The sequence below is a fragment of the Schistocerca gregaria genome, chromosome 2 (genome assembly GCF_023897955.1).
Source record: "Schistocerca gregaria isolate iqSchGreg1 chromosome 2, iqSchGreg1.2, whole genome shotgun sequence".
NCBI classification, from domain to species: Eukaryota; Metazoa; Arthropoda; class Insecta; order Orthoptera; family Acrididae; genus Schistocerca; species Schistocerca gregaria.
Genome location: NC_064921.1, coordinates 258728255 through 258800343, shown reverse-complemented (window position 1 = coordinate 258800343; position 72089 = coordinate 258728255).

Here is a 72089-nt window from a genome sequence, read left to right as displayed (position 1 = left end):
ATAAACAGCTGAAATCGTTAAAATTGAACAAAGCTTCAGGACGCGATGAAATCCCTGTCAGATTCTATACTGAATTTGCGGCTGAGTTAACACCTATTCTAACTATATCCTATCGTAGATACTTCAAACAAAAAACCATACCCAGTTCTTGGAAAAAACACAGGTGACACCCGTCACAAGAAGGGTAGTAGAAGTGATCCACAAAACTACCATTCAGTATCCTTGACATCGATTTGTTGCAAGATCTAGGAACATATTCTGAGCTCAAAAACAATGAGGTATCTAGAACAGAATGACCTCCTCACTGCCAGCCAGCATGGATTCCGAAATTTTATTTGACAGCCAGCTCGCACTTTTCTCACATGACATACTGAAAGCTTTACATCAGGCAGTTGGGTAGATGTAGTATTTCTTGATCTCCGAAGAAATTTGACTCGGTGCCACACCTATAATTACTATTAAAAGTATGGTGACAAGGGCCTTCAACTGAAATTTTTGACTGGATTCAGTACCTTTTGGTAGGGAGTATGCAGCATGTTATCTTGGATGGAGAGTAAACGTCAGGTGTAGAATTAACTTCAAGTGTGCCCTAGGGAAGTGTGTTCGGACCCTCGCTGTTCAAGATGTATATAAATGACCTTGAAGACAATATTATACTAACCTGACACTTTTTGCACACGATGCAGTTATCTGTAATGAAGTATTATGTGATTAAATGTTCAGATCTTGATAAGATTTCAAAGTGGTGCAAAGATTGGCAATTTGCTTTAAATGTTCAGCAATGTAAAATTGTGCACTTTACAAAACGAAAAAAACGTTGTATCCTATGAGTACAACATCAACGAGTCACTGCTGGAATCGGCCTACTCATAGAAATACCTGGGCGAAACACTTTGTAGGCGTATGGAATGGAATGACCTCATAGGATCAGTCGTGGGTAAAGCAGGTGGTAGATTTCGGTATATTGGTAGAATACTGGGCAAGTGCAGTCAGTCTACAAATGAGACTGCTTACAAATCACTCATGTGACCGGCTCTACAATATTACTCAAGTGTGTGATACCCATACCAAATAGGACTATCAGGGAATAGTGAAAGTATACAGAGAAGGGCAGCACAAATGGTCACTGATTCTTTTGATCTGTGGGAGAGTGTCACAGAGATATTGAAGGGACTGAACTGGAACGTTCTTGAAGATAGATGTAAACTATCCCGAGAAAGTCTATTAACTAATTTTGAAGAACCAGGTTTAAATGATGACTGTAGGAATATACTACAATCCCCTACGTATTGCCCGCACAGGTATCGTGAATATGAGATTAGAATAATTACCACACGCACAGACGCAATCCAACAACCATTCTTCCCGCGCTCCATACGTGAATGGCACGGGAAGAAACGCTAAGAACTCGTACAATGGGACGTACCCTCTGCCATCCTCATGGTGGTTTGCAGTTTTTTTTGTAGATGCAGTTGTAGGCGTAGACCTATTTCTTACACCATCCATATTTAGTTGAAACTGGGACAACTTTATCGAATGTAGTATTTTTTTTTTTTCAGTTGACTCAGCTACGGCTTTTGCTGTATCCTCCACACGTATTTAATAACCTTCGAGAGGCTATAATCCCAAAAGTCCTTTAAAACCTGTAGCTGAAATAATCGTACAAAAAGTGAAACTTGCGCTGTACCATTTGTCACAAGACTCGTCAATTTCGATTGATAAACCTGGAGGCAGTTTAATCACTGTGAGACGGTTGTTTGTATTTGAAGATCTTTTCACTGTTTAGCAGACAAGGGTTACAGTGCTGGAAGAGCTACATTCAACGAGACGAAGAGTCGCACGTGTGTCGTAAGCTAGAGTTTGCCAACCACTTATCCAGGCGGTTAAGAAACAAGATCACCCTCCTCACCTACCCTCTACGCTTTTTACACTTCCACGCGTGGTCGGAGCGTCCAGAAGGCAGAGACCACCCCTGCGACTGTTAAAACGAAATGATAACTGCGCAGCATCCACACACTGCGAATGTCGTCTCTCTCGATAAGCTTTGCTGTGTGTCGCCCTTAGGGAGTGCTCTGGAGCCAGCGGGAACTGTAAGAATAAGGACGCACTAAACCCGTGGGAGAAAAATACGTGGATTTTGTTATTTATAAAAGGGAGGTATTGACATTTTACCACAAATATACTTAGAAGAAACAAAATCGTAATACACATTGTGTAATCCGTCGAGAGGAGCTGTAACGAGAAGATGTAAGGGAGGCAGTGACATCACGTATGCCATGAGAGAAACAATAGTGCATTCTAGAGAAACGAGACGGAATTGTCATACTCCCACAGCTTTGTGTACGTGGGGAAACGTTAATATTATTTTATTCTGAATGATGTGGCATTCTCCATCCAATACGTGCTAGCTCCATTTCATACGTATTTGAAATCATAAAAAAAATATTTGAATGCAGTGTAAACGGAACGATTTCAGAACTGAAAGGAGCGGAAAACAATGACTGCGTATTGGTGTCACTATAGATTAAATAACAAGACGTTTGCTGGTCGAGCATAAAAGGGAGCTCTGTGGACAACATGGATGTAATTATTTTTATCTACATGAACGAGATTATCTCCTAATACTATTGCTTAGCGTTTGTCTAATTATTAAATTAATTTTTGACCTTTTTCGATTGTTTTTACCGGCAGTATCAATTGTGGAAAAATTACTGTTTTCGACACATATAAGACTATTTTGGTGGAGAGTGAACGCACGTTGGCGACGGATGATCTAAGACGCCGTCAATGCAGATACTGCTTCGTATCTCAACCTCAGGTTTGTTGTGGTAGGGTAGCGTGAGCTGAATAGCAAGAGCCGACCGAGAACTCTATCTGTCATCGTGCGGCCTCTTGTCGATACAATCTGTGTGAGATTTTACTGTCATAAGTTATCACTGAAGTAAACCATTACTATCTTGCTATAAAGCTACTTGCGTCTGAATTTCCTCCATTGGTAGACGTTCTGGGTAATGTCATGCATACAGAAATAAATCACGTCCATCCTACTCCTTGGCCTTGTGGTATTCACGTTGTAGCAGACACGTAAAAAGAATATAATTACATCAGCACTTAGAGGATGTAACCGAACGTACTGCCATCTTGAGTCTACCCGGATGTTTTATACGATTCATCGACTAAATTGTGTTTCACTTGGGGCGCCTAATGCAGTATATTATCTGCATGTTTATAATTTTAATTACTTAGCACGGACATCGAATTGGCCAACTCGTGCTGTTGATGTGCACACGTATATAGAAGAAGAAGTATTCTGAATGTTTACTACAGAGGGTACAGTATCACTGAACTGAAGGCTCAAGTCTAGATTACGTGTATTATTTTATCAAATTGCATATCTTAATTCTACTTAAAATTACACCATAGTCATGTATATATCATGACAAGCCTAGGGTAGCATTATCACATTCTTCCATATGGTTGACGGGCTTGAGAGCTACATCTCACACTTTTTTTATAGACATCTAGGATGTTACTTTAATAAATATCCATTGTTAAGTATGCGTTTCTGGTGTGCGGAGCAGCACTACCCATGACGCTTCGTCATTGCTAGACCCCACCACCCACCCCCGGCCCACATTGACATTGGACCTGGGATACTCCACGTCATGCCACACATAACATAGTGCAAAGTTCAATCGTACTTAGAAGATCATGTGACTGAAAGGTTTTTTGCTACTACAGTGAATAATCGCCATTAGCAAAAAAAAAAAACCATTTGCTGCTGGTGGTCATGTCGTCATGATATGACGCAATCGAGTTTTTGTTGTACACTTTTACGAATACTAAGGCAGATTAACGTGATGTCTAAACCGGCGTCTCCTGGAAAGGTAAATACTGTTGACTTGTGAGGTTGTGCATGCGTTCCATGTAATCACATTAGACAATTTATTAGAAAACTATGCCATAGTTTTAATTATTTGACCTGGAAATCGATTACATGAGCCTCTAAACAACAATACTGACAGTTCTACTGCGCACAGCTCTTAAGTTGGATGACATTCTACCCGTCGCAAACAAACCAGTATGCGATGCAACACCTTCCCATGGGTTCTTTTTCTAGTGTTAAGAATATGGAAAATACACGTCCATCCGCTCGATACAATTTGAAATGAGGCTCGTCCGACCAGGCAACATGTTTCGAGTCGTCAACAGTCCTTCGGCTCCGAAAGCCCTTATCAATTATGTTTCGTTGAATGGTTCTCACATTGACACTTGTTGATGGCCCAGCACTGAAATCTGCAGCAGGGTTGCACTTCTGTCACGTTGAACGATTATCCAGTTCTTGCACGATCGTTTTTTCGGCCGCAGAAATGTCGGAGATTTGATGTTTTACCAGATTCCTGATATTCACGGTACACTCGTGAAATGATCGTACGGGAAAGTCTCCACTTCATCGCTACCTGGAAGATGCTGAGTCTCATCGCTCGTGCGCAGACTTTAACACCACGTTCAGTCTCACTTAAATCTTGATAACCTGCCACTGTAGCAGCAGTAACCGATCTAACAACTGCGGCAGACACTTGTCTTATATAGCTGTAGCCAACAGCAGTGCTGTATTCTGGCTGTTTATATTTCTCTGCATTTGAATACACATGCCTATACCAGTGGGTTTTTTTTTTTTTTTTTTTTTTTTTTTTTTTTTTTTTTTTTTTTTTTTTTTTAGGCGCTTCAATGTAAATGTCTGAGATTGACGTTTGAACCTATAACTGTTTATCACATACATGATATGTTTAAGATTTTCGTGGCGTGTCAAATACAAGATTTGATCAACAGTCTTGAGACACTTCTCACGTTGGTTTAATGGATGTGGGCTATAATTATCGCAAGAGCTGCTTCCACAGAAGTTTATTTTAATGACAGTCCAGTGCTTGCAGACATATACTTCGAAACAAATATTAGACAGGGATTCATTGTGTTTTTTAAGTGCTTGTCGAAACTCTAGGTCGCTTATAAGAGCATGACGCGAACATGACGTCTCTCTTCCTGAGACACACACACACACACACACACACACACACACACACACACACAAACAAACAATATGGTGCCTTGTCCCACTCACAAAAATGGTGCTAGAGAGGAACACATCTATCGATTCCTAATTTCTCTTACCTTATGGGAAAATGCACACTGGCTATGAATGTCGCTCTCCTCAATAGCAAAAAGACTGCTGTCCAATATTAGTTCACATAATACTGCGTTACTGTTCGAAAAAGTCCAGCTTTACGTTACTGCTGTTTGGAGAACTCTTTTACTTAGTAGGAATCGTGTTACAAGCACGAAAGATTCACTGCTACGAAGTGTGGTCAGCAACACATGAGTTGCTCATACTACTGTTTTTCTTCTTCATCATTAACTGTATGTGAGTCAGTCTTGTGATCCATTGATCATAATTTACTATCATATTCTTAGCTAGAACGTATTTTTAATTGCTCCCAGCATAATGATAAACATGACACAAGCTACTGCATATTTTTCGCAAAATGCTTTTTAATAGTACAGTCGACTTTCAATTCTCGCTGTTCAGGAAACACTGCTGTTGTTTCTCTCAGAAGCATCAGGCTCCCAACTTGACTCCAGTATTAGCTGATTTGCGCCTCGTTATCAGTAATGTGTCATAGACAAGTTTTTGAAAGCCCTAAACGATAAATGTAAACCAGGAGAGAGATGGATTCAAGGTCAAATCTTAAGGCCCGACACTTTACACCTGACGATATTAATGTAGTGGAGAACAAGTAGGATTTGTTTTGCTATTAAATAATGCATTTTTGTTAATAAGACTGGGTGAGTAAATCCAGCAGCTTACAGACACGCAATAAAAATAATTTAGTGGGTGTGTATTCGTAGGGCTCCCACTGGTTGCGGAGCGCTTCCGAAACAAAGCTTATCGAACATAGGATTCTTGCGATTAGAGTGTCGTCACTCGTAGTGTTTGGACGCTGCTCGGCTTACGTTTTGTTTTAACAGTTGCAGGGGTGGTCTGAGTCTTCTAGACGCTCCGATCATGGATGGGGGAAAGGAATTTCTCAGCCGTTACTGCGAGGGACAGACACAGGTCCGTGATTGCTTCCATTAACAGTTTGCGTTTGCCTTTTTTCTTGCGGTTTCTTGGAGTCAATGAGATGGCTCGTCACCAGGACTGGTGATTGCACATGTGGATAGTTGACGGACGGTCACTGTGTGCTCACTGCTCCCAGGGGTGGTTTCAGGCTCGCAGTGCCGGCGTAGGAGTCGCGGCCTCCACATGCAGTATCTCGTCTCAGATATGGCGGTGTTTGTACTGTTATCACGTATTTGAATACCTTTTTTTCCCACAGTCATTGCGTGTATGCATGTTGGTCGCAATCTGAAACCACATGGTAGTAAGTTACACTACTGGCCATTAAAATTGCTACACCAAGAAGAAATGCAGATGATAAACGGGTATTCATTGGACAAATATATTATACATGTGATTACATTTTCACGCAGTTTGGGTGCATAGATCCTGAGAAATCATTACCCAGAACAACCACCTCTGGCCGTAATAATGGCCTTGATACGCCTGGGCATTGACTCAAACAGAGCTTGGCTGGCGAGTACAGGTACAGAGCTGCCCATGCAGTTTCAACAAGATACCACAGCTCATCAAGAGTAGTGACTGGCGTATTGTGACGAGCCAGTTGCTCGGCCACCATTGACCAGACGTTTTCAATTGGTGATAGACCTGGACAATGTGCTGGCCAGGGCAGCAGTCGAACATTTTCTGTATCCAGAAAGGAACGTACAGGACCTGCAACATGCGGTCGTGCATTATCCTGCTGAAATGTAGGGTTTCACAGAGATCGAATGAAGGGTAGAGCTACTGGTCGTAACACATCTGAAATGTAACGTTCACTCTTCAAATTTCGTCAGTGCGAACAAGAACTGACGGAGACGTGTAACCAATGGCACCCCATACCATCACGCCGGGAGATACGCCAGTACGGCGATGACGAATACACGCTTCCAATGTGCGTTCACCTAGATGTCGCCAAACAAGGATGCGACCAACGTGAAGCTGTAAACAGAATCTGCATTCATCCGAAAAAATGACGTTTTGCCATTCGTGCACCCAGGTTCGTCGTTGAGTACACCATCGCAGGCGCTCCTGTCTGTGATGCAGCGTCAAGGGTAACAGCAGCCATGGTCTCCGAGCTGATAGTCCATGCTGCTGCAAACGTCACCGAACTATTAGTGCAGATGGTTGTTGTCTTGCAAACGTCCCCATCTGTTGACTCATGGATCGAGACGTGTCTGCACGACCCGTTACAGCCATGCGCATAAGATGCCTGTCATCTCGACTGCTAGTGATACGAGGCCGTTGGGATCCAGCAGCAATGTCACGATACGATAAACCGCAATCGCGATAGGCTACAATCCGACATTTATCAAAGTCGGAAACGTGATGGTCCGCATTTCTCCTCCTTACACGAGGCATCACAACAACGTTTCACCAGGCAACGCCGGTCAACTGCGTGTGAATGAGAAATTGGTTGGAAACTGTCCTCATGTGAGCACGTTGTAGGTGTCGCCACCGGCGCCAACCTCGTGTGAATGCTCTGAAAAGCTAATCATTTGCATATCACAGAATCCTCTTCCTGTCGGTTAAATTTCGCGTCTGTAGCATGTCATCTTCGTGGCGTAGCAATTTTAATGGCCAGTGGTGTAATTCTTACTGCGCCTTTGCAAAATCTGTTTATCGGCAGATTACGCACGATCTCTACATTTCTCTAAGAAAGCCTTTTCTTGTCGTATAGTGGGAGAGAAGCCGCGACCCCTGTGAATCGTTGCCTTTGTATGTAGGAAGAAGTTATTTTTGCTGCAGTGTGCCGACTGCTCAGTCTCATGTGTGTGTAGCGACGGCCCTGGCGGATCTTGTCCACAGCCAGCATTCTTGTGGGATTATATTTACAAGCTTTATAGCATTTCCAAAATCTAATTATATTGCAAAGTTTATTTTATTTGGATACAGTAATGACGTGTATTCATTCCACCTGGGAGTGTTGCCTGGCGGATAATGGGTTCGCCTATACATAAGCACAAGTTTTAAAAGCATAATTGTTGGCTGCATAGGATTGTCTTGTTTCTTATTGGTCTAGAGAGAGAAAGGGGTGTTGGGAGTGCTTGGCGTTTAAATTGTTAGCAACATTTAGCTGTAAAGGCCTCCATAGATTTCCTCTGGTACAGGTGTCAGCGAAGTACGCCTGATTTGTGTAGGTGGTATGCCCTCTCCGTGAATACGCCATCCACCAGGCTGGAGGTTATCACACATATCATTATGGAACTTTCTCTACCATTCTTGGTGAGATGGTCTGGCTAACATTGGGCAGACATATAGAGGAAACACGTCACCAGTCATGGATATGGTGGCGGTCGCTTAAGGAGACCCAGAACGTCCTATACCTCCAACGTTAAATGTAAGGAACATTTTCTTATGAACTATTAACACCAGAATAATGAAACTTTTACGGTATAATATTACATATATTTAATACCATGTACCATATGGATTTTGATTTATTGGTGTTTTTTTGGGAAGACATTAATTATTTTGTTACTGAAAATAATTGACACATTTTTTGGCATGGTATCTTAGAAATAAAATCTGTTATCAATTATATCCTCTCCCCATGATGAACCATGGACCTTGCCGTTGGTGGGGAGGCTTGCGTGACTCAACGATACAGATAGCCGTACCGTAGGTGCAACCACAACGGAGGAGAATCTGTTGAGAGGCCAGACAAACGTGTGGTTCCTGAAGAGGGGCAGCAGCCTTTTCATTAGTTGCAGGGGCAACAGTCTGGATGATTGACTGGTCTGGCCTTGTAACACTAACCAAAACTGCCTTGCTGTTGTGGTACTGCGAACGGCTGAAGGCAAGGGGGACCTACAGCCGTAATTTTTCCAGAGGGCATGCAGCTTTACTGTATGGTTAAATGATGATGGCGTCCTCTTGGGTAAAATATTCCGGAAGTAAAATAGTCCCCCATTCGGATCTCCGGGCGGGGACTACTCAAGAGGACGCTGTTATCAGGAGAAAGAAAACTGGCATTCTACGGATCGGGGTGTGGCATGTCAGATCCCTTAATCGGGCAGGTAGGTTAGAAAATTTAAAAAGGGAAATGGATAGGTTAAAGTTAGATATAGTGGGAATTAGTGAAGTTCGGTGGCAGGAGGAACAAGACTTCTGCTCAGGTGTATACAGGGTTACAGATACAAAATCATATAGGGGTAATGCAGAAGTAGGTTTAATAAAGAATAAAAAAATAGGAGTGCGGGTAAGCTACTACAAACAGCATAGTGAACGTATTGTAGTGACCAAGATAGACACGAAGCCCATGCCTACTACAAAAGTACAAGTTTATATGCCAACTAACTCTGCAGATGACGAAGAAATTGAAGATATGTATGATGAGATAAAAGAAATTATTCAGGTAGTGAAGGGAGACGAAAATTTAATAGTCATGGGTGACTGGAGTTCGATAGTAGGAAAAGGGAGAGAAGGAAACACAGTAGGTGAATATGGATTGGGGCTAATAAATGAAAGAGGAAGCCATCTGGTTGAATTTTGCACAGAGTATAACTTATTCATAGCTAACACTTGGTTCAAGAATCATAAAAGAAGGTTGCATACTTCGAAGAATCCTGAAGATACTAAAGGGTTGGCTCTGAGCATTATGTGACTTAACATCTTAGGTCATCACTCCCCTAGAACTTAGAACTACTTATACCTAACTAACCTAAGGACCTCACACAACACCCAGCCATCACGAGGCAGAGAAAATCCCTGACCCCGCCGGGAATCGAACCCAGGAACCCGGGCGTGGGAAGCCAGAACGCTACCGCACGACCACGAGACGAGACTAAAAAGGTATCAGATTATTTATATAATGGTAAGACAGAGATTTAGGAACCAGGTTTTAAATTGTAGGACATTTCCAGGGGCAGATGTGCACTCTGACCACAATTTATTGGCTATGAACTGTAGGTTAAAACTGAAGAAATTGCAAAAAGGTGGGAATTGAAGTAGATGGGACCTGGATAAACTGACTAAACTAGAGGTTGTACAGAGTTTCAGGGACAGCATAAGGGGACAATTGACAGTAATGGGGGAAAGAAATACAGTAGAAGACTAATGGGTAGTTCTGAGGGATGAAGTAGCGAAGGCAGCAGAGGATCAAGTAGGTAAAAAGACGAGGGCTAGTAGAAATCCTTGAGTAACAGAAGAACTATTGAATTTAATTGATGAAAGGAGAAAGTATAAAAATACAGTAAATGAAGCAGGCGAAAAGGAAAACAAACATCTCAAAAATGAGGTCGACAGGAAGTGCAAAATGGCTAACCAGGCATGGCTAGAGGACAAATGTAAGGATGTAGAGGCTTATCTCACTAGGGGTAATATAAATACAGCCTACAGGAAAATTAAAGAGACCTTTGGAGAAAAGAGAGCCACTTGCATGAATATCAAGAGCTCAGATGGAAACCCAGTTCTAAGCAAAGAAGAGAAAGCAGAAACGTGGAAAGAGTATATAGAGGGTTTATACAAGGGCGATGTACTTGAGGATAATATTATGGAAATGAAAGAGGATGTAGATGAAGATGAAATGGGAGACACGATACTGTGTGAAGAGTTTGACAGAGCACTGAAAGACCTGAGTCGAAACAAGGCCCCGGGGGCAGATAACATCCATTAGAACTACTGACGGCCTTGGGAGAGCAAGTCCTGACATAACTCCACCACCTGGTGAGCAAGATGTATGAGACAGGTGAAATACCCTCAGACTTCAAGAAGAATATAATAATTCCTATCCCAAAAAAGCAGGTGTTGACAGATGTGAAAATAACCGAACTATCACTTTAATAAGTCATAGCTGCAAAATACTTACGCGAATTCTTTACAGACTAATGGAAAAACTGATAGAAGTCGCCATCGGGGAAGATCAGTTTGGATTCCGTAGAAATGTTGGAACACGTGAGGCAATACTGACCCTACGACTTATCTTAAAAGAAAGATTAAGGAAAGGCAAACCTACGTTTCTAGCATTTGTAAACTTAGAGAAAGCTTTTGACAATGTTGACTGGAATACTCTATTTCAAATTCGAAAGGTGGCAGGGGTAAAATACAGGGAGCGAAAGGCTATTTACAATTTGTACAGAAACCAGATGGCAGTTATAAGAGTCGAGGGACATGAAAGGGAAGCAGTGGTTGGGAAGGGAGTGAGACAGGCCTGTAGCCTCTTCCCGATGTTATTCAATCTGTATATTAAGGAAGCAGTAGAGGAAACAAAAGAAAAATTTAGAGTAGGTATTAAAATCCACGGAGTAGAAATAAAAACTTTGAGGTTCGCCGATGATATTGTAATTCTGTCAGAGACAGCAAAGGACTTGGAAGAGCAGTTGAACAGAATGACAGAGTCTTGAAAGGAGGATATAAGATGAACATCAACAAAAGCAAAACTAGGATAACGGAATGTAGTAGAATTAAGTCGAGTGATGCTGAGGGAATTAGATTAGGAAATGAGACACTTGAAATAGTAAAGGAGCTTTTCTATTTGGGGAGCAAAATAACTGATGATGGTCGAAGTAGAGAGGATATAAAATGTAGACTGGCAATGTCAAGGAAAGCGTTTCTGAAGAAGAGAAAATTGGTGACATCGAGTATAGATTGAAGTGTCAGGAAGTCGTTTTTGAAAGTATTTGTATGGAGTGTAGCCATGTATGGAAGTGATACATGGGAAATTTGGACAAGAAGAGAATAGATGATTTCGAAATGTGGTGCTACAGAAAAATGTTGGAGAATAGGTGGGTAGATCACGTAACTAATGAGGAGGTATTGAATAGGATTTGGGAGAAGTTTGTGGCACAACTTGACTAGAAGAAGGGATCTGTTGGTAGAACATGTCCTGAGGCATCAAGGGATCACAAATTTAGGATTGGAGGGCAGCGTGGAGGGTAAAAATCGTAGATGGAGACCAAGAGATGAATACACTAAGCAGATTCAGAAGGATGTAGGTTGCAGTAGGTACTGGGAGATGAAGGAGCTTGCACAGAATAGATTAGCATGGAGAGCTGCATCAAACCAGTCTCAGGACTGAAGACCACAACAACAAGAACATCAATTATGTATCACAAAAAGGCTATTATACAAGGTGTATATTGGCACTGTTTACATTCCTTGAAACGTTTAAGTCTTTGTCTCTAATAGTTTAGCAGAATATGTTCCTTATATGGGAAAAAAGTGAACTTGTGGAAAACGAGTTTCAAAGTTTCACTATCATTTTAGTGGTTTCCAGCATCATAAGAGGGGTTTTCACTGTCACTAGACATCTCCCCATCTATCCTTCTTTTCACACCTTTCATTCTTTGTCTGGCTTGCCTCTCACACTCCTTTTCTTTCCTTCCAGCATCCGGTTTCTTCTCATTGTCTATCGACGTCATTGCACTCACCATGTACTTTGTGGGCATCACATTCAACTTCTTTTGCACATTACACTTTATAATGTTATCTTTGTTGTACGTAGCAATGGCATGATATAGTCCAAAATGTAGAGTATGAATTTCCACAACACATTTTTTGGGATTCTGATCGAAGTTACATTATCCACACTCTCATTTTGATTTTGTGTATGTCCATGGAGACATTTCTTTAAAAGTTCAGTTGCAGAAAGGTCTCTTAAAATTTGTTTTATAGCCTTCATTACCGTTTCTGGTAGTCTGTGATGATGTTTGTATACACGTTCAGATCCCTTATATTTGCTGTACTTGCACCAGGAATTGGGTCCATGTGGGCATAGTCCTTGTAGTGGTTCCTCGTCAGTCAATAAGATGTGGTAGTAAAGTGCCATTACAGCCTTTTCCATTGCATCAACACTGTGAATATTTTGTGTTATACCCAGTCCATAGTCTCTCTGCAATCTGTTGATTACCTCGTCTGCCAATCTTTTAGCTCCACCCAAAGGTTTTCCATCACTGAATATTTGGCCTTTCATTGTGGTCTTCAGTCGACGCAGCCTTGTTCCCATACGTTTCTGAACGTGACCTATGCACTCCTGTTTAGTAATGGTAACATCATTTCCATAAGGTTTCAGCTCAGATACAGCAGCAAAAGACTTCGAATCACCATCACCCAGGAACTGTAGGTATCTGACCTTGTACCACAGAAGAGAGCGACTGAAAATGTCTTTCACACTGGAAACTTCCATGGCCCCACTAGATCCACTGTAATTCCTTCGACAGTTGTCTGCATGCTCATCCTTCACTCTTTTAAGACACCCACAGTGCTTGGATTTAATTACAACATCTATAACGTTTGTAGTATCAGCACTTGTTGCCGTTATTACCCCATTATGTGAAGTGTGCCCGCGCTTGTGCCACGTACCATCTAGTGCGATAGTCAGGTCCCGAGGATTCTGAACATCTGGAACTTCTTCATTCACCGCCACAGCTTCCTCCACTGCTTCTTTCATGGATTCTTGGACAATATGTTCAGCACGGGATCCAACAACCGAGTTATATTTTGAGAATTTCGTTGGTGGAGGTGGTAGATTCATTACACCATAAAACATTTGACCAGCAGAGTATCCCTTACCGATTGACTTTAGAGCATAAACACATCTAATATGTACACCATAGTACTTGCTTTTCTCACTATCAGTTTCATCTTGGCCTATTTCGAAATATTCTGAGTTCCAAAATGAAACACTGCAATGACAACTAGTACAATGGAGACAGATTTCTGCTGCAAGTCCTGTGAGTCGCTTCACATTTACTGACATACTCAATCTGCAACATTCCTTACACAATACTGAACTCTCAATCACCTTTGAGAGCAATGAAATGCTAATTATTTCGTTCACATTACCCTCACTACACTTCTCCAATAAATTGCAGTATTTTTCAGTTGATCCATGCAACTTCTTGCTTGTGCTAGAGAGAGGAGCAGATCTCACTTCATGAATAACCTCACTATTTTCAGAATCATTTCACAAGGTCGGAGAAACTGTCACAGTTCCACTAGTGTACCTCGGAGGAGGCTTCTTCCTCTTGTAAACTCTGTTACTAAATCGAGGCATATTTGATAAGTTCCAGTTACGCAATAGAAATACAACACAAATCGTGCAATAACCACCAAAAGCTCAATGTAAACAACAGTATCCAAAGACTACAATATGCAGACAAAACAATTACCTATCAAATCGTGTTGCCAAGATAATATAAAGTCTTTGGAAAGACGGGAAGTTTTGAAAAACGGTGTTTTCAATGAACATGTATCCATGGAAATTCAGTGTCGTGACATGCCGTCTACAGCACATTATTGAAAATAATATTTTCAATACTTGGAGTTGAGCTACAGGTAAGATATGTCACTTTAAAGAGGAAGATCTGTAGTATTTTATTTCACAATAAGCTGAAAACCCAAAATTTCATCATTTTTAGGTTCCGGGTTCCCCTAAGATGTTCCATACCTTACAAGCATTTCACTGGGCTTCTTCGACCTGTGATCGCTGGGGAGAGTTCCTTTTTTTCAGGGTGTGTATTTATAGCAGTGTCTGGTATTTCCACCAGTGTATTGGGATCTGTTTCGTGTTATTACCATGGGTGGCAGATCCCTCAGTCAAAACTGATATAGCCGCAGTGGCTTTTGTGGCAGCCACCGGACTGGAGAAGATTATGCATCTTCTGAGCCATTCCTAGCATATTGCTCGTTGGTATATCCCACACATAAGAGTTCGAGGAGTGGGCTGCCCTGCAGGCGACTGTTTTTCGCTGGGGTTGCTGCACTTCTCTAGAGCACTGTGTTACTATCTTTGACTGAAGCCATCAGAAATTTGCTATGATGTCACACAATTTAGAAATGCAGTAATGGTTTGGCAGAGGTTTATCTGTCACAGTGCGGTATTTCTTATACACACAGTATCTTTGGTTGGAAATCGATAGTACTTGCGGAATTTATGACGTCATTTTAATGGCATTATGTCATTATTTCTTCTAATGTGTTCGTTTCTAGCACATACACTGTGAAATCACACACACGCTAGTAATGGGGTGGTGGCTTAGCAACTGCAAATAAATCGGGACCATGCTGCATTGTGATTGGCTGAGAGCATCATGACGGTGACTTGAGGTGATATGATGTTGATGTGACTACATGATACTATGTGATGTGATGTTGACGTGACGTCGAGATAGAACGCACATAATTGGGTAAATGCTTAAAATTATGGAAAATATGCAAAAATGAGAGTACTTACATAACTGTCTGGGTGTGGTGTCTGTTGGTGCTTATAGTGACAGAATATTAAATTGCCATTAACAAAAGTGAGCGAGGTAGTACAATAGTTAGCACATTGGACTTGGATTTGGAAGGACTTTGATTCAAATCCCCATCTGGCCACACAGATTTAAGTTTTCCATTATTTCTCTAAATCACTCAAGGAAAATTCTGGGATGGTTGATTCCAAAGGGCATGACCGATTTCCTCCCCATCCTTTCTTTATCCAAGCTTGTGCTCCATTTCTAATGATCTCACTGTAGACAAAATGTTCTAGCCTGATCTTCTTTGTTATTAATAAATAGGCCTTGAATGACATAATTTGTTGTTAATAAATAGACACAGCTTAGAACCTCTCTCTATGCTGTCCAGGTCCTGAGTGAACTTCATGCACCTAAATGGCTCAGTCATAAAAGATGCAGATGAGGAGGGAGAGGGGTGAGGGGGGGGGGAGGAGAGGGTGCTCGATCCTCATTGGTTCATTGAGTTTCCAGCGATTTTGTTGTGCTCCCATTGGCTGAGAGGTGTTCCCCACCAGTTTCATATCACACCATCAGTGTCTAGTCTACCTGCATAAGGAATATGGGTAGGACCATGTGACCACTGTCTAATTACATCATGATCTGGAATGTAACTCTCACAGTTTCCTGGGTTATTCTCCAGAGTGACGTTGATCAGTTCCCAGTGATTACCTGGTAGAAAGGAGTGGGGGCACAAAGGAGCTCATGTGTGCAACCTGACACTGGATGTGTAACATGACATCGGATTTGATTGGCCGCGCGGTTAGAGGCGCTATGCCAGGGATTGCGCGGCCCCTCCCGCCGGAGGTTCGAGTCCTCCCTCAGACATGGGTGTGTGTATTGTTCTTAGCATAAGTTAATTTAATATTAATTTCGTTAAGTCATGAAGAAATCAAGAAGAAGGGACAAGATGGTAGGACGTCTGTTAGGTGGGATCGACAGGGTGACGGACGAAATTTTGCTCAAATTCAGGATAATAGACAAATGGTATTTGCCGCAATGAATAAAGCATACATTAAAGTTTTTCTTGATTTTTTATTGAAAATTATTATCTTCACTGTGTAATTGGGATTTTCCCGAGGCAGCTCTGAAAGAAGGTAGATCGACATTTGTCCTTGTAACTCCGGTTACTGTTATCTGCAACATGAAATTAACGTATCACACTGATCTTTAAAGATGTAATTTTAGTTCATCATAGGGATTTGCAAAGAAAAAAAGGCAAAATTACAGATATTTGAAAAAAATGGATCCCTCTTTTTTGGCAGAAAAAATACTAAATATCAACATAAAAAAACTACTACGATAAACTGAAGAGAGACTGAAGGGAGACCAAAAGTTATTAAAATCAGATGAAAACTGCAACGTGGGTGATGGATGATAACCATGCCGAAAAACATGGTTTTGAGAAAAACACGTTTAAAGTTTGACCAACATTTATCATGTGAATAAAGCGACAAAGCTTGAAACTTAAGGAATAACGACGATGCCTGACCTATAATAACAATCGCCCCGGCAAGTGGATGGCCGCTTTCGCCTACTTTGACCTGATAAGCCCTCATTTTCTTCCTGAAAACCCTTTTCGTCGCTGAGCGCATTGCCGCTAGCGTTTCTGTCTTCATAAAATCGGCGCATTTCATCACCGATTTTGATTTGAAGGGCATTTGCCACGTGCATTAATGCAGTATGGCACTGAATAGACATACGACCAAATCTGAAGCAATATTGACAATTTCGCTTCGGCTGGATGTTGCTTTTGGAGCGTATGTCCAAATAAGACTATTGAAACCTAAAACCGCCGAAACAACTCTCCAGCAAATCAGGTTTATTCAAATCGGGGTAAATAGGGATGAAGGCATCGATAACGACTTGTGACAAACGGTTCTCTAATGCCGGGGCGTGCCGTGCACGCCTGGCTTTTAACGCTCACAGATAAGTTGCTTTTTGGAGTTCGCGCATAATATTTTAGGGAATAATTATTCAATATGTATACATTAGAATTCCGTGATAAAAAAGTCATGATTTTTCGACCGTCTCCCTGTCGTTCCCCCTTAAGACCTCAGGTAATAACTTCCATGATACTAAAGGGAGCTGTAGAGGAAAATTGGAGAGGAAGACAGAGATAGGGATATAAGCAGGAAGTAATTGAAGACATAGGTTGGAAGGGCTACTCTGAGACGAAAAGATTGGCACTGGAGAGGTATTCGTGGCAGGCCAAATCAACCCAGTACGAAGACTGATGACACAAAAAAAAGCCATTAACTAGAGTTAAAACGTGAAAGAGAAGAACCTTTTAACTTGTTACTGGTGGAAGACGATGGACCACTCAGAAGCGCGCACTGATTAAGCAGGTGCCAGTGTTACTGTGTTCGCAACTCGCGGTCTTGCGGCAGCGTTCTTGCGTACGGAGTCCCGGGTTCGATTCCCGGCGGGGTCAGGGATTTTCCCTGCCTCGAGATGACTAGGTGCTGTTGTGTCGTCTTAATCATCATCATTCATCCCCATTACGGTCGGAGGAAGGCAATGGCAAACCACCTCCACTAGGACCTTGCCTAGTACAGCGGTGCGAGTCTCCCGCATCGTCCCCTGCGCTCCTCGGATTATGGGACTTCATCAGTGTTACTGTAGCTCACTGCGATTCAACTGGGTGTAAGTGAGGCAACACGCATCGCGACGGTCAAGTTTAATACGATCCCCGTAATTGCTCGTCGCAGTTAACAGTGCTTCAGAAAACGTTTTTGTGTGACAACTTACTGGAAGTTTTGCAGCAGGTATGAACAAATACGACACGCGCTTTGGATGGTACAACGTAACGAGTTAAGGAAATAATTTGTTGAATTGAATAGTGCCTTGGGGAACGGTCGTGTGAAGTTATGAACATCTTGTAATGCTGTGAATCATTAGATTGTGACTTGTTGCGGTGCTCTGAACATAGTTAGCTTCCGCGGAATTTGATTTAATGAATTAACATAATCAGGTTCTTACTTTCGTTTCTTGATTACCGCAAACGTTAATGAATAAAAATCGATTGGTATCCTATGTTTCGATAACTTTATTTCGTAGCACTGGATTTTCTGCGAGACAGCCACTTCAGTTTAGCACAGTTTGTTGTTTGTACGACAGATAAAATACGATTTTCACTATTTGTTTCTGCAGTTGAAAATATTTTAACTTTATGCACTTTGACCGATTATGTGGGGATACGCACAACACTGAAAGATTTCCTGCTGTGGACGTACGACCTTTAATTTGCAAACTATTTTTATATAACACTGATCTGACTTGTTAGATATGGAACATGGTATCATTACTGTAACTAATTATCAAAAAATGCCCTTCGCTACTTTCATCTCTTGAATGCACAGAAAATTACTCTTATTGCCTGTACGGAAGTTTCAGTATGTTATGTTCAGTAAACGTAAACGCTGCAGTGGATTTGTTTTTTAATATATGAACACTATTAACTGCCACGACTAACATGAGGGCATGAAACAAAAAAAATGAAATTTAATTATTATGTTACTAGCCAGAACAGCAGTCTTTGATCACACACAAGTAAAACTTTATCACTCATGAATTATTTACGAAACTGACCTATCGCTATATTCCGGGAAAACTGCTTTCATGTAATTTAATTTGAATTTGCCGCGGCAGCGGTTCCACAATCGCCGCACGGCTCGGCGCCATAAAAATAACTCCTAATATGCTGAAAACGGCTAAGAACGTGGACAAGCTAGCAATAAATTATTACAGGTAATAATTTTAACAATTTCTATATTCAAAAGAAGCAACATATATGAAAGTACACACCTTTTACAAATATCAACCTCCAATGGCGTCTTTCTCGATCAAAGGACAAACGGAGGCCACCTACGCATTCCAGCGGGCGTCACAGGCGCTTTCAACTTTAACGGCTACAAGAAGACAGAGACAGTAATGTTTTAACCTCCACTATTTATAGGCAATTTAATAAGCCTCTTTGTAATTATTTTTCATTATCTGCTTTGATACATACATTCGCCGACCACAGACGTTATTTGTGAGATACATAAACATTGCACAAACATAAAAGTGAAAAATTGTTATTTCCTTTTAGGTATGATCTACTACCATTCATACAGTAATGAAATAATAATAATACAGGTAAATGTTTATTATTTTTTTATATATTATAACGATTTTGTAAATGTCTTGCCAGGAGACGTCACAAGGATATTGCCGATTGGGGTTTGTTTCTTCGAGCATGGTTAGCTGGACGCCACCCCGCTGACTTGGGAACGGCGCGTGCTAGCCAGCCAGCTATGACAAGCGCAGGACTCAGGGAACAGAAACGAAAGATGCCGACAGAGCGACGATCCGCCACTGACGTGTGAGCCCTGCGTTCTACTGGCGTCAGGCAGCGCGTCAGCTGGAGTGCGGGGCGCACCTAGCGCTGTCTGTTTTGTGGTTCATCGCTGCCGTGCGGAATGAGGCGTAGAGGACTGGGTAACGCGATTTCAAGGGCACGAGTCCGGCTGCGGCTCCAAAGCACTTAGGCGGAAACAATGACTAAATTTTCTGATTCTAGGTTATGCTACTAATTATTTTCGAGTTTGTTAAGTCTTGTCACATTGTCTTTCCAACCGTATACCTATCTAATCACATAACTCCTTTTTTCCCCTTCCTTCCGTTACTAACGTCACATGCTTTGTGCAATCTTTTCTTAGACTCTGTTTTATTCTTGATGCTTTTCCCGCACTCTGACGATCCTGCCCCATACGAATTGTTGTGATCCTCATTCCGGAGATTGGTTTGACGAAACTCTCCGTGTCAGCCTGTGCAAGTCGCTTCATCACCGCACAGATTAATCATTGGAACCTACATTCATCTTCCTGCTCAAATAGTACAATTCCTCTGCAACTTTAGTGTTCGTTTCTTAATCTAATTCCGTATGCATGAGTTGACAATCGTTTTTCTTGGTGTTCATCTTATAAACTCCTCTGTTCAACAGATTTCCAAATCTTTTCCCACCTCTGCCAGAACTACAGTGTCATCGGCAAACCTTTCAATTTTAATCCCATCTCTGAATTTTAATTTCCTTTTCAAACATACCTTTGATTTCCATTATTATCTGCTTGAAGTGCATATTGAAGGAATTGCCCTTCTTCTTTTGTCTGCCTTCCAAGGTAAGTCTTAGGGTCTATTTTGCGTCGTGTGTGCTTGCTTTTTTCCGGTCCCCAAACAGGTCTTCCCCGACGCTGGCTTCTACCAGTCTGGCCATTCTTCTACAAATAATCAGTGTTAGTATTTTGTAGCCGGCCGCTGTGGCCGAGCGGTTCTGGGTGCTTCAGTCAGGAACCACGCTGCTGCTACGGTTGCAGGTTCGAATCCTGCCTTGGGCATGGATGTGTGTGATGTCTTTAGGTTAGTTAGGTTTAAGTAGTTCTAAGTCTAGGGGACTGATGACGTCAGATGTTAAATCCCATAGTGCTTAGAGCCCCCCCCCCCTCCCCTTTTGAGAATTTTTCAGTCACGTGTTACTAAAGTGATGGTTTCATAATATCCACATCTGTCAGTACCTTCTTTCTTTGGTGTTTCACGTACACTTCTCTATTTCTTCAGGAACATTTCTTTCTGTCCCCCATTAGTCTTTGTATTCCTTCACTAATTTTCGGTGTTATTACGATGTTCCACAGCTTCTCCTCACAATAATTTTTCACAGACGCTGGTCTTCGCCGATCTCTCTGCGTCATTCTCCGTGCTTCTGCACCATCTCCCGGCCTGTGTGACCGAGCAGTTCTGGGCGCTACAGTCTGGAACCGCGCGACCGCTACGATAGCAGGTTCGAATCCTGCCTCGGGAATGGACGTGTGTGATGTCCTTAGGTTAGTTAGGTTTTTCAGTAGTTCTAAGCTCTAGGGGACTGATGACCTTAGCAGTTAAGTCCCATAGTGCTCAGAGCCATTTGAATCTTTTTTTTTTCTGCACCATCTTGCTGTTGCTGTGGTCTTTGGTCCTTAGAGTAGTATAATTTTAATACTTGTTACATACATGCTTCTCTTTGTAACCCTCGTAAACCTTACTGAACGTAATAGGGAGCTGGTTTATTTATAACTTGTCTAGCCTACGTATTCTCACTGAAATTTTTCTCGTATTACTCGCTTTCCTTAGAAATTAACAGGGTTTTTCTGTTGTACTCTACACACGAATAGATAGTGCCTCCGCTTACTCTAGTAGCCTGTATCTGCTGTCAGATCTTTTGCCTTTTGCTTTTGCCATTAGTAAACCCTATTATTATCCTTGCTACTACATTCTCTTAAAATATTTCGACTTTTCCGAAAAAGGGATAGTTTCTCATAAACTCACTCTTGCCGACCAGGCTCCACATCGGAAAGAATAAAGCCTGATAAATAAAGAAAATTTAGGGATTCTGTGAAAACGAAAACGAAAACGACTGCACGTGACAGACTAGACTCACTACAGGAATAAAACGAAGGAGGAACTGCAGTAGACTTGCTTCCCACTAGTAGTCTACTGAGACAGGAAAGACACAGAATTAAAGCGGGCATTTTACCGAGTGACACTGGGGCCGACATGCGTACGAGATGCAGCGCGAGCAGAACCGTGACGCTCAGATACTTCGGGGCTGCTGAAAGTAACGTTCGTGATTCTGTTTATGGATGAAAGAGCAGAAAAAAATTCTTTATTTTCGAATGATTGTACAGTCGTTTGACGAAGTAACAATAATACGACAGCTTTAACGTCTGCTGATCAAATATCTGGATAGTGGCTACTCTCTGATCTGCATATCGGCCACACAACACTGTGTAAAATAGGAATGTTTGTAAATCTGTGTGCGATGTCTTACAGACACAGACACGGTCTGAGGCAGCTTCTCACGGAAGGGCGGCTACCCCCGTCGGGGGTTGGAGTCCTACCTTGGGCATGGGTGTGTGTCTTGTCCTTAGATTAAGTTAGATTAAGTAGTGCGTAAGCTTTGGGGCCGATGACCTCAGCAGTTTCGTCCCTTAAGACCTTACCAACATTTCCATTTTCCTTATAGACACCGAAATTCGCAGAAGGAAGACGGCTGAAAAATGCCGGGGAATTTGAAAAGCGTACTATGTGAGCTGGACAATGCAGTCCCATAACCCAAGGAGAAATTTGTTCGCTGATTACTTTATAGAAAATGGTTCAAATTGCTCTGAGCACTATGGGACTTAACTGCTAAGGTAATCAGTCCCCTACAACTTAGAACTAATTAAACCTAACTAACCTAAGGACATCACACACACATCCATGCCCGAGGCAGGATTCGAACCTGCGACCGTAGCGGCCGCTCGGCTCCAGACTGTAGCGCCTAGAACCGCACGGCCACTCCGGCCGGCTTGCTTTATAGACAATGCTGGCAAAGTAGCATGGCAAAACAACTGTAGCTAAATCTGATCGGTAACAATCGTAGTGAACACTGAATCACTTTATTCCCAAACTATTGAAATGAGTACTATTAAATATTTTGTAGTTGCAGTGCAAAATACCGGCTCTAGTAACAGAACTGATATTAAACTGTTGTTGTTAACTGAAGCTTTGTTTATTCCGATGAAAGTGCTCTCGCCATGGAGCAAAGCATTTGGTGCTTAGCGCTCTTTCAAGTATTAAATGACCACATTTAAGCAAAAAATCATCTCTACAACACAAAATAGTTTAACAGAGGTGTTTATGTGTATCATTTTTCTCCTGATTAGGTTTCGCATCCAAACCTCCACAAAACTTTACACACACTGGAAACCATGAGCTTCACATGATTATACATCGAAGAGCCAAAGAAACTGGTATAGGCATGCGTATTCAAATACAGGAGTATGTAAACAGGCACAAGACAGCGCTGCGGTCGGCAACCCATGTATAAGACAAGTGTCAGCGCAGTTGTTGATCGGTTACTGCTGCTACAATGGCAGGTTGTCAACATCTGACTTTGAACGTTGTGTTGTTTTCGGCTCACGAGCGGTGGGACACAGCATGTCCGAGGTAGCGATGAAGTGGGGATTTTCCCGTACTACCATTTCACGAGTCTACCGTGAATATCAGGAATTCGGTAAAACATCAGATCTCCGACATCGCTGCAACCGAAAAAAGATCCTGCAAGAACGGGACCAACGACGTCTGAAGAGAATCGTTCAACGTGACGGAAGAGCAACCCTTACGCAGATTGCTGCAGATTTCAATGATAGGTCATCAACAAGCGTCAGCGTGCGAACCATTCAACGAAACGTCATCAGTATGGGCTTTCGGAGCCGAAGGCCCACTCGTGTACCCTTGATGACTGCACGACACAAAGCTTTACGCCTCGCCTGAGCCCGTCAACATCGACATTGGACTGCTGATGACTGGGAACATGTTGCCTGGTCGGACGAGTCTCGTTTCAAATTGTATCCAGCGGATGGTCATGTACGTATGGAGACAACCTCATGAATCCATGGACCCTGCCTATCAACAGGGGCTGGCCGGTGTGGCCGAGCGGTTCTAGGCGTTTCAGTGTGGAACCGCGCTGCTGCTACGGTCGCAGGTTCGAATCCTGCCTCGGACATGGATGTGTGTGATGTTCTTAGGTTAGTTAGGCTTAAGTAGTTCTAAGTCTAGGAGACTGATGACCTCAGATGTTAAGTCCCATAGTGCTTAGAGCTATTTGAACCGTTTGTCAACAGGGCACTGTTCAGGCTGATGGAGGCTCTGTAATGGTGTGGGGCGCGTGCAGTAGGAGTGATCGTGATCACTGGTACGTCTAGATGCGGTGACACATACGTAAACAGCCTGTCTGATCACCTGCATCCATTCATGTCCATTGTGCATTCCGATGGACTTGGGCAATTCCAGGTGGACAATGCGACACCTCACACATCTAGAATTGCAACAGAGTGGCTCCAGGAACACTCTTCTGAGTTTAAACACTTCCGCTGGCCACCAAACTCCGCAGATGTGAGCATTATTGAGCATATCTGGGATATATTGCTACGTGCTGTTCAGAAGAGAACTCCATCTGCTCGTACTCTTACGGATTTATGGACAGTCCTGCACGATTCATGGTGCCAGTTACCTCCAACACCACTTCACACGTTAGTCGAATCCATGCCAGGTCGTGTTGCGGCACTTCTGCGTGTTCGCGAGGACCCTACACGATATTAGTCAGGTGTAGCAGTTTCTTTGGCTCTAAAGTGTATAAACGACTATGAAGTTTAAGCTATATTAACTAGAGAAAATAGGATTTATATACCACTTGAAATATGGACGTTTAAGCTATTTTAACTTGGAAAAATCGGATTTATATACGACCCGAAACATTTATTCCAACGCATGAATTCAACACCTCAAAACAATGTTCTCCAAAATCCTTTAAAACTTATTCTGTAACAATGGTATTACGATGTACGTTCTTTGTACTTTGTAATAATGTTTATCTTCTGCTATATCATACTTGCACATAACAGTGCTTGCACCTTGTCTAAAAATATGACAGTAAACATGTGATGTGATGCAACAGTGAAGGGAACCTGTGTCCACTAAAGGTACTCTCTTTTATTTATTTTATTTTTTTCCGTTAAATATACGTTTAGTTTTTGTCAAAAGAAACCCAAAACCATGTTCTTAAATAGTTTTTTGTTTCTCCACTAGACAGTGTCATATGTTCCTCCAAACTATCGTAACACGCACAGACACACATGTCATACTAATATATGTAAATCCACCTGTTCATGGAGGTTTAAGCCTTTTAAACGTGTCGCGGAGATAAATAAACAATGACATAACAGTAAACTTGTTGTTTCTTTTAATCCTATTATGATACCTTTTGAGAGATATGTCACATATTTTAATATTTTTTCATCCCTGCAGTGAACAACAACACATCCAAACCGGCTGCATCCAAGGCGAGGTGTTGCTATAGTGCGTTTAAAATTAGTTGCGACTTTTGACGTTTGGCTCACCGGAGGGCACACGACGCCGTTGCCCAGGTAACACCAATGCCGAGCCGGCTTTCCCTTCCACGCCGCCAGCAGTTCGGTTGGTAAAGCGCCCCTGTTGCCAAGCTGTGGATAAACAGTACCATGTCGTGCCGCGCATTAGATGCACCCACGATCATTAGTTCTCGTTGTAAAGTGATATGTTCTGGTGCTGGTGCTGAAGTGTTCTGCAGTAATCACGTATTGGATTAGTGTTATGTGTTGGCATTGCGTTAATAAAAACAGTGTAGCACGTCTGAACACGAGAATCGCAATAAAAGTTATCGTCCAAGAATACGTTCACCGGGTGTAAAGATAATGTTGTTGTTCATAATATTCTTCCGAATTCGACAATAGTAATGGGCAATGTGCCATATCACTCCGCCGTGATGGATAAAGCTTCAACAATGCATGGAGGAAAGCGAGTATTTTGCTCTGGGTACAAAGAATTCCGTTGGATAAAGGTGAACATAACTTGTGTAAGGCGGTGTTGACGGTACTTTTGTACAAGCCAAAAACTCCACGCTACCAGGCTGACGAACTGGCTGACGCTGAAAGTGCATAGTTTAATCAGGCTTCCTCCATATCATGCTTATTATTTAAATCCGACTGAGAATATATGAGCTTAGATGAAAAGTAATATGGCTGAGGAGACATGTATTTATGAAGGATTATGACAAGTTTTGAGTAATACTTAACTTCTCTTGTGACATGTCTGAACACAGCAGATTTTACAAATATTCAACTCACTACCATTCTAATGCAGTTGAAATTGTGACAGAATCCTAAGTGTGTCATTAAACTAACAACTGAGGGAAAGACAGGGCTATAGTTATGATAAAGCCCATTCTCAGTATTAAAATAAACTTGTAACTTCTTCACTTATATTATTGCAAAATCCACAGCAAATTTAGTTTCACCAGTTATTGATGGTCCTTAAATGTTACGTTATTTCATCTAAAAAACTTTAGTTGGTTGAATATCTCGTTAAGATACAGAAGTTCTGTGCATCACATCTTTACGTGCTATCATTTGCCAAAAACTTGTTGCAGTATCTCAGACTGTTTATGAGATATGAGGGATTTATTAATATTTTATTCTGGCTTTTTCTCTGGCGCGTGTGTTTGTGACAGGGCCCTTTACATACATTCCATTTACACTGGAGACAAATGGCGGTATCCTTCCAAGTTTAGAGAATAATTCAATATGTCATCTAAATTTCATACGCAGCTACATACGATCTAACACGCACCAAACGCAAATTCATGGCTACCCATGTTTTTCACTACAAACTCTATGAATTTCCTGCAGTAGTTTCCCTAACATCGAAATATCACATCAACTACACATTGAGTTATTGTGATCGCTTCTCAGTTTTGGTTATTGATAACTTGATAACACTGTCTAAGTTTAATAGGTACAGCACCGAAGGTGATCACTATGTGATCGAAAATCGATTCTGCTATCAATAAAACATCAACATTGCGACCAACGCTGACCGTCCTTTTAATTTAACTATTACCTACCAATAACGAAATGATACGCAGTTCATCATGAATGACGAATAAAGCTATAAGATGTGCGAGAATCAGAGTTTATTCCAGAATAGTTATAGCAGCCTGCTACGGTATGGGTTCCCGTCTTTCGCTGTCCGATGTGGCCGCAAGACACTGCTTGGAAGGTTTCCCCAAGCGCGTCAGAACGTTGCAAGACGACTATTTTTTAATGATTTTACTAGGTGTGTTGATATTTGCAAAGGAAAATGATGTATTTGAAGAACTGTGGTCTGAGAAACAAGTTGTCAGCCAACAGTATCCATGTCTGCCATTGCAGCACTGTGGAGTCTTTGAAACTTTGACAGCCAGTAGTGGATAGCTGCTGCGTGGCAGCAGGTGTTTTTTCTCGTTGAGCGTACATGTAATGCAGGGACGCATTCTTGAAACTAGGTGAGTCGCAGATTTAATACGAGAAGCAATGATGACTCAGTAGAGTGGCTGGATAATATACGGACATAAAGAAAGTTTCTAAATGAAGAACAAGGTATTACTTGATGAGGTAAAACGTTTATTTTTATTTTTGTAGACCTGTATTGTTGGACCACTTCACCCTCGTCACAGTCGAGTTTTTGATAATTATTCTATTGATTGATCTTCAGAGTTAATGTACTGGACCATGGAAGTTATTAGATTAAATGAATTTTTGTATTGAAGTCTATAATTGTTTTCTTTGATACGTTCCTTCCTAACTGAAATTTCAGAACTTAAAGGTTCAATCTTGTGTTTCATTGGCATTCTGTGTCAAGTTTATGAACCTAATTTCCCTGGACAACTATAGTTAGTTTGTAGTAATACTTTTTAGCTGTTGCGGAATATTGTTGTTTTGCTGTTTCTGCCAGTGCTCCATTTTGCAGGTGAGATTCACAATACGTGATTGTTCCGTTTCCTTTGCGCAATACAGGTTCTGTCAGTTTATTTATTTAACCAGGGCCATATGTCAGTGCAGGACATTTCGTGTGTTTTAGTTTACATTCTTATACTGCTAGAAATTACAGCCCTTTCCTTCTTTTTTTTAGCTACGTTTTTTTTCAAACAATTTGCTCTAACCAAATCTACTGAGTGTGGAATTATTGGTTTGCTTATTTATTTACTTATGAATGAGATCAGTTTTCACACACACAGCATGCTACTGGCTTTGAGCTCAGTAGCACGAATAGTTCACAGTTCACATTCCCATGTTTGTATTTAAGATAACACACACTCAAGTAAAGGCTACTCACTTACAAAGTAAGAATTTAAAGTATTTTTTGTATAATTTGACAGTTGTACGTGACAGAGTGATGGGACAGCTACCTTGTGACACTGAGCCGTGTCGGCTCGTTCCGTGTTCTAACATCTTTGCCTATTGGCGCGATCCGTCTGCTTCTAGTCGCCGAGTGGCGCTTCGGTCTTCGGTTAGTCTACTCTTTGTAGTTTCTTGGAGCGGGTTGTTGACCACATGAGCAGTCAGCCGGTCGCTGCCAGAGAGAGAGAGAGAGAGAGAGAGAGAGAGAGAGAGAGAGAGAGACAAGCAGCACATACGGCGTACTGCGAGCTGTGAACGGTGCTTACGGCCGCATGATTGTCTAAGCGGCAGGTGGTCAGTAGAGTTGTGTTGGTCGGCAATACTTTGGCCTGATGTCGACGCAGCCGATTTACCCTGGATTAATGAGGCATAGTTGCTGAAAGCGACGCAGTGGCTGGGAAGGGAATGAGTCAGGGTTGTAGCCTATCCCCGATGTTATTCAATCTGTATATTGAGCAAGCAGTAAAGGAAACAAAAGAAAAGATCGGAGTAGGGATTAAAATCCACGGAGAAGAAATAAAAACTTTGAGGTTTGCCAATGACATTGTAATTCTGTCAGCGACAGCAAAGGACCTGGAAGAGCACTTCAACAGAATGGACAGTGTCTTGAAAGGAGGATAAAAGATGAACATCAACAAAAGCAAAACGAGGATAATGGAATGTAGTCGAATTAAATCTGGTGATGCTGCGGGAATTAGATTAGGAAATGAGACGCTTAAAGTAGTAAATGAGTTGTGTTATATGGGGAGCAAAATATCTGATGATGGTCGAAGTAGAGAGGATATAAACAGTAGACTGTAAATGTCAAGGAAAGCGTTTCTGAAGAAGATAAATTTGTTAACATCGAGTATAGATTTAAGTGTCAGGAAGTCATTTCTGAAAGTATTTGTATGGAGTGTAGCCATGTATGGAAGTGAAACATGGACGATAAATAATTTGGACAAGAAGAGAACAGAAGCTTTCGAAATGTGGTGCTACAGAAGAATGCTGAAGATTAGATGGGTAGATCACATAACTAATGAAGAGGTATTAAATAGAATTGGGGAGAGGAGGAGCTTGTGGCACAACTTGACTAGAAGAAGGGATCGGTTGGTAGGACATGTTCTCAGGCATCAAGGGATCATCAGTTTAGTATTGGAGGGCAGCGTGGAGGGTAAAAGTCGTAGAGGGAGACCAAGAAGTGAATACACTAAACAGATTCAGAAGAATGTAGGTTGCAGTAGGTACTGGGAGATGAAGAAGCTTGCACAGGATAAAGAAGCATGGAGACTGCATCAAACCAGTCTCTGGACTGAAGACCACAATAACAACAGTTGCTGATGTGGGTGATGGAGTGCTATTCATTTTCTGGTACCGTCTGTCCCGCCCTTTGGTGTTAAGGTACTCGTTACATGATGGTGTTGAAGTTGCTCCTGCTACGCTGGATTGTCTGTGTTTCTCCGTCACTCTGTCTCAAGTATTAAATTTACCTTCTTGTGCCTCTGTTTGAAACTATGAGTGCCATATTTGATGTGTTTTAAAATTTCTTTTAATTGCAACTTGTTCAATGTCTGCTTATCTTGTCATTTGGCCCTGAAATTGTCTCATGTGTTCTACGTCGTCACGTGTATTAGTGATCACTGAGGTCGAAACAGTGTTATTTCTATTGAAAGTTGTTGCTTCCCTGACTGATCTCACGCCTACAAAATTGCCTATGGCCGTGGTAAGCAAACGCCAGCAGCGCCGTGAATCTTGGCTGATTTGGATAATTAAGTTACATAACTTTGGTGAGATTTTGCCACTTAAAAAAAATCAATATTTGTTGTTCTAAATACAATTACTATTGTAGTTGTTTCAGTATTAGCCCTCAAGATTAATTTGTTACCTTTTAAGCCATTAAGTTAGTGTGTTTGAGTAGTCCTGTGATTTCTTGGTTATTATATTAACTTGTTACATTTTATTGTAAGACTAACCGATTAATCCTCTTAGTAGTTCTTGTTGTAATAAGTAAGGTTGGTTGAGACTTGCGGCTACGCTCACATTGAGTTTATTGTCTAGGTCTGAGCATTTTCACGTATTCTATGATTATTATGCATGCGTTATAAGTCTGCTTGTTTGTTCTCTGGTTTCCGAGCTGTTCGTAGTGTTTGGAGACGCTGCCCGGGGTGTTCTCTGTTACCCTCCGGTTCATAGATCGTTAACACTCTCGCTTGCTTTGTGTCTGTAAGCAAAACCAGCAAAGTGCACTACAGCCAGATTACACAGATTCTTTCAGGTTTTTACTGCGAGTTGTTTAAAAACGTACAGCCCAAAAAGAGCCTAAAAGATTAAGTGACTTAACAAATTTTGCACTCCTTTTCCGTTTTGTTTCTCAAAATAAATACACTCCTGGAAATTGAAATAAGAACACCGTGAATTCATTGTCCCAGGAAGGGGAAACTTTATTGACACATTCCTGGGGTCAGATACATCACATGATCACACTGACAGAACCACAGGCACATAGAAACAGGCAACAGAGCATGCACAATGTCGGCACTAGTACAGTGTATAACCACCTTTCGCAGCAATGCAGACTGCTGTTCTCCCATGGAGACGATCGTAGAGATGCTGGATGTAGTCCTGTGGAACGGCTTGCCATGCCATTTCCACCTGGCGCCTCAGTTGGACCAGCGTTCGTGCTGGACGTGCAGACCGCGTGAGACGACGCTTCATCCAGCCCCAAACATGCTCAATGGGGGACAGATCCGGAGATCTTACTGGCCAAGGTAGTTGACTTACACCTTCTAGAGCACGTTGGTTGGCACGGGATATATGCGGACCTGCATTGTCCTGTTGGAACAGCAAGTTCCCTTGCCGGTCTAGGAATGGTAGAACGATGGATTCGACGACGGTTTGGATGTACCGTGCACTATTCAGTGTCCCCTCGACGATCACCAGACGTGTACGGCCAGTTTAGGAGATCGCTCCCCACACCACGATGCCGGGTGTTGGTCCTGTGTGCCTCGGTCGTATGCAGTCCTGATTGTGGCTCTAACCTGCACGGCGCCAAACACGCATACGACCATCATTGGCACCAAGGCAGAAGCGACTCTCATCGCTGAAGACGACATGTCTCCATTCGTCCCTCCATTCACGCCTGTCGCGGCACCACTGGAGGCGGGCTGCACGATGTTGGGGCGTGAGCGGAAGACGGCCTAACGGTGTGCGGGGCCGTAGCCCAGCTTCATGGAGACGGTTGCGAATGGTCCTCGCCGATACCCCAGGAGCAACAGTGTCCCTAATTTGCTGGGAAGTGGCGGTGCGGTCCCCTACGGCACTGCGTAGGATCCTACGGTCTTGGCGTGCATCCGTGCGTCGCTGCTGTCCGGTCCCAGGTCGACGGGCACGTTCACCTTCCGCCGACCACTGGCGACAACATCGATGTACTGTGGAGACCTCACGCCCCACGTGTTGAGCAATTCGGCGGTACGTCCACCCGGCCTCCCGCATGCCCACTATACGCCCTCGCTCAAAGTCCGTCAACTGCACATACGGTCCACGTCCACGCCGTCGCGGCATGCTACCAGTGTTAAAGACTGCGATGGAGCACCGTATGCCACGGCAAACTGGCTGACACTGACGGCGGCGGTGCACAAATGCTGCGCAGCTAGTGCCATTCGACGGCCAACACCGCGGTTCCTGGTGTGTCCGCTGTGCCGTGCGTGTGATCATTGCTTGTACAGCCCTCTCGCAGTGTCCGGAGCAAGTATGGTGGGTCTGACACACCGGTGTCAATGTGTTCTTTTTTCCATTTCCAGGAGTATATTTTTCTTATTAACTTTCGTGTGTAGCGAACATGAGTTTCTACTGTAATGTTTTTATTGCTGAAAATGTCTGTGACAAAACTGCCTAAGCAGTCGGCTTTAATTTCGTGTACGGTAATTAAAAAGGTTTAAGTTCGTGAAATTTCCACTTTAACGTGCTGTAACGAGCTGGCTATTTCTTTGTACATAAACGTTTTGCAGATGCAAACAGTTCATTGTTCGTTTCGTTTCTTTATTAAAGTTGCTGGTGTTCTTGTGAGATTTTATTCCGCATACTTCAAGCATTATGTTCATAATACATATATCCGTGTCTTAGGGTGATATAACATTTAATGCATAGTTTGGCAATACATGGGATATGACTTTTCAGTTTTACAGTCGGCTGAATTATGAGTTTCCAACATTTTTTTCATTTACCTTTTGTCCGTGTGGAGGTGGAATCACGTGACCGGCCTGTGGCCGTTGTGGAGGGGAGACTGCAAATTCCGTGTGAAACTTGAGTCTTGGGTGCGCGCGCGGGCGGCGCTCTGCTTCCCGTCTCACCGACGTCTCTTTGAGACGTTGTGGCCTCGTGGCTTGCTACGGCATCCACCATGAGTTGAGAGTCTCTCTCGTAGCAATGTGGTGTTAATTTAACCTGAAGTGTCCGTTATTTTAAACCAACTTTCTCAGACCTGGCCGGCCATACCTGCCCCGTCCACGTTTTCCCTGTTTGAAGTTTGGTTTAAACGTTAATAATTTTAATAGTGGTGTAATACTCAATTGGTTAAGTGGTATTTTATTACTTTTCCATGTCAGTATCTTGATTACGCCCAAGGGGTTTCTATGATTGACCAAGTATTGGATATTTCTGTTGAGAATTTTTGCTGTGCTCGTTCATAAAATATTAGTACTTACCGGGCTTCAGACCGTCAGATACCAGACTTGTGAAATTTCGTGTCACCACACTTCTTATAATGTAAAGCACTCCTTTTGACCAGACAAATGTTGGAATGGCTAAAGCATCATCCCTGTCATTGTTTGCCCAGCGCAATTGCGTGTTTGACTTATATTTGGTTGTACTACTTGCTTGTTAGTCCTTCAAAAATTGGTGCATCTTATTCAAGTTAACTAATTAATCATCAATTGCTTTAACTGAAGAAATTTTGAAGCAACTGCCTGACTGCCATTCCTTAATTATTTCATCTAATTTTCTGCTAAAATTTGAGCTACTGTTAACATTTTAGATCTGTTGCTAGCGCTAATTAACGCCACTCACTAGTTGCGCCTTCTAATTACGTTCATTGCAAGTAGGTATTATCTTTGTATTTTATTAGTGTTTGGGTATCTGTGAAGTAACAAATGACTGGTGATAAATGACCTGAACCTCTCCCATGCGCGTTTAGTTTTCCTTTATCCTCGGGCGTCCACTGGCATTTCAGACACCCTTTTTTAATTCAATGAAAATTTTGTGCCATTGAAATAGGGAAATATTTAAGCTTATAAGAAAATTTGATTTACCACGCTACACAGTATTTATCACTTCATACCTCCTAAACAACGTGTCGTACACAACATAATTTTATAGTTAGCTTCAGAAGTATAAGGGGCATTCAAATGAAACCCGGTCACTAGTGTAAAGTGTAAAGTACGGTAATGTAGTTGTACACAGTACACATAAATAGTTGGCACATTTATCCCATTGCGACACTAGTCGGATGATTCCATCCTTGAAGAAGCTACTAGGCTGCTGTCGGATCCAGGCCTGGACCCAGTCACACACTTCGTCGTCCGTTGCGAATCGATGTCCGCGAATAGCTTGTTTTAGAGGTCCAAAGACATGGAAGTCACACGGTGAAAGGTCGGGACTGTACGGTGGATGTTCCAGCCTTTCCTACCAAAACTGCTGCAATGTCGTCTTCACCGCATTGGCCGTGTGAGGGTACGGCTGGCCGTTGTGGCCGAGCGGTTCTAGGTGCTTCAGTCTGGAACAGCGCTACAGCCACGGTCGCAGGTTCGATTCCTGCCTCGGGCATGGATATATGTGATGTCCTTAGGTTAGTTAGGTTTAAGTAGTTATAAGTTCTAGGGGACTGTTGACCTCAGAAGTCCCATAGTGTTCAGAGCCATTTGAACCATTTTTGTGTGGGCAGGCATTATCATGCAGGAGGATAACGCCAATAGACAACATGTCTCAGCGTTATCACTTGATGGCTCGCCTAAGGTTCTGTAAAGTGGCTTGATGACGCTGGGCATGAAATCGAATCACTCCTCTTTGTTCCTGCTTACTCGACTGCATGTTCGGTAGTGGACGATAACTCATGTGACCACTTTCTCTTCGGCGTGAAACCACATTGGCGCTATGCAACATCAAACGGTGCGCACGCCTCAGTCCCTCTACCAATAGATGGCGCCACACCATACCCGCAGTTACGTGGTGTCACCTTAAAATGTGTAAGGCAAAGGTTGACGCACTGACCAGGTTTCATTTGAATGAACTTCATTCATGTCGATAACGTGCACAAACATTCTGGCCAATAAAGTAACAGTGAAGTAATAAACTAAAATGCCACGTACGACACGGAATTTTTAGCAAACCGACTTCCGAAATATAGTAACGATAAATTTTTCCTTTACACGTTTTTGTGGGTATCAAAGTGAGAAAAAGTTTCGGTAAGGTTTTAATTACTTTTACAGTTTGTTGGAAGTCGGTGTGTGCTACAGGCCCGGTGAGTGCGGCGAGACGGTAGAAAACCCTGTCAACTTCCGAACTCCGAAAGTACACACAAGTTATGGAAAGGTGTATATTATTGGGAAGAGTTCCCAAGAAGCGCAATGCAGTCTCCCAAAATGTTATTATATCGTGAAGAAGAACGAGCGTGTCACATTTTAGTAACAAAATTGTTGCTCGACGATGCGGAGGACGCTGCCTCATAGTGCAGACGTATCTGAAATTAATGAACAGTCCAAGGACAATATGTTGCCCTTGGGAGGTGTCGGCGGCTATGCCAATCTGAGGGATTCACTGTGAGCAGCGGATTCACTGATTATTGCAAACGGCCGAAATCTACAGGCAGCTTCTCAACCATCTGACCACAAATAACATATTATCAAGAACACAGTTTGGATTTCTGAAGGGTTCTGATATCGAAAAGTCTATTTACACCTACAGTGAAAATGTACTTAATTCATTAAATAACAAGTTACAAGCAGCAGGTATTTTCTGTGATTTGTCAAAGGCATTCGATTGTGTAAACCACAACATCCTTTTAAATAAATTAGAATTCTATGGTGTCACAGGCAGTGCTGCAAAATGGTTCAAGTCATACCTCGCTAACAGGAAACAAAGGGTGTCAGTGCAAGGGACTAGTGAATTAAGTCATCAGTCATCATCAGAATGGGAAGAAATTACATGTGGTGTCCCACAAGGATACATCTTAGGGCCATTGCTTTTTCTTGTGTACGTTAATGATCTCTCATCAGTTACACTCCCAGAAGCAGAGTTCGTTTTGTTTGCAGATGACACAAGTATTGCAATAAATAGTATGTCGAGTGTAGTTCTAGAAAGACCTGCTAATGATATTTTCATGGATATTAATAAATGGTTTAAAGCCAACTCACTGACATTAAACTTCGAAAAGACTCACTATATGCATTTCAGAACCTGTAAGAGCTTTCCACCCAGCATACTCATAAAGTACAAAGAAGAGCAGATAGAAGAGGTTGACAGTCTTAAATTCCTGGGATTACAACTTGATAATAAATTCAGTTGGGAGGAGCACACCACAGAGCTGCAGAAACGCCTTAACAAATCTGTATTTGCAATTCGAGTGTTAGCAGACATAGGCGACATAAAAGTGAAAAAGCTTGCATACTTTGCCTACTTTCATTCCATAATGTCATATGGTATAATATTTTGGGGTAACCCTTCAAGTCAAAGAAAAGTTTTCAGAGTCCAAAAGCGTGTAATACGTATTATTTGTGGAGTAAACTCACGGACGTCTTGTAGAAACCACTTCAAAGAACTGGGTATACTAACTACTGCCTCACAGTATATTTACTCCTTAATGAAATTTGTCCTAGATAATATATCTCTTTTTCCAACAAACAGCTCAGTTCATACATACAATACCAGGAACAAAAATGATCTGCACAAGGACTTAAAAGCACTTACTTTAGTTCAAAAAGGGGCCCACTACTCAGGAACACTCATCTTCAATAATTTGCCAACAAACATAAAAAATTTAGTTACAAATAAAGATCAGTTTAAAAGGGGCCTGAAAGACTTACTAATGGCCAACTCCTTCTACTCCATTGACGAATTTTTTAATAGAAACAAATGATGTGTTGTATATATTTATACTATTAGTATTGTTATTTCAGCTTAAAAAAATAAAAAAGGTGACATGTTCCACATCCACGAGGATCTCCTCAACACGGATCTATGGAACGAAAACTAATCTAATCTAATCTAATCTAAACATAATCGTCGTCCACAGTACTGATCACAATATCATCGTCCAACTCATTATAGCCGTATAAACGCTCAGTACAAATATAGTTACAAATGTATTACATTGGAAATAATCAAAGGCATTTCTTTCTAACTTGTTTCATTCATTCATTTGTTATTCTTTTGCATTTAGTTTTGTGGTGTCACCGCCAGACACCACACTTGCTAAGTGGTAGCCTTTAAATCGGCCGCAGTCCGTTAGTATACGTCGGACCGCGTGTTGCCACTAGTGGCGTACATGTTCCGCCCATGCTTGCCCGGTGGCCAGGCGGGCAGGCCGCCGCGCGTTGTCAACAGAATGGGCAGGCTACTCCACTCCCAGCCAAGCCAAGCAGAACCCAACCCGGGCAGGCTGTGGAAAACTTGCTTGCCTGCCCATATTACTGCTGAGCTGCGCTATGCAGCCGTTTAGTCTGCGCGCGTCATTGTCGTATTATCAACGTTAATCAAAAGTTTTTATTTTACCTGAGCACCAAAAGACAAACCCCAACATTGGGTTTTATTAGTATATTCTTCCTTTACGCGAATATATCGGGCTTCTTATCTATGTAAATAAAAATTAATTGCCAAATGTGTTGATAAGCGTAAAACTCGAGAACGGTTGGACCACTTCGGCTAAATTTTTTTTGCTGTGTTCGTAATTCTCAGAACAAGGTTTTTATGAAATAAAATTTTTCGAAAATCGACCGAAAAATTCGAAAATTTGACAAAAACTGAAAGTGCGTTTTCATTGTGTTCGTGTGTTTATATTGCATACAATCTTGATAAAATTTTGCACACTATACCTTGAAACCAAGAGAAAGGTCACAGTCTACATAAAATTTCGTATGGTGCATGGCAGAGGTTCCTTTACATAACGGAATTCGACAAATTGTACGTATTTATTCCGATCTTGATGAAATTTGGCACACTTGATATTCAAAGCAGGATGAAGGGCGCTGTCTGCTTAAAATTCTGAATGGTGCATGGCGGAGGGTACTTTACTAACACACTTCAACACCAACCTACAATTTTATTTCGATCCTGAAGAAATTTTGCACACTTGACCATCAAGAGGAACATCACTGTCTACATAATATTTCGGACAGTACATTGAATAGAGTACCTTACAAAAGATTTTGACATCATTTGCGGGTTACCATGAAAGTTCACTATTTACGCATGTTTCCATGGAGAAGGTTTTTGAATATTTACATGTGCATGTATATCAATGCTGCGTATAAAAAAGTATTACAATAAATGCTACCTAGCAATAAACTTTCACACTGATTCAATGATCACCACAAAAGTCGACAGATATATATAAGTTTTCATAGATAGGTGAAGAGGAGATGATCTGAGGTGGCGCAATCCAACAGTGAGAGAACGAGGAGAAGGATAGAGTGTGGGGGGAGATGGGCCAAGGGATGGGTTCAAAAATGGTTCAAATGGCCCTGAGCAATATGGGACTTAACTTCTGAGGTCATCAGCCCCCTAGAACTTAGAACTACTTAAACCTAACTAGCCTAAGGACATCACACACATCCATGCCCGAGGCAGGATTCGAACCTGCAACCGTAGCGGTCGCGCGGTTCCAAGCTGTAGCGCCTAGAACTGCTTAGTCACTCCGGCCGGCCAAGGAATGGGGAGGGGGCGGGGAGGTGATCAGAGAGATAGTGGGAGACGACTAAATGGATAGAGAGAAAATAGGGGAGGGAAGATGTACTACGAGAGTATGGAATAAATAAATGCCCAGGCAAACACAATGCAGTCTGTGCTGCACTTTTCAACACCGAAACGGATGGATATTTGTACTAAAGAAGTGAACCTTCACCCCCCAAAAAGAAGATTGGTAACCTCCTCAGAAGAATAAATTATCTACGCCCCTATGAACCACTGTACTGCAATGAGAACCAAATTAAGATTTTGGAAGTCTAGATTCTTTAACTTTAGTATGTTTCAGCCAAGTATGACACTAATTATATAAATATTTAACTACGTCTCCAGGATGCATTTTACTGGTAGTCTGAATTCATTCGAGGTTGGCAAAATCATTCTAAATTGCCAAAATGCATTTTAACAAAATCGAAGGACTTGTTTCGTATCCAGTTCGTCTAAAAACTATAGTACTGGGCCCTTTTTTCGCGGCGTCTACGTTTACGTCATGAGAGTCCACACTTGTAGTCTACGTCTGCGTCATGAGGGACCATATTTCGGACCATCATGATGCAGACTAAGACGACGAGTGTTTACTTGCATGATGCAAACCTAAACGATGACTGTAGGCCCCTCATAACACAGACCTAAACGACGGGTCTGAATCCTCATGACGCAGATGTAGACGCTGTGGAGAGTGGCTCAGAGTTTCCATTATATTCCTACTACAATACATTCATGGAAAAAGACGCTCTTCATTTTAGGAGCATTTGTAGTGTCTAGGTCTTCAGCATCTTGACTCTGCATGTGGGATTCCCCTTAATATAGAAATACAAGAATAAAATTACATTTTGCAATGTGCGTGGAACTCAACAAAATAAATTGTAATGTAAACTCATAATGTATATTGCCTTAATCCACAAATGAATATTTTATTTTGCAGAACACTTTTCAACACCAAATATTTACAAATTTTCCTTCAGTTCCCCTGAAAGTATTATTTGGGCCAAACCAGATACTCCTAAAAATATTTGGCTACTTTTGCAAACATAAGTAACAGAAAATGGTTTACAAACAATAATAAATGTCACTTGGGAGGATTGAAATCAAAAAGGTTAATCTAAAATAAAAATGAACTGTATGCATTACAAAATTTCTATCTCAGAAATTGACGCCCAGAAAGCACAAGAAATAAATCTGCACTCTTAATTAGTAAATTTGCTCTCAAACTCATAGTTTCCTGTTTAATGTTCTACTGTATTCTTAATATGTCTGCTGATTAGTGTTTGAATTAATTATGACGAGATCGTTAAGTCTGTCTGCATTAAGACGTGATCGTTTTTCGCTAATTAGGTTTCCAGCACAACTAAAAATTCTCTCACTAGAGGCACTAGTGGCTGGTATATTTAATATTTTTCTTGCCACACAAGCAAATCGAGGAAGTTGTTGGGAGTTATTTTTCCATCACTGAAGATAATCTCCCTCGTTCACACAGTGTTCTTGCAAGTATCTGCTGATTTCCTCATGTAGGAGAGGAGGCTCTTCTGCCCAGTCCTCAAATTTCGCCATTTTGTACGGCCCTGGATTTGCTTCTTGGGTGCTTTGATTGGGCACTTGCACTGAAACTGTACAGGTTCCAATTAATGTTTGCAGAATAATGTGAAGATCGTACTACACATAGTTGAAATTATAATAGTTTTTAGATGATGCTATCATTTATCGTCCAGTAAAGTCACCAGAAGATCGAAACTAACTGCAGGACGATTTAAATAAGGTATATATTTTTGGTGTGAAAATTAGCAGTTGGCAATAAATAATGAAAAGAGCGAGGTTATCCCTGTGTGTATTAAACTAAGTCCGTTAAACTTCGTTTACAAGATCAACCAGTCAAATCTAAAGGCTGTATATTCTACTTAATACCTCTGATTACAATTACGACCTACTTAAATAGGAATGGACACACACAAAATGCTGTATGCGTTTTAATGACAAAACACTCTTTTGGAGGATTGCTACGCAGTTGGAGAGCCTTACGATTGACGGAAGAGGTCGAAAGAGTCTAAATATGGGCAGCTGGTATGGTATTATCGTGAAACAGGGGAAAGAGTGTCGCGGAAATTACACAAGAGTTGGGGTGGGAATCATTACAACAATGGCGTTTTCTGACGTGGCGCGATCTATATATGAAATTTCGATCACCAACTTACACCTCCGAATTCGAAGATATATTGTTGAGTCCCATCTACATTGAAAGAAATGATCATTAGAATAAAATACAAAAAAGCAGCGCTCAGACGGAGAGATGTAGGTGTTCTACCCCGCGCGAAATTCGAGATTGGGAGACAAATTAGTTGAAAGTGGTTCGATGAACCCTCAACCAAGCACTTGCGTGTGACTTGCAGAGTAACCATGAACATGTAGATGAAGAATATATGCATTATCTTAGGAGCTTACCTTCAGCACACATCTGTCGTGCTGCTTGGTAATCTTCAATTTTTTCATTCTCGGTTAACTTTCTTAATGTGCGGTAGTTAGCCACCATAAACGTTACAATTTTATGCAACATACTAACGCACATTTTCTGTTCTAGCAAGGCATCGGCGGCTTGTTTCAAAGATTTCATGTCCTGAAAATACATTTCACAAGTGCTTCTATAATATTCAGATGGAATAAAATTACAAACCTCTTCATCGCTATCTCGTACGGTACAGTGAGTTTTTAAGGCATAAAACCACGGTAGAACTAAATGTAGGGTTGGCTCTTTGTCACCTTCTAGATCAACTGTGGCTTCTTTAAACGGCTTAAGAAATTCTATAGGCTGGCCAGTTATATGGTGGTCATAACCCAGCATCTTATCAGAGGCACCTTCATTATGTAAAACAGCCTTCACTGAATCAATCTGAGAATGGACTGATACAAGCATGTCAAAATAACTATTCCAACGAGTTGAAACCCACTGCTTTAAAGATGAGCTCAGTCTCGCACAGAGACCTCTTCTCTTGAAGTACGAAACCATAGTACGCACTGTATTAAGAATGGCTAATATATTTGGAACATTTTCTTTCAAAAACTGTTCGCTCAGAACATGTTTCAAGACTGTGTTTATACTATGAGTCATGCATGGAAGACGCTGATATATTTCGAGAGCTTTAACAATGTTACTGCCCTGGTCTGTGACAAACGTAATTTTGGCAATGTCTTCACGAGAAACACCCATAATTTCTAAGCCATCTTCCGTCTCGTTTCGAATATTCGAGCCAGTTTTTGGGCAGTCAGGAAACGCAGAGCACATCAGTACATATTTATTCAAACGCCAGTCTGAATTTATGTAATGCATTGTCACGGACATGTAATGCACCCCTTGGTGATTGTCTGTCCACAGTTCAATTGTACTGGCACTTATACCAGAACGAATCGCATGCACCATATCTGGGAGCATTTTGCTGCGCACTGTATCAGCTAAGATTTGAACTTTCCTAGCTACTGTCACTCGGGAAGGCATAACATTTTTAATATCAACTGAGCCATATTTTTTACCTATGTCGATGAGTGTCTGCCCTAAATTAAGAAATCCTTCTCCCTCTATACTGCTAAATGGTCTCAGGTCCTTAGCACACATTTCGACGCACTTTTCGCCCACTAAATCTTTGTCCTCTTTCAAGATATTTACGGAGTGAGGGAACTGCTTGTCAAATTTGCACACATGTCGTAACATACTCGACGTTCCCGAATAAGTAGTTAAGAGCTTTTTACATAGTTTGCATTGAGACACACCTACCGATTTATTTGAAGTGGCCACATAAACACACGAAAACGTTTCCCATGCGGCATTTGTGCTCTGTTTCGTTACCAGCATATATTCGCCAGTTGGCAATTTTTTTTCAATCTCACTAAGGTTTGACCTATTCATTGTGCTGCCTCTACCGTTGCGATAAATGAACTTCGGGCTAACTACCCGGCTACTCTAGTCATGGTAGTTTGACAGCGCAACCTGTTGTCACGCGCAGCAAGCTGAGCGGATACCGTGAAGCTTGGCAAGCTTGCGGGAACACAGGTAGCCCGGGCTTGCGGGAGCCCGTATCGGCCGCATTACCCACTATGCCTCAGTACACGCGCACTCTTGTGTTTACGTCGCGGCAGGCTGACCCGCATAAATGGTTGCAGAGGAGCTAGGAGCAAGCAGGCTGCAATGGGAATTTGTACACCTCTAGTCGCCACTAGTGATTGCAGACCGAGCGCCGCCAAACGCCGCCAAACGGCCTAGAGAGACTTCCTAGCACTAGCCCCAGTTGTACATCCGACTTTGCTAGCGATGGTTCACTAACTTCTCCGCTCTCATTTGCCGAGACGATAGTTAGCATAGCCTTCAGCTACGCTATTTGCTACGACCTAGCAAGGCGCCATTATCAGTTTCTATTGATATTGTAAATCATGTAATGTCAAGAGCGACGTTCGTCATTAATGGATTAAAGTTAAGTATTTCACCAGCTAAGTCCGTTTTTCTCAATTCAAATTCCCTTGTCATGTTCCAGACCTCACGCCAGCCTGCGTGAGCTAAAATGCGTGCATTTCGGCCTCCTTTAGTAACCCTGTGTTAGCTCTCCTGCCAACCACAACAAGTTTTTCAACACGGCGTCAGTCATGTTGGCGCAAAATATGCTGTTCGGATACCAGCTTGATAAGTTGCTCGTCCTTTGAGGCAGAGAGACTGTCTCCTGACGTTTCTGGTGAATGCTTCAACAATTAGACAGGAAGATTTAACTCCTGTTGCTGCCTGCGCGCCCGGATAAATACTGCAGCCGTCGCCTAGTCGTCCCTGCTACGCAATTCGACTTCCCCCACTGCTCCAACGAAGCAAATCGGTGCGACGTGCGCGCTGTGAATTCCTTACTTTTCCACCACTCTTATTCAAATTTTTGCGCCTGCTGTAGTATAACTAAGTCATCTAATGGTTTTCATTCATTCAGTATTGTGTACAGTTGTTTCAGTTCTTTTTGTACCATTCCGTGTTTCCTTAAGGTATATCAAAAGGATTCCTTTGCTTCTATCGATATTTAAGTCTTAAGAAAGTACAATATCAAAATAGAAGGGCCGGGCTCTGTGGCCGAGAGTTTCTAGGATCTTCAGTCTGGAACCGCACTGCTACTACGGTTGCAGGTTCGAATCCTGCCTCAGGCATGGATGTTTGTGATGTCCTTAGGTTTAAGTAGTTCTAAGTCTAGGATATTGATGACCTCAGATGTTAAGTCCCATAGCGTTTAGAGCCATTTGAACCATTGTTTGAAAATACAAGGAAATTTTCCATTCACTAGGTTGCTTCTCATTCCTTGCATGTTAGATAGTAGAAGAAAATGGAACATTCCTTATTGCCTAACAGGATAATATAAGAGGGAGAGGGTACCGGAAATATTAGTATTGCACCCTCTAGCTGGAGAGGAACCGAGCGCCAGTCGGTTTGTTCGTCAAAAGGCGACTGACCTCCTACGTTCATGTGTTTAATTGATACAACAGATAGGGAAAAATCGAGACTTGAATTTTCATTTAATAAATTTCTGCAAATCTTTATGAGGATACATGCCTTTTATTTTACCATTTTTTATATTTCCTATCAAGTAGCACCCAGGATGTGGCTTGTCAACAATGGTGTATGGACCAACATATAACAATTGCCATTTTTTATTCAGTGCTTATAACTTCGATGATTTTGAATGAGTTCTTAGCAGTACCTCTGTCCAGTCTGGAATTCTGTTAAGTTTTTCAGTTTCCTATCGTAAATTCCTTTCCTTATTTGTGGTTGCTCTTCCAATGTTATTAGCGCTTGTCGTGCTTTCTCATCTAAGGCTACGTCTTTCTGCCTTTAATTTAGATATCGGTTTTGCCCATTCATCCAGTTCCACCTTTTCAAACATAAGTTCGCTGGTGTGTACCCTGTTGATGTGTGCGGTAGGTGATTTACTAAATGCTGAAACGGGCCCAGGTATTCTATCCATGTGTATGTCCGGATAAATCTATTAAATTCACGAAAGCATCGTTCGACGGGAATTGCTTCCGGGTGGAATTTGGATACTAAAATATAATGTACTTTTTGTGATTGCAAAAATTATTTCCATTGGTCACTTGTAAAATTTGATGCGTTATCAGTTAGTATTGCGCTCGGTTTCCCAACGAGTATTATGTAATCTTCCAGAATCCGCCTTATAATTGGCCCAGACCTAACTGTTTTGACTGCGTATAGCTGGAGATACTTTCTAAAAACGCCATACAGGGCTACGATGTATTTGACCCCGCCGCGGACTTGGGGATAACGTCCTGCGGCGTCAATAGATACAAGATCCCTCGGTTGCCTTGGTATTATTGGGTGCAGTACGTTAAGACACGTCCTATTCTGATGCTTGACCTTTTGACAAACTGCACAGCGTCTGATAACTTGCTCTAAACGTCGCCTCATATTAGGGAAATAACAATACATAGAAATTTTGGCAGCACACTTTAGCACTCCATAGTGTCCCCAGGTGCGGTGCGTGTGTTGAATGAAGTTGTCCACATATTCCTGAGGTATTCACACACACCACTTATCCATTCGCGATCTCTCCTATGAAAATGAACGCCATTATGTATAATGTTATACTGTTCCAAATGTTAGTGTGTTCTAGAATGTAAATTTTTTATTACCTTGCTCCATCTCGGGTCTTCTTCCTTCAAGCGTTGCATGTTTTTGCACATTTTGATATAATATGGTTTGGAATTTCCATCATTTATTAAAAGTATCTTGAAGTCTGATGTTTGTTCCTCTAACTCGTGTAAATCGGTGAGGCCTTCAGGTAACCGTGATAGTGCATCTGCCAAAACATTCTGTTCCCCTTTTATGTACACTATCCCCAAATCAAACCCTTGAACATACATGCAACGCCTCGTTATTCTCTTATATAACAACTTACACGTAAGAAGAAAGGACAGAGCTTGATGATCACAGCCGGCCGGCGTGGCCGAGCGGTTCTAGGTGCTACAGTATGGAACCGCGCGACTGCTACGATCGCAGGTTCGAATCCTGCCTTTGGCATGGATGTGTGTGATCTTCTCAGGTTGGTTAGGTTTAATTAGTTCTAAGTTCTAGGGGACTGATGACCTCAGATATTAAGTTCCATAGTGCTCAGAGCCATTTTTTGATGATCACAGTAAACTTTAGTATGTTTTACCCAAAGGTAATATTGAAAATTGCGAAACGCCCAAACTACCGCTTACGCTTCTAACTTAGTTACAGAATAAGATTTGTCACATTCCGTAAGGGTTCTACTAGCAAAACTTATTATATTGACTTCTTCTATACCATCCTTTGTTATTATTTGAAACAGACACTCACAGAGCCGCTGATAACAAGCATCGGTGCTTAAACAGAAGTCCAACTCCATACCTGGGTGTATAACGATAGGTGCATTCATCAGCGCCTGCTTAATCTGCTGAAAATCATTTTCGTATTCTTTAGTCCACAACCAACTGTAGTTTTTACGCAGTAGGTTTAATAGTGAAATACTGTTCAACAATTGCTTTGGCGGAAACTTCCTGAAAAACGAGGCCAGTCTCAAAAAACCCTTTAATTGTTTCTTTGTGTAGGGTGTTGGGAAATTGCGTATCGCATCTAGTTTACTGGGGTCAGGTAAATTAAAACTGTGTGCCAACTGGTTAAATGATATGCCCTAAGAATTTTATTTTGTCTTTTCCGAAATCAGACTTTTTAAAGTTAACTATGACAACGTATTCATCAAAATTTTGAAAAACCTCTTCCAAAATACTTACGTTTTCATTCCATGTTTGGGTCGCAATTAACAGTTCATCAACGTAGAGTGTAACCTGGCTAAGCAGTTCCGATCCAAGTACTCTAATACTTCAATAAATACATCAGCGCTCACGTTTAATTCGAAAGGTAGCACCCTAAACTGGTAGCTCCTTCCGGCATTTATGAAAACTGTATACATTCTACTCTGTTCATGTAATAAAATTTGCCAGTATAAATCCTTCAATTGAGGAATGTTAAGTACCTAACGCCATGAAAATTTAATAACTACTTTTCTAAATTCTCTGGCCTTGTTCTTATAGGAACGATGATTTTTGTTTATTCCTCTCGCGTCTAACACCAACCGCACCGTCCATCAGTTTTACAAACTGCGAGAATCGGACTTCAGTAAGGTGAGTGCGATGTTTCAATAACCTTCCATCTAATCACATACTCTATTTCTTGTCTTACTGCCTCTTCCTTTGCCCAACGAATGCCATATGACGCTCTACAATAGGTTTCTTGCGGGTACACTTCCATTTTATATTCATATCCCTTAATAACACTGGGATGTTTACGAAAAATGCTATGATACTTAAAGAGTAATTTTGTCAATTCACTTCGCTGTTCAAGTTAAGACAAGTTGATTTACTTATTTTACTGTTTACTGTTTGCTCATCGAGGATCTCCCCGCCAACATCATCAGTTCCATTTCATTTGCCATTAAGATTTGAGGATAGATAAGTTTAACATTAATGTCAGATGTCTGCCTAGTTTTGATTTGTCTTTGTAGTTCTTATAATGTCTGTTAGCGCGCGCTCTCCTGCGTGAAATCGATATTCCCTGCTGCCGATGTCTATTTTTACCCCATATCTTCTGAACAGTTCTGTACCAAGTATACAGTTCACTATAAGTTTATATCAACAAGAAGGTAAACTGTAAAATTACACCACCTATGCTAATGGGTATGCTGGCCTGTAATTTTATAACTTTCCCGCGCTATCTCTTTAAACAAGCTGGTTGACATCAGGTTTGCTGACGTGCCAGTACGCAAAACACCTGATAAATCTATGTTTCCACCTTTACGTTTATTGTTGCTTGAATAATTTCATCTACCTAGCGTGTTGTTTCTTTCTCTTCAGTGAACAAATCTTCTTTCATTTCTGCTTCCTTATCATATCTTACAAACAGATTACGAATATGCTGTACGTGTAAGTTTGTTTCAGTGTCTACTTCCTCCTCTCTATTTCTGTTCGTGTTAGTGTTTATGTCGCTAATATTATTACTGTGGCACACTGACAGTTCATTAGCTTCTTCCTCTAGTCATGCTCGATTATTATTTCCTGGGGACGGTAAAGGATTTGCTTCATTTTGTGCCTTAAGTTCTACTATGTTCACTGTATGTTCGCATGCTTGCCAGTTCGCGTCCCGGTTGTTTCGGTTTGACTGTACGGGCTGGCGGTTCTCTCTCAGATCCCTGTGTTCCACATTCGGAGACTGGTAATTTGCCTTTCCTTGTCGCCTAGTATCAAAATTTTCTCTCGAATTTCTCCTATCTCGGCCATTGCCGTACCAATTGGGCTGACATTTATATTCGTACTTTCGGTCATTCAGCGGCTGACAGGTAAACCGATTGTACTGATTTCCGTTGTGGCGTGGTGGTGCATAAGGATGTCACTCATTCATACGCACACGACCATTGTAGTTTCCAAAACCATTGCCGTTACCGTAGTTGTTCCTTCCCAGCTGGGTTGTGTTCATTACCATTACGATAACGAGGCATGACTTGCCTATCCTCATGAATTAGATCTATTGAGTCGAGCACTGAGAGAAAATAATCATATTCGGGAATGGTTACTAATTTTTCCCTAACATTTGCAGGCAATTTGTTCTTTAAGATTTTCAATTCATCGGCATGAGATATCGGATTATTGCAGTAGCGGGTCTCCTTTAGATATCTTCGAAGCGCGTCGTGGAAATAAATAAAACTGTGACTGGTAACAGTGAACTTGTTGTTTCATTTAATGTTACAAAATAGTTTCTTAGTCCCCTCCCCTCCGGAATTTTGGATGATATGATAATCGGTTAAATACCTCTCGTGTTAATCTCTCCTGGATAACTGTTGACCAGTATTTACCTAAAAATGCGTTCTCAAATTGATCATATATCTCGAAGAGTTCCGACATCTCTGTAGCCCACGAAAGGGCGTCACCTTCTGTGTGTCCTACCACATATTTGATCTTTTGAGCTTCTGTCCAAGTCCTAAGCAGTACATTCCTAAAGGCTTGGACAAACACTACCGGGTGCGTTCGCTTTGTTTCATTTTAAAATACAGGAAACTATCGATGTATTATTAAACTCTCGCCCAGTAACAACGCTGTCCAGCGGGGCAGAACAGCATTTACCTGCGATGATGACATGTCTGTTTCACAAAAGTTTTGCCCGTTGCTCGCGTCGCGCGTCGGCATGCGGTCGCTCGGCGTGATTTCTCTCACCGGCGGACGGCTGTTTATACCTCCGCTTACCGCCCCGGGGATGATATTACCGTACTTTGTTTGTTAACTATTTCGTCCATTAATATTTGTTCTACCTGTTTGATATCATGTTCTACGTGTTTTAAAATTTCTTTTTCCTTGTCCCCCATTACTTCCTTTACCGCTTCCACATAAGTACGCTGTTCACTTACGCATTTTTCCACGAACGTTGTGTTTTCATCTTTTGTTTTACCCTTTACTGTTTCGTAGAGACAAATATTCAGAAATGAAAAGACTGGCCATGGACAGACAAAAGTGGAAGAGGCTTAAACCATGACACCTGCCGCAAGGCAGAATACCATACTACTGCTACTACTACTGCTACTACTTTACTATTTCGTAAAGTTGCACAATGTCTGATTTGTTTCTTTTATGTTCTAACATAAGTATTGCTATCTACACTGTTATTTTCTGATAAGTCGTCACAGAAAGAATGCAGGTTCGCTACTTCTAATTACACATTATCTATGCTAACCTGCATATTCTTTTGCATTACCTGTAAATTATCCTGAGTTTCTCTGATTCCGGATAGCTCCTGTCCATAGGTGTGAGTGTTTCAATTTTTTCTTCCACTGTGCCTTTTAATTTCTCACTCATGTCGTGAATTGAATGTTGTACTTGCTGGTTATTTTTCCTGCGAAATCTGCTGTGTGAACTTCGTTTCCAGATTATTGAGTTCTGAGCGCAAATTTTTTACCTCGCCTGAAATGTGTATCATGTTTGTATTTACCTTCCCGATCTCAGACTGCTTTCATATTAGTCATGTCCGCTTGTATTTTTTCTAAACTCGACATTTTTGAATTTACTGTGTTCAAATTAGTTTTTGAATTTATGTCTGTTAAGGCTCGAAATAAGTTTTGCATATCTTCCCTAGTCACTTCAGGCGTACGCCTGTCAGCATCTGCGTCTGTACTATGCGTACGACTTCCATTTAAAATATTCCTTTGCCTTGAGGAGTCATCAATTTCCTCCACAGTAATCAAATTTTATTATTATTTTGAGCTTTTCCTCATTACAGAGGCTTATCTCCAACATAATAATTTACTTGGAAATTACAATACAAACAATAACCGTTCTTAAACTATAGTCTCAAAATATTTCTCCAGGTGTTTCGATCTTGTGTGTCTTCTTCCTCTGTGCCCATTCTCCTCATTATGTGCTGTACATTTTGGATCCAGGTTGTCATGGGGCGTCCTCTTCTTCTTCTCCCCTCCGGTTCCCACTCCAGTATCAATTTTGGTATTCTGGTTTTCTCCATTCGTCGTACATGCCCGTACCACTGTAATTTCTTCCTATCCATTACGTCATATATTCTTTCTTTTATTTCCATGCTCCTTATTACTTCGGTGTTCCTTATCTTTTCTATCCTGGAGATTCTCGCCGACCTTCTCCAAAAGTCCATCTCTAGAGCTTGTAATTTTTTAATGTGCTTCATGTTAATTGTCCAGGTCTCCGTTCCATACAGAACCACACTCTCTAATATGGATTTGTATATTAATTTTTTAGTTCTGCTCATTACATTCCTGCTCCATAAGACTGAGTTAAGCATCCCAATGACCCTCCGTCCGCTACTAATTCTTTTATTGATTTCTGACACTGATTTTCCCTCGATTTCTAAAATGGATCCCAAATAACAGGAAGTGTGTATCTTTTTGATTTTCTTTCCTTTAATGTATAGCTCATCTGAATCATTAGTCAAGTATTCTGTTTTTTGGTAATTAATCTTCAAACCCCAAGTTTTGTATGCTATTGCTAGTTGATTGCACATATAGTTAGCATCCTCCCCGTCTTGTGCTACGACTACTTGATCATCAGCAAATAATAAATGGTGTAGGTAAACTCCATCTCTTATTTCTAATCCCATACTATTACATTTACGAGACCATGTTCTAAGGCTAATATCTATATAGATTTTAAATAATGATAGTGACATGGGACAGCCCTGTAAAAGGCCTTTGCTTGTTCTAATTTTCTGTGAAAGTTTATTACCAACTGTCACTTGGCAAATGTTATATTTATACATCTGTTGTAATATTTTAATCAAGGAAGGGTTTATGTTTGCCATATGTAGTGCTCTCCAAAGTAATTTTCTGGGAACAGTGTCATACGCTTTTTCTAGATCTATGAAAATTAATCTTATATTTTTTGATTTTTCCCTATGTTTCTCCAAAATCTGTCGTAATGTGAAAATATGGTCTACACATGATCTCCCAGCCGTGAATCCACATTGTTCTTCTTGGGTGCTAAAATTTTTTTCCAGTTTGTTTTTAATTACCTTTGCAAATATTCTCATTAATGTTTTTGTAACACAAATTCCTCGATAGTTGGAACAAATTTTGCGATCCCCTTTCTTAAATATTGTATTAATGTAACCTAGCTTCATCTCGTTGGGTATTGACTCTCCATGTATCATTTTGTTGAAGAGCTGTGTTATCAATTTCACAATTTTGTCACCACCATATTTCAATCCCGGTGATTTACCATTCTTTCCTGTTCTCAACGCCTGAAGTACTTCACTTTCTAAAATCTGGATCTCATCATCTTCATGTCCTTTATCTTCCCCTGTTCCTTCTTCGAGATATTCTTCTCTGTCCTCATTTAATAATTTTCGGAAATGCTCTTCCCATTCCTTTTGTGTTATCAGTTGGATATTAGTTTTGCTTTTTGTATCCTGTCGAAGCCCTTTCAATACTGACCATGCTTCTTTTGCTCTCCCAAATCCTAATTTGCTATTCACCTTGGCACATGTTCTTTCCCATGCTTCATTTTTTGCCATCCTTATTTTTTTCATCACTTCATTCTTTTTTCCCTTGTATATTGATCTTGTTTCTTCTGATTTATCATTGAACCACTGAAGGAATGCATTTCGTTTTTCTCTAATGAGGTCCTCTAGTTCCTTTGACCACCACTCTGCTGCACGGTCGTGGTTGCTATCTTTTTTACCCAACACCTCTGTTGCAATGATTTTCACATTAGCTTTTATATAGTCATATATTTCCTCTGTACTTCCTTCAAATGATTCAACTAGTTTCCTTTCCATCCTGGCCGCAAAGAGTGTTCTGATACTTTCGTCTTGTAGGCTGTCAATATTAAAAGGCAAATTTTCATCTTTCTCAGTCTGGTTCGTTTTATTTATGTTACTTGTACCACTCCTTGCAATCTTCCATGGCCAGAAAGACTTCATTTTAACTATATAGTGGTATGATCCACATTGGGCTCCTCTATAAGATCTGATGTCTACTGCTTTGAAACTACTTGTTTGCCTAATGATAATATAATCTATTATAGAACGAAGTTCTTTTGTGTTCTTTTGCCAAGTATATTTATGAATGTCCTTATGTTTGAAAAATGTGTTGGTCATTTTTAGATCAAATTGTTCACAAATTGCAATAAATCGTTCCCCATTGTCATTATATTCGTCCTCTCCATGTTTTCCTACTATTCTACAAGATTCTCTAATTCCTACCCTTCCATTCAGATCTCCCATGATAATCACTTCCTTTCTTCTTGGGATTTTTTCAATAGTCTCCGTGAGGGTTTCCTAAAATGTATCCTTCTCCTTATCTTTTGTGTCGTTCGTGGGTGCATATACGCCAATAATCACAACTTCCCTAGTAAATAATGCCATTTCAACAGTTATAATACGTTGATTGGTGAATGTCCAATTTGTGATTCTTTCTTTCCATGATTTCTTTATCATAATGGAGACTCCTGCTTTGGCTCTTACTGCTTTTGATACCCCACTCCGGATATGTACATAATTGTCCAGTTCTTCTCCTCCTTGGCCTTTCTTCTTTGTTTCAGAGAGTACGACCACATCCATGTTGAACATCTCAAGTTCTGCAGGTAGTAAATTTATTTTAGTGGAAATACCTTGTACATTCCAGCAACCAAACATAATTTTCCGTTTCTCATCGCCAGTTCGTCGTCCAAAGTTCCAATTTTTCCCAGGCATATTATTAGGTTTTTTAGCATTTTTATGTTTTTATGCGAGTGAGGAGCTGGCCCACTGCACAACCCCCAACCCGGAGGACCAGGTAATTTTTACTCAAGGTTTTCTTCCTTTGGCCTTTGATAAGCCAATATCATACTACAAGGCAGCAGTTGCTAGTTTTGGTCCATCCCGGGTATTTTATTTCCCCGGTACCCACCATATCTGGTGAGCATTCCTCTATCCGCCATCTGGGGAGGCGCCCGATGGGAGACCAGCAAACTCCACACAGGCAGTAATCAATGCATTGCTTGTAATGAAATGTTCCGTATGCACGGGCGTCGAATGCAACAATGGGATGTCGCGCCCAGCATCCAAACAATCACCGCTTGACGGTTCCAAACCCCTCATTGTTACGTTTTGCAAATGCAAGTCTACTACACTGGCATTTCGATTTTGAACATTTCCTTATTGTTTTGTCTATCCATTATAGAAACCTTTACGCCCCTGCAGTTACCCAAAATTAATATTTTCTCTGCTTGGATTTTACTTCAGCGCTATTTCTCGCGCGACAGACTGCATATACAGCTATACGTACTTGTGATTGTAATCTCAAGTGTTGTTCACTCAATATGCTTTTCGTACTGATAAGGAAACGTCATTCTCTCTACTTGATTGCAATTGCGTTAACCTCTGAAGCTTTAGGTTCTGGATTTTACGCAATAGATGCTTGTATTTTCTAATAGTTCCACTAGGAACGCATTTTCTATATGCATTGCGCAGTCCTATCTTATTGTTGTCTTGTAACTGGTACTTTCCTCTATTGTATTTTTAGTTGTCCACTCTTGGTATTGTCGTCTTCTTCCTTCTAATTTATTTATTATTTCTTTTTCTTCCAGTTAGTAATTTTCCAATGTTACATCATCGTCTCCGTCATGTCATCAGATTACATGGAACATAAAGACATTAACATACATGTATATTCATTGTCTTAACAATACTAGTAATCACCGTTTTGCCCACTACGTATCGTGCCTGTCACTTGCCGTCACTTTATAATATAATAAAAGAAATATAATAAATGTGATTAATAATGTAATTAATTTTTCGGTGTTCGGACAAGCACAATAAGCTGGGCTATGCCTGTAAATGGGTTAATATTAGTTCTGCATAGAGGAAATAAACCAATTAATAATATTACGTCCGATCGCCGTATCCACCTACAAAATCTTGACCGTCTCCATAATTCCTTTTTTAACCGGATCTTCGTATTAGCTCCTAAGTACACAGGTTGGTTTCTCCGGTTCTTCTATATTACAGTACTTCTTGGAATAACAACTCAATTTTTCATCAACAAAATACGAATATACAGGGTGGCGCACGAAATGTGTTACCATTTTGGTTTTGAATAAAAAACTTTATTGTCAATACAATCTGAAAGGAATATATACTACAATGAAGAGCCGTCCATGGAGATTTGTTCTAACTCAGCACATGCTCAATATGTCCATCATTTCGTTTCCTAACTTCCTTCAAACGAACACTGAAGTTAGTGATTACCCTACGACACATGTATTCCGTAATTTCACTGCAAGCTTGAAGAAGAAGTCTTCTGAGGTCAATTAAATCACGTGGACGTTTCGGGAAAAATTTTTCCTTTAGGTACCCCCAAAGAAAAAAGTCACATGGATTGAGGTCTGGACTATTGGAGGGGGGGGGGGGGGGGCAATTTTATCCGTCATTGAAGCGATGTCGAAATGCTCGTGTAAAACTCCAACACATTGTTTGCTGTGGCCTTGCTCCATCTTGCATGAACCACTGCGTGTTGAAGGGCAAGGCAGTGGCAAGAAGCTGTGGAATGAAGCTATTGCGAAGCATGCTAAAATAACACTCGCTGTTCACAGTTTCTTCAAAGAAATAGGGTCCGTGACTGGAAATTGCTGCCCATGGTGTAATCCTCGGAGAATAATGTTGTCGTTCCTGAAGCACTTGTGGATTTTCAGTGGCACAAAAGCGTACATTTTGTTTCTTAACCACACCATCTAAATGAAAATGCGCGTCGTCTGAAAACCAAACGTTGATGGGTCTTTCTTCCGTATCCTCCGCCCACTGAGCAAACAGTAGTCTCTGCTGCTTGTGTTCTTCAGTGAACTTCTATGCACGGGTTATCTTGTATGGGTACATATGGAGGTCACTTTTAAGAATGCGTTGAACGGAGCGTCTGGATATTCCCAGTTGCACTGCTGCCTTTCTACACGATTTCCCGAGACTTCTCTGTACAGCAACTCGTAACGCTTCAATATTCTCCGGCGAACAAACAGGCTTAGGCACAGGTCGCTTCGCTTCCAATACTGCTCCTTCCTGTACAAATTTATCGTACAACCTGTGGATGGTCTTCTTGCATGGGACCCATCGCGTGTTAAACTGTTGTCGAAAACGCCTCTGAGTCACAATAAGATTTTTCGTTTCATGGAAAGTAACACAATTGCCGATCGTTGCTGTGTCGTCAGTCTTCCATTGTCAGCCATTGCTGCTTACTAGTCTCCTAGCGGCAGTATTGTGAATTACATGTCATTTCGTAACTCATTTTTTTTTCCAAGCTCTGCTGGTACTGCTGTCGAGATCCCAGCGGGATATCTAATGTGCGTCGTAAATTGTGAAAGAAACAATTGGTAACAAATTTCGTGCGCCACCCTTTAGATCTTCCTTCACAAGTTTCTAATTCCAAAAAACCTCTGTATGGAAGAGGCAGCTCAATGCTGGTACCAATGTGACACACGAGAATACCGCTTATTTCACGAAAAAAACAGGGATATGCACCAAAGCTTACCACTCTTCATGTACACAACAGACATTAGGAAAGACAAGGTTTGTAACTTACAGGAGCAGTTTGTCTTCAGTTAACTACGTCTTCATGCCAAGTACGGTGGTGGTGCGACTCATTCTGACTGGATGACCAAAATCCTGGAGCAGAAGTGCCTGTTTTTCTTATGCTGGCTGGGTGGCACCATAATGCATCGATTTTGAGGTTGATGCAGGAAAATCGTAAGTGTTATACCCAATAATTCTGTGCTGACTGTAGTGGCGACATAGTATCCTCTGCACTCAGCTCAGCGACCTGGTGCCTCTGCTGACAAAAGTCCAAAACAGGGTGCAACTTCACTTCTGTGAAAACTACCCATCTCCCTGGGAAGGTTCGCCTCTCGTAATGAGATTCACTGACTACCTTCTGCAGACAACAGGACCCTGAGGCCACTTCCAGAGTGAATCTTGCCAGTGTCAGCAAAGCATTTTCTCCCAAGCCCCAAGTGCCCAGTACTCCCAGTAAAATAACCACCAAATAGTTGCACAGAACGAAACAACATCGCTGAGTGATACGTAACAATAATGTCACATCAATGAAAATTCTAGAATGGTCGACATACAGGGTGACGCACGAAATGTGTTCCCATTTTGTTTTTGAATATAAACTTTATTGTCAATACAATCCAAAAGGAACATATACTACAATGAAGAGCCGTCCATGGAGATTTGTTCTAACTCAGTACATGCTCAATATGTCCACCATTTCGTTTCCTAACTTCCTTCAAACGAACACTGAAGTTAGTGATTACCCTATGGCACATCTCTTCCGTAATTTCACTGCAAGCTTGAAGAATAAGTGTTCCGAGCTCCATTAAATTCCACAGCTTCTTGCTACTGCTTTGCCCTTCAACACGCAGTGGTTCATGCAAGGTGGAGCAAGGCCACATACTGCAAACACTGTGTTGGAATTTTTACACGAGCATTTCGACATGCGGATCATTTCTCTCAGGTTTCCAGGTCGCTTCAATGACGGACAAAATTAACCCCCCAATAGCCCAGACCTCAATCCATGTGACTTTTTTCTTTAGGGGTACCTAAAGGAAAAAATTTTCCTGAAACGTCCACGTGATTTAATGGCGCTCAGAAGACTTATTCTTCAAGCTTGCAGTGAAATTACGGAATACATGTGCCGTAGGATAATCACTAACTTCAGTGTTCCTTTGAAGGAAGTTAGGAAACGTAATGGTGGACATATTGAGCATGTGCTGAGTTAGAACGAATCTCCATGGACGGCTCTTCATTGTAGTGTATGTTCCTTTCATATTCTATTGACAATAAAGTTTATATTCAAAAACAAAATGGTAACACATTTCGTGCGCCACCCTGTATTTTCTAGTTTGCTTGTTTTAACTCACGCAAGACGAGTCAGGAGGAAAGTACATCCTTTGAGGGGTGATTGCGCTATGGAATTCAAATTGGAAGAGCGAAGAAATCCTTTCAGATTTCATTGACAGAAGAGTTTATATTCAAAAACGAAATGGTAACACATTCGTGCGTCACGCTGTATTATTTCTTCTACACACATCAAAAATACCGATTTTTTACTTATTCTGTCAACCCAAAATGGCTACCACTGAAAAAGTTCTAAAATAACGTGCGTCTACCTTCGTTCGCGAGCAGATAGCGATTCCTTCCTCTTACCGAGGAACAGGAAAAACATCTTATGTTTTCGAACATTTGAAAATCAAAAATCCATGACGGTAGGCGCAGGCTCTACGCTGGGCTACCGCATCACCTTCTCTCTTTGCCTTTAAAGAAAACGAAAACATAAAAGCAGGAAAGCAAAAGGTACATCACAGAAGCCACCCAGGCGCCGCCTTTTCTCCTCTTCTTTTACGACGTGCCGTTCTATATCCCGCCAGCGTTCGGCAATGACGTGCGAAAAAGCTGCGTTATTAGCTCCAACACGTCTGGCAGCTTCACTGTCTAATTTCGCGGGCCAAGTTCCTTAACTTGGCACCATATTAGTTCTGTTGGGTTCATGTGTAATGGTACACTGGCAAATGTAAAAATGCAGCGTTTGTATGGTGTGCTATATGTTGTGAAAATGATTGTTTTTACGACACATATCTACATCTGTGGTATAAAACAGTGGAGTAGTCCTAATGAAGAGTATTTAGTTTTTAATTTTTGCTTTAAAAATTAAATTGTTATGTTTTCTTAATTTACGCAGCCTTTATAACAGTCTTTCATAAAATATGGATAATTGACAATTTTTATTTGGAACGAAAACAGGAATTTCGCTTGCGATATACACTCCTGGAAATGGAAAAAAGAACACATTGACACCGGTGTGTCAGACCCACCATACTTGCTCCGGACACTGCGAGAGGGCTGTACAAGCAATGATCACACGCACGGCACAGCGGACACACCAGGAACCGCGGTGTTGGCCGTCGAATGGCGCTAGCTGCGCAGCATTTGTGCACCGCCGCCGTCAGTGTCAGCCAGTTTGCCGTGGCATACGGTGCTCCTTCGCAGTCTTTAACACTGGTAGCATGCCGCGACAGCGTGGACGTGAACCGTATGTGCAGTTGACGGACTTTGAGCGAGGGCGTATAGTGGGCATGCGGGAGGCCGGGTGGACGTACCGCCGAATTGCTCAACACGTGGGGCGTGAGGTCTCCACAGTACATCGATGTTGTCGCCAGTGGTCGGCGAAAGGTGCACGTGCCCGTCGACCTGGGACCGGACCGCAGCGACGCACGGATTCACGCCAAGACCGTAGGATCCTACGCAGTGCCGTAGGGGACCGCACCGCCACTTCCCAGCAAATTAGGGACACTGTTGCTCCTGGGGTATCGGCGAGGACCATTCGCAACCGTCTCCATGAAGCTGGGCTACGGTCCCGCACACCGTTAGGCCGTCTTCCGCTCACGCCCCAACATCGTGCAGCCCGCCTCCAGTGGTGTCGCGACAGGTGTGAATGGAGGGACGAATGGAGACGTGTCGTCTTCAGCGATGAGAGTCGCTTCTGCCTTGGTGCCAATGATGGTCGTATGGCGTGTTTGGCGCCGTGCAGGTGAGCGCCACACTCAGGACTGCATACGACCGAGGCACACAGGGCCAACACCCGGCATCATGGTGTGGGGAGCGATCTCCTACACTGGCCGTACACCTCTGGTGATCGTCGAGGGGACACTGAATAGTGCACGGTACATCCAAACCGTCATCGAACCCATCGTTCTACCATTCCTACACCGGCAAGGGAACTTGCTGTTCCAACAGGACAATGCACGTCCGCATGTATCCCGTGCCACCCAACGTGCTCTAGAAGGTGAAAGTCAACTACCCTGGCCAGCAAGATCTCCGTATCTGTCCCCCATTGAGCATGTTTGGGACTGGATGAAGCGTCGTCTCACGCGGTCTGCACGTCCAGCACGAACGCTGGTCCAACTGAGGCGCCAGGTGGAAATGGCATGGCAAGCCGTTCCACAGGACTACATCCAGCATTTCTACGATCGTCTCCATGGGAGAATAGCAGCCTGCATTGCTGCGAAAGGTGGATATACTCTGTACCAGTGCCGACATTGTGCGTGCTCTGTTGCCTGTGTCTATGTGCCTGTGGTTCTGTCAGTGTGATCATGTGATGTATCTGACCCCAGGAATGTGTCAATAAAGTTTCCCCTTCCTGGAACAATGAATTCACGGTGTTCTTATTTCAATTTCCAGGAGTGTATGATTAAAAAGAAGAAAACATGCATCATTAATTTAAAAAATGATGATGAATTATACAATTACGAGATGAAGGCAGTTCAAACTGAACGAGAAAGGAATAGACTCGGGTGACTCCTGAACTAGCGGATCGTTCTTTTCTATGAGTCACCAAGCTACTAAGGTACCGATTTCTTTTTATTTTTTATTTTTTTATTTTATTTTTTTTTTTTTTACGCTGGACGCAAAGGTGGAGATGCGTCGGAACTGTATCTAATGAAGTCCGTTGGAAAATGTCGAAGCCGATTATCTCTGTAAATTTATGACAAAAATTAAGAACAGCCTATTTCTCGGCAGCCTCAGTCATTTTCATACTGTCTATTAACAGTACGTAATCAGTGCACAACAGTGCAGAGGCTGTGACAATACACCACTTTTGAAATAAAAACTACATAGCTAAAGCTGATAGCTGATAATACATTTGAATATCTTGAAATTTCATTTAACATAACTTAGTAATAATATATCTAATACATAAGAAGGACCTACAGGGCATGCAGCTTTACTGTATGATTAAATGATGATGGCGTCCTCTTGAGTAAAATATTCCGGAGGTAAAATAGTCCCCCATTCGGATCTCTGGGCGGGGACTACTCAGGAGGACGTCGTTATCAGGAAAAAGAAAACTGGCGTTCTGCGGATCATAGCGTGGAATGTCAGATTCCTTAATCGGGCAGGTAGGTTAGAAAACTTAAAAAGGGAAATGAATAGTTTAAAGTTAGATATAGTGGGAATTAGTGAAGTTCGGTGGCAGGAGGAACAAGACTTTCGATCAGTTGAATACAGGGTTATAAATACGAAATCAGATAGGGGTAATGCAGGAGTAAGTTTAATAATGAATAGTAAAATAGGAATGCGGGTAAGCTACTACAAACAGCATAGTGAACGCATTATCGTGGCCAAGATAGATACGAAGCCCACACCTCCTACAGTAGTACAAGTTTATATGCCAACTAGCTCTGCAGATGACGAAGAAATTGAAGAAATGTATGATCAAATAAAAAAAAATTATTCAGATAGTGAAGGGTGACGAAAATTTAATAGTCATGGGTGACTGGAATTCGGTAGTAGGAAAAGAGGGAGAAGGAAACGTAGTAGGTGAATATGGACTGGGGCAAAGAAATGAAAGAGGAAGCCGCCTGGTAGAATTTTGCACAGAGCACAACTTAATCATAGCTAACACTTGGTTCAAGAATCATAAAAGAAGGCTGTCTACATGGAAGAAGCCTGGAAATACTGACAGGTTTCAGTTAGATTATCTAATGCTAAGACAGAGATTTAGGAACCAGGTTTTAAATTGTAAGACATTTCCAGGGGCAGATGTGGACTCTGACCACAATCTATTGGTTATGACCTGTAGATTAAAACTGAAGAAACTGCAAAAAGGTGGGAATCTGAGGAGATGGGACCTGGATAAACTAAAAGAACCAGAGGTTGTACAGAGTTTTAGGGAGAGCGTAAGGGACCAATTGACAGGAATGGGGGAAAGAAATACAGTAGAAGAAGAATGGGTAGCTTTGAGGGATGACGTAGTGGAGGCAGCAGAGGATCAAGTAGGTAAAAAGACGAGGGCTAGTAGAAATCCTTGGGTAACAGAAGAAATATTGAATTTAATTGATGAAAGGAGAAAATATAAAAATGCAGTAAATAAAGCAGGCAAAAAGGAATACAAACGTCTCAAAAATGAGATCGACACGAAGTGCAAAATGGCTAAGCAGGGATGGCTAGAGGACAAATGTAAGGATGTAGAGGCTTATCTCACTAGGGTTAAGATAGATACTGCCTACAGGAAAATTAAAGAGACCTTTGGAGAAAAGAGAGCCACTTGTATGAATATCAAGAGCTCAGATGGAAATCCAGTTCTAAGCAAAGAAGGAAAAGCAGAAAGGTGGAAGGAGTGTATAGAGGGTCCATACAAGGGCGACATACTTGAGGACAATATTCTGGAAATGGAAGAGAATGTAGATGAAGACGAAATGAGAGATACGATACTGCGTGAAGAGTTTGACAGAGCACTGAAAGACCTGAGTCGAAACAAGGCCCCGGAAGTAGACAACATTCCATTAGAACTACTGATGGCCTGGTGAGCAAGATGTATGAGACAGGCAAAATTCCCTCAGACTTCAAGAAGAATATAATAATTCCAATCCCAAAGAAATCAGGTGTTGACAGATGTGAAAATTACCGAACAATCAGTTTAATAAGTCACAGCTGCAAAATATTGACGCGAATTCTTTACAGATGAATGGAAAAAATAGTAGAAGCCGTCCTCAGGGAAGATCAGTTTGGATTCCGTAGAAATACTGGAACACGTGAGGCAATACTGACCTTATAACTTATCTTAGAAGAAAGATTAAGGAAAGGCAAACCTACCTTCCTAGCATTTGTAGACTTAGAGAAAGCGGTTGACAATGTTGACTGGAATACTCTGTTTCAAATTCTGAAGGTGGCAGGGGTAAAATACAGGGAGCGAAAGGCTATTTACAATTTGTAGAAACCAGATGGCAGTTATAAGAGTCGAGGGACATGAAAGGGAAGCAGCGGTTGGGAAGGGAGTGAGACAGGGTTGTAGCCTCTCCCCGATGTTATTCAATCTGCATACTGAGCAAGCAGTAAAGGAAACAAAAGAAAAAATCGGAGTAGGCATTAAAATCCATGGAGAAGAAATAAAAACTTTGAGGTTCGCCGATGACATTGTAATTCTTTCAGAGACAGCAAAGGACTTGGAAGAGCAGTTGAATGGAATGGACAGTTTCTTGAAATGAGGATACAAGATGAACATCAACAAAAGCAAAACGAGGATAATGGAATGCAGTCGAATTAAGTCTGGTGATGCTTAGGGAATTAGATTAGGAAATGAGACGCTTAAAGTAGTAAAGGAGTTTTGCTATTTGGGGAGCAAAATAACTGATGATGGTCGAAGTAGAGAGGATATAAAATGTAGACTGGCAATGGCAAGAAAAGCGTTTCTGAAGAAGGTAAATTTGTTAACATCAAGTATAGATTTAAGTGTCAGGAAGTCGTTTCTGAAAGTATTTGTATGGAGTGTAGCCATGTATGGAAGTGAAACATGGACGATAAATAGTTTAGACAAGAAGAGAATAGAAGCTTTCGAAATGTGGTGCTACAGAAGAATGCTGAAGATTAGATGGGTAGATCACATAACTAATGAGAAGGTATCGAACAGAATTGGGGAGAACAGGAGTTTGTGGCACAACTTGACAAGAAGAAGGGACCGGTTGGTAGGACATGTTCTGAGACATCAAGGGATCACAAATTTAGCGTTGGAGGGCAGTGTGGAGGGTAAAAATCATAGAGGGAGACCAAGAGATGAATACACTAAGCAGATTCAAAAGGACGTAGGTTGCCGTAAGTACTGGGAGATAAAGAAGCTTGCACAGGATAGAGTAGCATGGAGAGCTGCATCAAACCAGTCTCACGTCTGAAGACCACAACAACATCAACAACAACAACAACCTAGAGCGCAACACCAGTGTACATGTGCTACGGCTTCTGACCAGTCATCGCGTTCGTGTTTGTTTACATTACGTTGATTCTTGTGATGGGTATAGTAGCACTCTGGTGTGGTCACGTCTCAGCTGAGTCTGAATCCGACATATTGCTTTTTGGTGCAGTTACCGAATGTTTTATTTATTTGTTTAGCATCCAGTAGGTCACACATGTGATATAGGATTGTAATTATACGTAACACATAACAACACATACACATAATAAATGGACAAACATATACAAACAACAAAACAAATTACATACACATAGTACATAAGTAATGTACAAGAACTTATTACACAAAAACAAAAGTACATGCTCATGATAAACAATTATAGATCATGAACTACGCCTTATACACAAAACGTATTACAGATATTTAACAGTTTTTTCATAAGTACCATTATTACGAAGTTGAAACCATAATTAAATTAGTTTTTTTTTAAATAAGTACAGGTTTCAATCCACAGTCTGAGATAGGTATTCATGTACACTGTAGTAGCATTTTTCCATAAAGTATTTTTTTACTCCACGCTTGAAATTATTTTTGCCTTTCAATTCTTTAATTTGAGATGGAAGTGCATTTAAAAGATTTATTCCTAAGAGGGTAACATGTTTCTGGCTTCTAGTGTTTGCTACATAGGGCATGTGGAAGTCTTCACAATGCCTTGTATTGTGATCATGGTGGCTTGAGTTGGTTTGGAGATCGCAGTTATTTTTGCTGATCGTTTCCAGGCATTTAAAAATATATATCGATGGTGTTGTAAGTATCTTTAGTTGTCTGAATAAGGGTCTACAGTGAGTTTGTGGTGGGCTGTGTGTCATGATACGAATAGCTCTTTTTTGCATAATAAAAATGCCATTTAGTCTTGACCTGGTTTCTCCCCAAAAACTTATGCCATAGCTTGAGTTTTTTCTGTTTGTGGTTGTTTCTTTATGACAAGGAACTTTCTGAACAAGTGAGTATAGTGCACTTTTGTAAATATTTTCAGGGAAGCTTTTAAATCTCTGAAAATTTCATAAGTAATCAATGAAACGGCAATGTGAAATCACAAATTTGTCACTGTTATGCTAGTAGCAGTAAGCTGTTTTTACGTTTATCGTTTAAACACGCTGCGACAAGATCTTGCACGAGTTTATAGTTCAGGCCTAGTACGCTTGGAGCGTTTCAGTAACTATGATCTTTCTTGAACGCTTTCGTTCACCGTGTAAAAAGGACTTAAGTGACACATTCTTCATCCGCGCGTAAGTCCGTGTTCAGTAGTGCCGTGTGCAAGAGTCTACGTGTAAATGCTGAAACCTGAGTGTGGCGTTTCGTCACTTCTAAACCCTAGCGTGGCACATTCGCGGCTTCTACGTTAGTTGCAGCCATGTTAGTGTGAAAACAATGCAACTGATATTACGATCGAGACTACAGCAATAGGCACTCAGCTGTTATAATTAACATAAAGAAAAGATACCTGCACTATCAAACATTATTTATGAAAGAGCTGCGTGACAATTTCCAAGTGACTGTCGAAACTGTTTAAATACAGACAATGAAAAATCGATATATTATTAGATACTATCAAGGACTACACCATAAAGGTACCCAAGTTGACTACATCAACCTCCCAGTCAGCGAGGGCCTTATCCACACACACAGAAATATACATGTTAGTACATCTCTCACTTGGTACCATCCACGCTAAATAAAAGCAAATCGTGGTATTAAATTTTCTTCAGCTGCTTTCTAAATGAGCTCCGTAAGGGCTCTTTCTTTTTTATTCCCCAGGAAATCCCGAATCATATTGGTGGGAATTTGCGAAAAGCCGTGTGTGTTTGGTTCACAAATTTCCAATAAAGCCCCCTTTCAGTCAAACCACACCAATTAATGTACGCAATACAACTCAGTAACGCTGAGTAATTAGGCACTTGCAACGGAATCCTGACTCACTCCGAACCATGTTAAATTTAGTTCAACTGCACGAAATATAATGGCAGGGGAAGAGTCACTCCGTATTAATGTTCCAACTAGCTTTGCCAGGTGTCTGGCAGTCGCCCGACACATAGGGCCTTTTACGGTCGTGTCGGCTAAATGTATAAAAGTCCGACCTGTCCGGCTTTTCTGAGGCCTTTTAGCAATGACGGCCCATTCCCATCTAATGACATAAGTGCGAGGAATAAGGAGACATATCATAAGCGTATATGATGTACAGATAGATAAACCAATCAATACTATTCTTATGTCAGTGTCCGATGTTTTGGAACTTCCAACCATACCTGATCTTCTACCAATTGCCGTTTTGTTGAATAACTGCTCTGTTATTGTACTTCTGGAAGTGGAAGTAGTTAGGTTACTGCAAGTGGTGTGATCATGAAGAAATGGAAAAGAAAAATGAAGAATTGGTGTCACTTTGAAACTGGTTCTTTAGACAATTAGAGTAGAGTTTTTCTCAGTTTCTACACTCCTGGAAATTGAAATAAGAACACCGTGAATTCATTGTCCCAGGAAGGGGAAACTTTATTGACACATTCCTGGGGTCAGATACATCACATGATCACACTGACAGAACCACAGGCACATAGACACAGGCAACAGAGCATGCACAATGTCGGCACTAGTACAGTGTATATCCACCTTTCGCAGCAATGTAGGCTGCTATTCTCCCATGGAGACGATCGTAGAGATGCTGGATGTAGTCCTGTGGAACGGCTTGCCATGCCATTTCCACCTGGCGCCTCAGTTGGACCAGCGTTCGTGCTGGACGTGCAGACCGCGTGAGACGACGCTTCATCCAGTCCCAAACATGCTCAATGGGGGACAGATACGGAGATCTTGCTGGCCAGGGTAGTTGACTTTCACCTTCTAGAGCACGTTGGGTGGCACGGGATACATGCGGACGTGCATTGTCCTGTTGGAACAGCAAGTTCCCTTGCCGGTGTAGGAATGGTAGAACGATGGGTTCGATGACGGTTTGGATGTACCGTGCACTATTCAGTGTCCCCTCGACGATCACCAGAGGTGTACGGCCAGTGTAGGAGATCGCTCCCCACACCATGATGCCGGGTGTTGGCCCTGTGTGCCTCGGTCGTATGCAGTCCTGATTGTGGCGCTCACCTGCACGGCACCAAACACGCATACGACCATCATTGGCCACAAGGCAGAAGCGACTCTCATCGCTGAAGACGACACGTCTCCATTCGTCCCTCCATTCACGCCTGTCGCGACACCACTGGAGGCGGGCGGCACGATGTTGGGGCGTGAGCGGAAGACGGCCTAACAGTGTGCGGGACCGTAGCCCAGCTTCATGGAGACGGTTGCGAATGGTCCTCGCCGATACCCCAGGAGCAACAGTGTCCCTAATTTGCTAGGAAGTGGCGGTGCGGTCCCCTACGGCACTGCTTAGGATCCTACGGTCTTGGCGTGCATCCGTGCGTCGCTGCTGTCCGGTCCCAGGTCGACGGGCACGTTCACCTTCCGCCGACCACTGGCGACAACATCGATGTACTGTGGAGACCTCACGCCCCACGTGTTGAGCAATTCGGCGGTACGTCCACCCGGCCTCCCGCATGCCCACTATACGCCCTCGCTCAAAGTCCGTCAACTGCACATACGTTTCACGTCCACGCTGTCGCGGCATGCTACCAGTGTTAAAGACTGCGATGGAGCTCCATATGCCACGGCAAACTGGCTGACACTGACGGCGGCGGTGCACAAATGCTGCGCAGCTAGCGCCATTCGACGGCCAACACCGCGGTTCCTGGTGTGTCCGCTGTGCCGTGCGTGTGATCATTGCTTGTACAGCCCTCTCGCAGTGTCCGGAGCAAGTATGGTGGGTCTGACACACCGGTGTCAATGTGTTCTTTTTTCCATTTCCAGGAGTGTATCTTACTACATTGACAAATTTTGACGAACTTCTAGCTTGATGTCGTCAAAACAAGGCGAAGCAACTAGAAATGCATTGAGTACAATCAAAATCGTGTGATGTGGTGTTACCTAGTGCTTACTAAAGCGCCTGTATTGTTTACGTATGATATCGTTTCATAAGGCAATATTACAATACTGGCCATTAAAATTTCTACACCACGAAGATGACGTGCTACAGACGCGAAATTTAACCGACATGAAGAAGATGCTGTGATATGCAAATGATTAGCTTTTCAGAGCATTCTCACAAGGTTGGCGCCGGTGGCGACACCTACAACGTACTGACATGAGGAAAGTTTCCAACCGATTTCTCATACGCAAACAGCAGTTGACAGGCGTTGCCTGGTAAAACGTTGTTGTGATGGCTCGTGTAAGGAGGAGAAATGCGTACCATCACGTTTCCGACTTTGATATAGGTCGGATTGTAGCCTATCGCGATTGTGGTTTATCGTATCGCGACATTGCTGCTCGCGTTGGTCGAGATCCAATGACTGTTAGCAGAATATGGAATGGGTGGGTTCAGGAGGGTAACACGGAACGCCGTGCTGGATACCAATGGCCTCGTATCACTAACAGTCGAGATGATAGGCATCTTATCCGCATGGCTGTAACGGATCGTGCAGCCACGTCTCGATCCCTGAGTCAACAGATGCGGACGTTTACAAGACAACAACCATCTGCATGAACAGTTCGACGACGTTTTCAGCAGCATGGACTATCAGCTCGGAGACCATGGCTGCGGTTATCCTTGACGCTGCGTCACAGACAGGAGCGCCTGCGACGGTGTACTCCAGATCTCTCACCAACTGAAAACATCTGGTCAATGGTTGCCGAGCAACTGGCTCGTCACAATACGCCAGTCACTACTCTTGATTAACTGTGGTATTGTGCTGAAGCTGTATGGGCAGCTGTACCTGTACACGCCATCCAAGCTCTGTTTGACTCAATGCCCAGGCGTATCAAGGCAGTTATTACGGCCAAAGGTGGTTGTTCTGGGTACTGATTTCTCAGGATCTATGCACCCAAATTACGTGAAAATGTAATCACATTTCAGTTATAGCATAATATGTTTGTCCGAACGAATACCCGTTAATCATCTGCATTTCTTCTTGGTGTAGCAATTTTATTGGCCAGTAGTGTATTAATACATCCTTTCAGAACTGGTGAACACAAAAATGTGTCTGTATTCAAGAGGTAGTTTCTTTTTTCTTCTTTTTGTTTTTTTTCCGTTATATTCTTGTCCAATTGATTAGCACTTTTATAACACTCATATATCCTATTTCTATCTATAGAGTCGATGTTCGCTATCGTGTTTCACTAGCTTTCAACACTGAATGCATAAAGCAGTACCATGTGCGCGTGATGCATAGTAATGCCTTCGAATTTTTTAATCTGTTCTCAATACTGGCTGAGATATTACATGCCATGCATATTACTCACGTTTCACGTTTCGCTAACGCAAGTTCCAACCATCTGCTACAAGACAACTCTGTTAACTGTAGCATGGAACTTGGTAGTGTGTAACATAACTATTTTGGTTTATGAGAAACAGCCCGCAGTACTGCAGCTTCTAGCTGCACAGTAGTTCGTGCACACGTGGAGCGCGCTCTCCTTCAGAATGATGATGCCAGACCACACATGAGCACAGTGACATCTGCAGCAGTCCGACTCCATGGGTTCATTATCATCGATCATTCCCTATACGGTCCCGATTTGGCCGCTATTCGATTTTCATGTGTTTTCAAAACTTAAAGAACACCTTCAGGTACTTCACTTTGATAGTGATAAAGCCGTACTCCGTCAATAAAGTCAAACATTCTACAGTGAGGGTATCAACAAACTTATCATGTTGGAAGAAATTTGTTATAGCCTGGATGACTGTGCTGAGAAGTACATATGTAAACATGAAGAATAACGATGTATAATATTAATAACGTCTGTTTTATGTAAAAAGATTCAAGTCTTTTCACATAAAAAAAATCGGAAGTATTAGTTTCCAGGGCGCTGTCGTAGCTTTCTGTTGTCAAACATTTCTTGAAGGCGATTGTCAAGAGCCGTGAAGTGTTATATGAAATGTATGAGATGCAGCTGTTCTTTAATATCACCACTGGTTTCGGTTAGTAACCATTGTCACAGCATCTGTACAGCATACTGCAAAAATTATGTAGCAGCTAGAAATGCATTGAGTACAATCAGTTACACATGAGGTAGTATTACCTAGTATTTACTTAAGTGCATTTATTATTGACGTATTATGTCATCTCGTATTAATACGACAATGTTAAATGATGAAGTCCCATTCTCTTTGACAGAGCGTAGGGGACGATGTGGGAGACCCGCACCGCTGCACTAGGCAAGGATCTAGTGGAGGTGGTTTGCCATTGCCTTCCTCCGGCCGTAATGGGGATGAATGATGATAACGAAGACGACACAGCAGCACCTAGTGCTCTCGATGCAGGTGAAAAACACCTACCCCGCCGGGAATCGAACATGGGACCCGTGCTCGGGAAGCGAGAACGTTACCGCGAGACCACGAGCTGCGCTTAAATGTTAAAGTCCGTTTGGAACATCAAAAAAACACACAATTTTCCATATCAAGAAGTGGTTTCTTTCTTTTTCTGCATGTTTGGTTTTTGTCACCTATTAGCATGGAAACAACTGCAGTTGTATGTATCAGTTATACGTGTTTGTACTGTGCTGCGGATTATTAAAAAATTATGACACATACGATACTTAACCTGTCATTTTCTTTCACTGTAGTTGTAAAGTGTCAAAACCCCTTTTACACAATCTACACATTTCATTCGAAGCTTCAGTCTTATTTTAAAGTTGTTTGCATAGTCAGTTATAGAGCATTCCGACAGTACTGCTGTATTTCGGTTGTTGACAACTGTTGTGGTCACTTCGTGAGGCACCAAGCAATTGTGATCTCTCTTGGAAACGTTTACGCTGAACACTGCAATGAAGTGGTGTGATGCAGCTAGCTGTCCACACTAGTGTATCCATCCTGTGCAATCACCTCTACACCTAAATTCATTTGAAATCGTATGCTGTACTAAAGCCTTGGGCTCCCTGTGAAACTGGGTGGCACAGTGGTCACTGTACTGGACTCACATTCGAGAAGGCGACGGCTATAATTCGCGTCCGGCCATCCAAATCTGGGTTTTCTATTATTTCCCGAAATCACTCCCGGCAAATGCTGGGATGAGTTTTTTGAAGTGGCGCAGACGATTTGGTTTGCCATCCATGAAACATTCCGAGCTCGTTCTCCATCCCTAATGACCTAGTTGTTGACGGGACGTTAAATCCTACGCTTCCATCCATTTTTCCTCTTTACAGATCGCTAGAAGGGATAGACGATTCATCGTGAGTGTAGTGAAATAGTAAGGCATATTATAAAGTCGTGTGATCAAGAAGCAATACAGGATATTTCAATGACAGCGTTTCTGAAGCGGAGTTAATGAACACCGTTTTCCAAAATACCTTCACTAAAGAGGACGAAGTATATATTACAGAATTCGAATTGGTGGTTCACGGCCGTTAGGTCACGTGCTGCCGGCCAGCATGTGGGACACGCGGCCACAGCCCTCCTTAGTGCAGGAACCTGGATTCGTCACTGGTAGTATACTTCGTTCATCATATGAATGTCCGTGGCTCGTGGTCTTGCGCACGGGGTCCCGGATTCGATTCCCGGCGGGATATATCATGAGAATAAAGCTGACGTAAACAAACACAAACGCGATGATTGGTCAGAAGCCATAGCACAAGTACATAGGAGTTCTTACGCTCTTGGAAGCAGGTCCTACTTATGTGTTAGATATACAGGGTGTACATAAGGTCCGGGAATACTTTCAATTATTTATTTCACGAGAACTAAACATTGTGCAGATGTCATATATATTGCATTTTGAAGAGAAACTCTGCCACATCACGTGGTAGAGGCGGTACGTAGTAGAGATCACAGGGAGTGGGATCTGGTGACCGAGGAGGCCATTTCATGAAACAGCTGTCCCCTTCTGTAGCACGGCCGACACATCGATGCGGCAGCTCCGTCTTCAGGTACCCACCACCAACTTCACCATGAAATTGGGTTGGAGCTCCATCCTGCTGAAAGATGAACCAAGAGTCCGATTGCATTTGAAGCATCAGCCATTGCTGCAACATGTCCAAATAGGAATATCCAGTGACATTACTGTCGGCGAAGAAGATTGGCCTGTACAGTTTTCGACGTGACAAGGCACAAAAACATTTACCTTTGGGGAATCACACTCAAATTCAATGCATTCGTGTGGATGCTTTGTACCCCAGATTCGACGATTATGCCTGTTCACTTTCCCAGTAGTGTGAAAAGTGGCTTCATTGCTAAAAATTTGCCGGCCGTGGTGGCCGAGCGGTTCTGGGCGCTTCAGTCCGGAACTGCGCTGCTGCTACGGTCGCAGGTTCGACTCCTGCCTCGGGCATGGATGTGGGTGATGTCTTTAGGTTAGTTAGGTTTAAGTAGGGTGACCAGATGCAATTGTTTAAAAAGGAGGACAAACAGCTTCAAAAATGAGGACAAAGGAAGAAAAAAAGAGGACACATCAAACAAGTCAACTGCAGATGAGGATACCACCCGTCAGCTTTAGACAAGTCATGTGACTGCCGGGAATTACCGGTAAAACTAGTAGTTAATTGTTACTGATGGTCAGTTGGTGGTTAACTGAGCAACATAAAAAAATTAAAAACATTGATTGTGGTGACAGTGTGGCGTCAATTGTTTTTTTATGTCAAAAAAACCACTCCGTCTACAGGCCACAAGTGGCCCATCGGGGCCATCCGACCGCCGTGTCATCCTCAAGGAGGATGCGGATAGAAGGGGCGTGGGGTCAGCACACTGCTCTCCATGTCGTTATGATGGTATTCTTGACCGAAGCCGCAACTATTTGGTCGAGTAGCTCCTCAATTGGCATCACGAGGCTGAGTGCACCCCGAAAAATTGCAACAGCGCATGGCGGCCTGATGGTCACCCATCCAAGTGTCGACGACGCCCGACAGCGCTTAACTTCGTTGATTTCACGGGACCCGGTGCATCCACTGCGGCAAAGTCGTTGCCGTTTTGTTATGTCAACAACATGGAATTGTTTACAAAGCGAAAAACGTAAGACCATTCACCTCCCTTCATTCGACGCACCGCTACCAAATCTACTATTCAAGGAGCAGCTGACGACATGTAAACTGCACTTTAACCTTCCGAATACAAATAAGTTGAGTGACTATGAAACAATGAAATAAAACCATGACAGTTAATCTGTCGAGATATTTGTTATCTTTATTGGCCACTGAGACGTACGTTCCAGCTCCACATATCTTACATTCCGCTTCAAAACGAAAATTTTAAATAATCGATATTTGCATTCGCTTATAGGTAGATCAATAATGTCGACGATCCTGGTGCTACCTACTAACACCGCCTTCGTGCGTGTTTCTCACCGTGGCCGTGCCAATATTTAAAGTATTTAAGAAAAGAGCAATGAAATGAAATGAAATGAAATGTCGTGTGGCGGGGGCCTCCCGTCGGGTAGACCGTTCGCCTGGTGCAAGTCTTTCGATTTGACGCCACTTCGGCGACTTGCGCGTCGATGGGGATGAAATGATGATAGAACGGGACGAATTGTAAAATCAACTGTATTACGCTCAACTTTGCGAAAGAGCCGGACACTGTAAAAATCCGCCCGGACCCCGGACAAAGAGCTAAAAAGGAGGACGTGTTCGGATTAAT